The 72089-nt window shown below is 34.7% G+C and overlaps 2 protein-coding genes and 3 long non-coding RNA genes across 10 annotated transcripts in view; 3 read left to right on the top strand and 2 right to left on the bottom strand.

Moving 5' to 3' along the window:
• LOC122601326 (protein ALP1-like) overlaps positions 1 to 382 on the bottom strand; it is a 1136-nt gene extending 754 nt beyond the window's left edge. Inside the window, exons 1-2 of the mRNA XM_043774094.1 lie at positions 167 to 382; positions 1 to 78 (exon numbers count right to left, since the gene is read on the bottom strand). The exon at positions 1 to 78 is cut by the window's left edge and continues 148 nt beyond it. Of these exons, the coding sequence (XP_043630029.1) occupies positions 1 to 78; positions 167 to 382 (294 nt within the window). The remainder of the gene's footprint in view (positions 79 to 166) is intronic.
• Positions 383 to 22858: 22476 nt separating this feature from the next.
• Positions 22859 to 29596, bottom strand: LOC122599942 (gamma-tubulin complex component 5-like). 3 transcript variants are annotated; one of them, XM_043772560.1, is made up of 17 exons: positions 29502 to 29595; positions 29301 to 29432; positions 28168 to 28425; positions 27973 to 28070; positions 27754 to 27892; positions 27553 to 27663; positions 26519 to 27382; positions 26283 to 26435; positions 26115 to 26214; positions 25938 to 26032; positions 25253 to 25441; positions 25109 to 25165; positions 24969 to 25040; positions 24589 to 24687; positions 23724 to 23855; positions 23459 to 23632; positions 22859 to 23386 (listed from the first exon to the last, which is right to left on the bottom strand). In XM_043772560.1, the coding sequence occupies exons 2-17, from the start codon at positions 29418 to 29420 to the stop codon at positions 23225 to 23227; spliced, it is 2823 nt and encodes a 940-aa protein (XP_043628495.1). In that variant the 5' UTR covers positions 29421 to 29432; positions 29502 to 29595; the 3' UTR covers positions 22859 to 23224. The 3 variants fall into 3 exon arrangements, with proteins under 3 accessions (XP_043628495.1, XP_043628496.1, XP_043628494.1); XM_043772561.1 differs by having other exon boundaries at positions 29301 to 29428; positions 29502 to 29552; XM_043772559.1 differs by having other exon boundaries at positions 29301 to 29596.
• A 1725-nt stretch (positions 29597 to 31321) lies between these two features.
• Positions 31322 to 38278, top strand: LOC122602390. Of its 4 annotated transcripts, none has more exons than XR_006324239.1 (6): positions 31322 to 31506; positions 31771 to 31790; positions 33805 to 33942; positions 34837 to 36393; positions 36487 to 36666; positions 37981 to 38278. It is a non-coding gene; the product is annotated as an uncharacterized LOC122602390 (long non-coding RNA). The 4 variants fall into 4 exon arrangements; XR_006324240.1 differs by having other exon boundaries at positions 31750 to 31790; positions 34847 to 36393; XR_006324241.1 differs by having other exon boundaries at positions 31750 to 31790; positions 36487 to 36641.
• Positions 38279 to 55592: 17314 nt separating this feature from the next.
• Positions 55593 to 59038, top strand: LOC122598865. Its single transcript, XR_006323763.1, has 3 exons — positions 55593 to 55977; positions 56088 to 56173; positions 59008 to 59038. It is a non-coding gene; the product is annotated as an uncharacterized LOC122598865 (long non-coding RNA).
• A 1511-nt stretch (positions 59039 to 60549) lies between these two features.
• On the top strand, positions 60550 to 61360 carry LOC122599036. The gene is made up of 3 exons (XR_006323848.1): positions 60550 to 60652; positions 60811 to 60923; positions 61326 to 61360. It is a non-coding gene; the product is annotated as an uncharacterized LOC122599036 (long non-coding RNA).
• Positions 61361 to 72089: the final 10729 nt, after the last annotated feature.

The raw sequence follows: 72089 nt of genomic DNA, 5'->3' as shown, positions 1-72089 counted from the left end.
TCGTGAACGGTAAGGTTTTTGATCACTAGGAGGGACCCTAATCTTAATATATGTTCCATCTAATGCTCCTAGGCAACCCTTCATAGATAAAAAAAAAAAAACACTTAGGCAAATAATATATGATATTATATATTCACTATAAGTATTAATTTATACCTTAACTAACCTTAAACCACTTCCATTTCTCATCTAATTCATTATCTGGCACAGGGACTGGTGTCTTGTAAAACTCTTTGTGTAGGCGACATACCGCATTTAAGACTAGCTTGAAATACCTACTTATCGTTTCGGTGGACCTTTGAAATCTGTTGACTATTATTCGAATTTTTAGATTATGTCCAAGTATATGTAAGAACATTGCAACTTGTTCATCCATTTCCATGTTTTTCGTACTACATAACCCCCTCTAGTCTCAAGAATCTCACAAAGTGTTTCAAAAGCATATATATTCATTCTTACATTTACGATACTTGTAGCATCACTTGTATATACCATTCTTACCATATTTTGGCGTCTTTCATAAAAACTTACAAAATAGTTTTGACGCAATGCTCTAGACTCGATTACGTGATTCATAGCAGCACCACCCAATAAAAACCAACGGGCCACAAAATGTATTGTGTGAGATACTCCTAATGCAGCTAACATTGAAGCTCGTCTAGTTTGGATGCTACGTTGAGACAACCTTGTTCTAGTCATCTATAAAGTATAGCTTTTAGTTAATGTTATGATAATATATTTAAACGCATATGTCGTTGAAGAAGCATTACATGGATTAAAAAATCACAAAACAAGCAAAATATATATACATATATATACACTAAAATGTAAATCAACCAAAAAGTACAGATTATATATAACATGCATTATAAATTTTCAATAACTTTTTTATCATATAGATCTGAGCAATCAACTTTAGTAAAAAAAAATCAAAAAACTTGGTGCACAACATATTACAACTTCTTAAAATAAAAAGTAATAAAAAGTTTTTTTTTTCTTTAATAGATTGAAGTGTATGTGTTAGCTGGGAACAAAGCATAAGAATATTATTCCAAGTACTTTTTATAAAGGTAAATAATCGTCGATCTTCTTGTTGGAGAAAAACAAAACCTTGTTAAAAGATTTGAAAAGGGTTTTAAAAAATGGTGAAACTTTTTTTTAGATCCAGATCCATCATATATTATTAATTGATAATAATAAAAAGAAACACTTAGATAGAGAAAAATTACCTTGATTAAGGTTGAAGAAGATGAAATTTGGATAGGGTTTATTGTGGAGGATTTTTATTTTTATTTGGTTCTGATAAAATGTGCAAGGCACATGTTTAACCTTTTATACTCCAAAAAATTTTTAACCTCCGCTCCTTTCCATGCTAGAATGGAAATGTTTTCTTAACTTTTTATAAAGAATCAAAACAATGGAAAGAGAATAAAAATTTGGTCATGTATTTCCATTCCCTATGTCAAACAAACAAAAGAATTTATTCCCTTTCCTTTTCTCTTCTTTCTATTCAAGGGTACCAAACAGCCCCTTATGGTATGTATGACCTTAATTTAGGTACTTATGCAGTGATATATTGTGTTTGGGCAACCTATGTTATCTTGTTCATTGTTACAGTAGATATTTGCATGCAGAAACATATATCTTGTTTAGAAAATAAAATAGGAGAACATTACTTCATAACCACATCAAAAATACATCACCATTACACCTAAGTACCAAGTGTTCCATACACATAATTTCATAAGAAAATAGGAGATCCATTAGACAGTTAAAGTGTTCCATACACTACCAAATACATGACCATTACACCGATTACCAAGCACAACCCAATTACAACAACAACCATCCATATAAAAACAGTTTCATACACTTGTAATTTCCCATTTGCAACCTTCAAATCTGACTTCAGAGAAATTCCTTCTTCAAACAAATCATTCTCCGTTTCATTTTCTTCTTTCAAAATTTTCAACTCATTGTGTAGTTGGAAGACAAGATCTTTGTAATATTGCATGGGGAGTTCTTCATACAAGAATTGATATAATTGACATTTCCTTCTATCATCCTAATGACAAAAACGGATTAGCAAAATGTATAGCAGAAAACAGAGATTTGAACATTTTTCAAAACTTACAACAATTGGACATGACAAGAATCTTCTTCCCGGATTCTTCCTTGTCCAAGATGTGCGTGGATTGATTTGATATCCACAATAACACAGTACCTCACCTTCACGCAATAATTACTACGATTTCTTCGTGAATGATATGAAGCAGATGACATTTCATTTTCTAGGGTTTATGTCAAAGAAAAGGGGGTATTGGGGAGAGAAAGAGGGAAATTATTTAGTTTTAGTACTTTTAATTTTTTCTTTATTAATACGCAGAAAATGTGTTGGGCACGCGAAATGTGACGAGGTGGAGGCTGAAGTGGCATTTAACCGGCAACAAATAATCTCTTAGTCGGTACGAGTCCCAAATAGAAGTGTTTACCGGTTTCATTCCTCATAACAGACATTTTAAAAGCTTAGTCCTAAAACAGGATTTTGTGACAAGTTGAGGTATTTTCCAATCAATTAGCCCTTAATTGAAATTTAGAGGTTAATTAACTACAGGGTTGTCTGGAACAATAAGAAAAGCACCATCAATAGGAAATGCTAAGAAAAGATACTCTTAATAGCTAATCAACCCGGATTCAATTTAGGCAGTTAAAAACATGTTTTAAGTATAAATAAAAGATAAAAGTATCTGTAACAAGTAAATGTTGATCTTAACACGCAATTCACATATCTATAACCATAAATGATTAATACCAAGCAAAACGAACCAATAGACCAGATGGTGCATTACAATATGTAAGCTAAGTCATTTGAGTCCACATAGTGCATTTACTAAACTTAGAACACGAAAATCATTTGAAAAGTTTAAAACATGGTTACGTATTGTATAATCGAAACTTTTGGGTACTTAAATTAATACATACATAAAAGTGGCCTTACAAATAACCGAAAATTGACAATGTTAAGATGCAATGTGTAATTACTAATAAAAAAATAGACATGTGATAATGCTTGTCAAAAATATGTAAGAGAAAATAATTTATTTTGTCAAAAGTTAAATGTGAAAATTGGAAAGGAAAGATAGGAAATCAAAATAAAAAAATGTAAAATTAAAAAGAAATAACTTTTTTGTAGCATGATATCATATTTTTCTAAAACAAGATGAATAGAATATTTTTAGCTTGTCACATTATTTTTTTTGTAGAAATGCTTTATGAAAATAATTGTCTTTTATTTATGTAATAACACGATTTCTACTCTTGATTCGATCTCAACAATGGCAGTTCAAGTGTGTGTGTTCTTGGTGTGTTTAGTGTATGTGATTTTCTAGAGAGAGAGAGAGAGAAACGATCTGGATTAAGTTGTATGTAAAAGTGGATCAAAAGGCTTATGATTTCTAAGGAGTTGAGGGTATTTATCGTCTAAATCTACAAATAAGCTAATTGACACTCCTAGTCCCTCAACCTTAGAAATCATTTCACAATGTCTTAACAACAATAACATCCACTAACTTAAATTATAATTTATCACTATTATTGGATTTCTAACATTCTCCCCCTTAGTGATATATTGTAATGAATGAAGTACGTGTTATTTTGTCTTGTAGGAATTAAGTTGATGACCCCGATGGTGAAGACAATTGGTAAAATCTATATCGCAGATATAGATAAAATCCATAGAGTTTGAATGCACACATAATTCCTATCATGCATGCTACGTGCGGTTCCTAAGTTATAGTCTAGGCAAACCACCTAATTCACTATAACCACGGCTCTAATACCAATCTGTAACACCCCGACAACGGCGGAAAACTCGGGATGTAAGATAAAGCACACGCGCACATGGATGTTACATAGGAATACTAAATGAGTGCTTAGGATAAACATAAATAGTCAATTTCATAACCAAACAAGCATAGTAGTAGTTATTACACACACAAGTTCAACAAAGATGATCAAATCAAGTACGAAAGGTTCCCACGCAGGGGATACGATTGGGCATATTGCCACCAAACACAAAGTACAAGCATGCAAACTCCAACCCTAAATCCTGAAGTCTGCTAATAGTCCCATGCTACCACTCCTAGCCACGATTAGCCCGATTACCTGAAAGGAATACTTAAAAGAGTCAACACAAAGGTTGGTGAGTTCGTAGGTTTGAGTATAAACAAGTAGTATAAAAGCATTTTATACCGCCAATAGATCTCAAGTATTAAGTAGTATGTAGTGGCTAGTGACCAACTTGCACATAAGTAAGCGAGCACACACAATCCTCGATAGGACCGGCTAATAGTATCAATAGAGCACACACAATTCTCAATAGGACCGGCTAATAGTATCAATAGAGCATACACAATCCTCAATAGGACCGGCTAATAGTATCAATAGAGCACACACAATCCTCAATAGGACCGGCTAATAGTATCAATAGAGCACACACAATCCTCAATAGGACCGGCTAATAGTATCAATAGAGCACACACAATCCTCAATAGGACCGGCTAATATGTATCAATAGAGCACACACAATCCTCAATAGGACCGGCTAATAGTATCAATAGAGCACACACAATCCTCAATAGGACCGGCTAATATGTATCAATAGAGCACACACAATCCTCAATAGGACCGGCTAATATGTAACAAGTAGTCAAATAGCCAAAGAGTAGCAAAAGTAGTTACGGCATGTATAAAAGCTTAAGTAGTATTCCTTTCACCCCGAAATAAGTAAAGAAAAAGGGGCTACGAAGACTCACAGTGATCTGCTACAACGTAGTTCTGCGAGCACAGAGTATAAACACAGATATAGTAAAATATATCTACTCGAATCCAAGTATGTCTTGATGTCAACCTAATCACAAACCATTGAGCATAGATGGATACATGTATTAGTTCTCGTGATTATTTATTCACTAAGTGTCCTTGATGTACTGATGATTTGGTTCACTAAAGATCTTTAAACGTTTGACTCAACAGTGTTTTTCATACACTAGACTCGTAATGAACGTCTTTGAACTCGCACTTTGATAAACAAGATCGAATATGTCTTGATTATACCTTAATTAGGGTTTCCTTGTACATGATAGACTTGGATTACAACTAAGTATAAAATGTGATTTCTACAACTAACGAAAATAGACTTTAAATTCGTAAGCTGTATCTGAACGAAGATAGACTTTAAATTCGTAAGGTGTATCTGAACGAAGATAGACCTTAAATTCGTAAGGTGTATCTGAACGAAGATAGACCTTAAATTCGTTTGAGGACTTAAGTTTGTTTGGAGCTTAAGTTCGTTTGCTAAGTTCGTTTTGAAGCTTAACTTCGTTTTGGAAGACTTAAATTCGTTTCTAGGATACTAAATTCGTTTTAAGTGTTTTTAGGACGAATTTGGGACTGTTCTAACAAAAACGAGGGTTTTGAAGATTAAGACATGTTTACGACCCAAATTTGATCACGAAAAGGTTACTAACCATTTTTAGACGCAAACCCCACTAACTTTTAACACGATTTTTACACCAAAAATGGACCAAATCATCAAGAACATATACTTGAAAAGTAAACTTTTATTTTGATGAAAATCTCAAAATTTGTTTGGTTACCTGAAAATCGATGCTAGAAATATGTTTTGATTATCACAATAGACCATAGACTCGTCTTATAATTCAAGATTTAAGATTGAATAGACCTTCATGTGAGCACATATTCGAAACTAGAACATATCATGGATTTATTTAAATTATTTCTAAGGCGGTTGTTATATTCTCCCCCACTTAAAGGAATTGCGTCCCGAAATTCGAATTTACACATCATGTTTCATGCTTCGCTTGCACACCAAGTTTACAAGTATTAGATTGCATATTTAGTGCTAAGTGTATTTGCATCAAGGGTAACAAGTAGGATGCTTCAATTTGTGTTTTTTTTTTTTCAAATATCATATTGCATAATAAGCATCAAGTATCAAGTTAGGAACTAAGTCCTTAAGTTTACTTGCTAGACTAGGATAATACGTTAAGCGAATAGATGCGGATACTTAAGCTTCATCTGATCTTCTCGTTCCCAAGTGAATTCTGGACCTCTACGGGAGTTCCAACGAACCTTCACCATAGTATACTTATGTCTCTTGAGCTTTTTGACTATTCGTTCTAGAATTTCCACGGGTTCTTCCTTGAAGGTTAGGTTACTGTCTACTCGTATCTCGTTCAAAGGAACATATGTTGTTTCATCGGCTAGGCACTTCTTGAGGTTCGATACGTGGAAGACATCGTGTACGTTACTTAGTTCTTGGGGAAGTTTCAAACGGTAGGCTACTGCACCAATGCGCTCTACGATCTCAAACGGTCCAACATATCTTGGGGCTAGTTTCCCTCTCTTTATGAATCTGACCACGCCCTTCCATGGCGAAACTTTAAGCATTACTCGATCACCCACCTGAAACTCTAGGGGTTTTCTTCGGTTGTCTGCATATTTCTTCTGTCTGTCTCTTGCTTTCAGTAGATTCTCCTTAATTTGAGCGACTCTTTCAGTAGTTTCGAGGATGATCTCTGGACCTATTAGTTGCATGTCTCCAACTTCGTGCCATGCAAGTGGAAATCGACATTTCCTTCCGTACAAAACCTCATAAGGTGGACACTCGATACTTGCGTGATAACTGTTGTTATACGAGAATTCGACTAATGGGAGATGAGTGTCCCAACTTCCTCCAAAGTCTATGACACAGGCTCTTAGCATGTCTTCGAGTGTTTGAATCGTTCTCTCACTCTGTCCGTCTGACTGCGGATGGTAGGCTGTGCTCATATCGATTCACGTTCCCAAAGCTCGTTGTAATGATCTCCAAAATCCTGAGGTAAATCGACTATCCCTATCACTAATGATTGATACAGGGACACCGTGTTTAGCTACAATCTCTTTAAGATACAGACGTGCATACTGCTCCATAGAATAATCTTCACGTATAGGTATGAAATGCGCTGACTTGGTCGGTTGATCTACCACCACCCATATAGCATCTTTACCACTATTCGTTCTTGGTAACTTCGTGACAAAATCCATAGTGATCTTCTCCCACTTCCAGCTGGGAAGCTCTGGTTGTGTTAGTAGTCCTCCTGGCTTCTTATGTTCTGCTTTAACTCTCAAACACGTTAGACACTTGCTCACGTAAACTGCCACATCGCTCTTCATCCCTGGCCACCAAAATAAATCTCGCAAGTCTTGATACATCTTATCTATCCCTGGGTGTATAGAGTATCCTGCCTTGTGCGCTTCATCCATTATCAGTTTCCTTAGTCCTCCGTACAGTGGTATCCACATCCGATCACAAAAGTACAGTCCTCCATCATTCCCTTGAGTAAACCGTTCTATCATACCTCCAAGCCCTTCTTTATCAATGTTCTCTTTCTTGTTTGCTTCTACTTGTGCCCCAATAACCCTATCCTTCAGACTGTTATGCACGGTAATGCTCATGGCTCTAATTCGTCTTGGTCTAACTCTCTCCTTCCTACTCAAGGCGTCTGCTACTACATTTGCCTTTCCGGGATGATATCGAATCTCACAATCGTAGTCGCTAAACAACTCTAGCCATCGTCTCTGGCGCATATTAAGGTCTTTCTGAGTGAAGATATGCTGGAGGCTCTTATGGTCAGTGTAGATCACACTCTTTGTCCTGTATAGATAATGTCTCCAACACTTAAGTGCAAACACGATAGCTCCTAACTCCAAATCGTGTGTCGTATAATTCTTTTCGTGAACCTTTAGGTGACGTGAGGCATATGCAATGACCTTGCCTCGCTGCATCAGCACACATCCTAAGCCTTGACCCGACGCGTCGCAATAAACGATAAAATCATTGGTCCCTTCAGGAAGACTTAAGACTGGTGCATTACATAACTTCTCTTTCAAGATTCTGAAAGCTTTTTCTTGTTTCTCTCCCCATTCGAAACTCCTATCTTTATGCGTCAACAGTGTAAGAGGTTGTGCGATCTTTGAGAAGTTCTCGATAAATCGTCGGTAGTAGCCTGCTAAACCGAGAAACTGTCTGATCTCTGTCGGTGTCTCTGGCCTTCTCCAATTCTCTACTGCTTCTATTTTACTGGGGTCGACCTTGATTCCATCTTTGTCAACTACATGGCCCAAAAACTTTACTTCCTCCAACCAAAATTCACATTTTGAAAACTTCCCGTACAACTTTTCAGCTCTCAGAAGTTCTAATGCTTTCCTCAAGTGCACTTCATGCTCCTGTTTCGTCTTGGAATAAATGAGGATGTCGTCGATGAATACGATGATGAATTTATCAAGGTAGGGTCTACATACACGGTTCATGAGATCCATGAAAACGGCGGGCGCGTTCGTCAGACCGAAAGGCATCACTAAGAACTCAAAGTGCCCATATCTCGTGCTAAACGCCGTTTTCGGTACATCTTCTTCACAAACTCTTAACTGATGATAGCCCGATCGAAGATCGATTTTTGAGAAGTACTTTGCGCCTTGCAATTGATCAAACAAATCATCGATGCGCGGTAAAGGATATCGATTCTTAATGGTTAACTTGTTGAGCTCACGATAATCAATGCACATGCGAAAAGATCCGTCCTTCTTCTTTACAAATAGTATCGGTGCGCCCCATGGCGATGAACTTGGTCGAATGAATCCCTTATCTTGTAACTCTTGCAACTGTGACTCGAGTTCTTGCATTTCAGAAGGTGCTAAACGATATGGTGTCTTTGCTACCGGCATAGCGTCAGGAATGAGATCGATTCGGAATTCGACTTGGCGAGACGGGGGTAATCCCTGGATGTCATCAGGAAAGACATCGGGAAATTCACGAACTATTTGTATATCAGCTAGTTTAGTTACTTCAGTTGTTGTGCTCATTAGGATCTGTTTGTGTGACTCGGGTTTCTCGCCTTGAATTTCTAATACCTCTCCCCCACTTAAGGGGATTCTAAGAATTTTTGCACGACATACAATGGTTGCATCTACCCGGGATAACCAATCCATCCCCACTATTACATCGAAGCTACCCATTTCAAACGGGATTAGATCTATATAGTATGAATGAGTATCTAGTGTTAACACACATTTAGGCACAAATTTGTCAAGTTTAGAGGTTTCACCACTAGCTACCTCTATTTCATAGCAAGCATGAGTACGGATGGGTTTCACGTTAATAATACACACGAAGTTAGTGGAGATAAAACTATGGTCGGCACCCGTATCGAATAACACAGTAGCTAGATGATTATTTAAGAGAAATGTACCCGTGACAACGTTAGGATCGTTAGCAGCTTCTACTGCATTCAAGGCAAAGACTCGGCCCCTGGCCTGCTGGGCTTGGTTAACTCTGGGAGGATTTGGTGCTGCAATCTGCAATGGATTCTAATTAGCTGCGGCTGGAATGGGTCGTCTAGCAACTCTTGGGCAACCATTCCGGTAGTGATCAGTGCCACCGCACTCGTAGCATCCTCCGCGATTGACTGGTGGGTTTCTAGCGTTCAACGGTGTTACATGAGGTGGTGCTGCTGGAGCTCTGGCAATCCTGCAATCTCTAGCCAAATGTCCAAACTTCTGACAATTCTGACAAAATCGGCATGGCGCTGCTGTTGAATGATGATAAGTACAAGTAGCACACTGTGGAAATTGGCCAACATACGCCTTCTGCCCCGGCTCAACTGCTGCAAACACCTTTCCAACTCTGACCCTCTTGTCAGCTCCGAAGTCCCTTCTTTTACTAGGTTCACCAAAGTCTCTCTTCTTCTCTGCAGACCTTGTCAGTGTCCCAGCCCTAACCAAGTCATCAGTCATGGCACTGGTTCTTCGAATTGCTTCTTCAATCGAGTAAGGAGGAATGCCAGTCAGGGTTTTACGGATCTGAGGAATGAGACCATAGATGTATCTCTCAATCAACTTTGATAGTAGCTAAATCAGGGTTCTCGCCATAACCCATGCCATCACCACGGCCACCACGACCTCTACCACGGCCTCTTCCTTGCTGCCCTCCACGACCTCCTCTCGGGTTGCCACGACCACTTCCAGGGTTACCACGACCAACACCATTATCTTGTGCTTCGACATTCGGGTTTGCTCTTGTTCGCACCATTTTCCTATATTAGGAAAAGACAGGTTCGGCGTTAGAATGAAGGAATAGTCGTTCGTGACGTCAATTACGCACTCTCAACACACTCGTGTTAATTTTCTAGAATCCTAAACATTTTACTTTCAATATCACATGTAATTCAAGAGATTGAGCATTATGTCTGAAAAGTGAACATTATCATCAATATCAATCATGCAGCACAGAGTAATATTACAATAGAATCTTCGTTTCATGAAAGATAGTTTGCAAGATGAATACTACAACCATTTCAACTTAAATGAAAATTTTTAATTTCGATTACTTTTCGACAGCCAAAGTGTGGTCCGGATCTAACACCTACATCCATTGCACTAGCGGTGTATGTATACAGGGTGTACTAGCGGCTAACCCTCCACACCTCTAGTACATCTAATGCAAGGTCGGCTCACGGTACTGACATGCTCCCTAGATATTGGCAAAGGTATGTATACAGGGTGTACCAGCGGCTAACCCTCCACCCGACCAATACCTATTGAACATGCCAGAGTTGCTACCACACTCTAACCATCTAAGGCACGATCCATGTTGCCATCAAGTCCATAGAAAATATACCACACGCGAAAAGTTGATCAGGCTTTTCTGTGATGATATATCGCCATACTTCCTTGCTAATAACACTTCATATCGCTAACTTATTATTATTATTTAAATTTAACACATCTCATAGATCGAATACCAATAGCATGAGTACACGTGGCAAGGTAGCATGGTTCTAGGATCTGCGCATGAATGAGTATAATAGCATGAATATCGCAGATATAGATAAAATCCATAGAGTTTGAATGCACACATAATTCCTATCATGCATGCTACGTGCGGTTCCTAAGTTATAGTCTAGGCAAACCACCTAATTCACTATAACCACGGCTCTGATACCAATCTGTAACACCCCGACAACGGCGGAAAACTCGGGATGTAAGATAAAGCACACGCGCACATGGATGTTACATAGGAATACTAAATGAGTGCTTAGGATAAACATAAATAGTCAATTTCATAACCAAACAAGCATAGTAGTAGTTATTACACACACAAGTTCAACAAAGATGATCAAATCAAGTACGAAAGGTTCCCACGCAGGGGATACGATTGGGCATATTGCCACCAAACACAAAGTACAAGCATGCAAACTCCAACCCTAAATCCTGAAGTCTGCTAATAGTCCCATGCTACCACTCCTAGCCACGATTAGCCCGATTACCTGAAAGGAATACTTAAAAGAGTCAACACAAAGGTTGGTGAGTTCGTAGGTTTGAGTATAAACAAGTAGTATAAAAGCATTTTATACCGCCAATAGATCTCAAGTATTAAGTAGTATGTAGTGGCTAGTGACCAACTTGCACATAAGTAAGCGAGCACACACAATCCTCGATAGGACCGGTTAATAGTATCAATAGAGCATACACAATCCTCAATAGGACCGGCTAATAGTATCAATAGAGCACACACAATCCTCAATAGGACCGGCTAATAGTATCAATAGAGCATACACAATCCTCAATAGGACCGGCTAATAGTATCAATAGAGCACACACAATCCTCAATAGGACCGGCTAATAGTATCAATAGAGCACACACAATCCTCAATAGGACCGGCTAATAGTATCAATAGAGCACACACAATCCTCAATAGGACCGGCTAATATGTATCAATAGAGCACACACAATCCTCAATAGGACCGGCTAATAGTATCAATAGAGCACACACAATCCTCAATAGGACCGGCTAATATGTATCAATAGAGCACACACAATCCTCAATAGGACCGGCTAATATGTAACAAGTAGTCAAATAGCCAAAGAGTAGCAAAAGTAGTTACGGCATGTATAAAAGCTTAAGTAGTATTCCTTTCACCCCGAAATAAGTAAAGAAAAAGGGGCTACGAAGACTCACAGTGATCTGCTACAACGTAGTTCTGCGAGCACAGAGTATAAACACAGATATAGTAAAATATATCTACTCGAATCCAAGTATGTCTTGATGTCAACCTAATCACAAACCATTGAGCATAGATGGATACATGTATTAGTTCTCGTGATTATTTATTCACTAAGTGTCCTTGATGTACTGATGATTTGGTTCACTAAAGATCTTTAAACGTTTGACTCAACAGTGTTTTTCATACACTAGACTCGTAATGAACGTCTTTGAACTCGCACTTTGATAAACAAGATCGAATATGTCTTGATTATACCTTAATTAGGGTTTCCTTGTACATGATAGACTTGGATTACAACTAAGTATAAAATGTGATTTCTACAACTAACGAAAATAGACTTTAAATTCGTAAGCTGTATCTGAACGAAGATAGACTTTAAATTCGTAAGGTGTATCTGAACGAAGATAGACCTTAAATTCGTAAGGTGTATCTGAACGAAGATAGACCTTAAATTCGTTTGAGGACTTAAGTTTGTTTGGAGCTTAAGTTCGTTTGCTAAGTTCGTTTTGAAGCTTAACTTCGTTTTGGAAGACTTAAATTCGTTTCTAGGATACTAAATTCGTTTTAAGTGTTTTTAGGACGAATTTGGGACTGTTCTAACAAAAACGAGGGTTTTGAAGATTAAGACATGTTTACGACCCAAATTTGATCACGAAAAGGTTACTAACCATTTTTAGACGCAAACCCCACTAACTTTTAACACGATTTTTACACCAAAAATGGACCAAATCATCAAGAACATACACTTGAAAAGTAAACTTTTATTTTGATGAAAATCTCAAAATTTGTTTGGTTACCTGAAAATCGATGCTAGAAATATGTTTTGATTATCACAATAGACCATAGACTCGTCTTATAATTCAAGATTTAAGATTGAATAGACCTTCATGTGAGCACATATTCGAAACTAGAACATATCATGGATTTATTTAAATTATTTCTAAGGCGGTTGTTACATCTTTTGAAGTGCGGAAAAATAATTTTGTTATTTTTCCAAAATTTTATATTTTTGTATTTGATTTTTTTTTTAATTTTGTATTTTGTTTTTCAAGAATGTATCAAGAACAAAATAAGTTAAGTTTCAAGATTTAACATGCCAAGCTTAGAGATAAGAAAGTTAAACCTTTTCTCATCCAGTGGTTTAGTGAACAAATCTGCAAGCTGATAGTCAGTTCCCACAAAATAGAGTTCGATGTCACCTTTCTCAATATGATCTTTGAGAAAATGATATCTCACGTCTATATGCTTTGATCGAGAGTGGTGAACTGAGTCGACCTGTAGACATGGTTTGGCCTTTTGGGATCAACAAAACCTTCTGGTTGTTCAACGTAAACTTCTTCTTTGAGATCACCATTCAAGAAAGCTGTCTTCACATCCATTTGAAACACAGTGAAGTTTCTGAATGCAGCATAAGCTAAGAAAATCCGAATGGCTTCCATTCTAGCAACTGGAGCAAAAGTTTCGTTGAAATCAACACCAGGTTGTTGGCAATAACCCTTTGCAACTAATCGAGCTTTGTTCCTTACTACCACTACATTCTCATCCTTCTTGTTCTTGAAAATCCACTTTGTGCCAATAGGTTCATCTTTTCTTGGATTTGGAACTAATCTCCATACTTTCAGTCTTTCAAACTGAGCGAGTTCGTCTTGCATAGCTTTAACCCATTCTGGGTCTCGAAGAGCTTCAGAAACAGTTTTGGGTTCAATGTTGCTAAGAGAAAGTGCAACAAGACACTCATTCACTGAAGTACGAGTAGTTACTCCGGCTTGTGGATCTCCAATGATTTGATCTGTAGGATGATCTTTTCGCATACATGACCATTTGCGATCATGAGGAAGAGGATCTTGTTGATTGACATTAACATCATCATCATTAAAACCAGAGTTTTGCTGAGAGATGGAATCATAGCTTGGTAGAACAGCTTCCTCGTAGGATGGATGATCGAAATCAAGAGGCACATATACATTTGGAGTGTTTCTTGGATTGGTAGTCTGAGTAAATTGGGTAGGTTGTTCTTGAACATTCACTGGAGAAGAAACATCATGAGAGGATTGAGAAAAAGAATCATTAGAAGAGGATGAAGAACTACTACTTGAAGAAGTAGCATTTTGCTCAGAAGAACTTGATGATGATTCATGATGGTTGTCAGGAACTGGATCATTGTTTGAAACTGGTTCCACGATGACTTGAGGTTCTTCATCATGAATCGGTTTAGAATTGTAGAATTCTTCAAAAAGAATATCTAACTCATCACTTATTAGAGCTGGAAACTTCTTGAATTTAGATGTCAAAGTAGAAGTCCTTGATGAAGTACTTGAATAACTTGGATCATTACTTGTTGGTAGCAAACTTTCTTGCTCAAAGATCATGCCCGACATCTCATCAAACCAAAGATTCATTGTTTCTTGAATCGTATTTGTTCAGCGATTGTAGATTCGGTAGGCAATCGATGTCTTGGAATAACCAACAAAGTAACCTTCATCACCTTTCTTCTCGAACTTTCCAAGATTTTCCCGATCATTCAGAGTATAACAAACACACCCAAAGATATGGAAATAGTTGATGTTGGGTTTCCGTTTGTTAATAACCTCATAAGGAGTCTTATCAAAATGCTGATTAATAATGGACCGATTTTGAGTGTGACAAGCAGTGTCAATTGCTTCAGCCCACATATTAGAAGGCAACTTAGAATAAGCAAGCATTGTTCTTGCAGCTTCCACTAGCGTTCGATTTCTCCTTTCAACGACTCCGTTTTGTTGTGAGGTACGAACCGTAAAGAATTGGTGAGTAATGCCTTTGGATTTACAAAATTCATCAAACACGGCATTTTTGAACTCAGTTCCGTTATCCGAACGGATGTAACATACTGGAAGTTGAAGATTTACTTGAGTAGAAGTGATGAAATCGATCAAAGTTTGAGTTGTTTCATCTTTGGAGGCAAGAAACTTGACCCAAGTATATCTTGAATAATCATCAACAATAACCAAGATGTATTTCTTCCCATTTCGGCTTTGTACTTTCATCGGCCCACAAAGATCCATGTGAAGCAAATGAAGAGGTGCTAATGAATTAGGAGATTTCTTAGGTTTATGAGAAGCTCGTTTAATCTTCCCAACAGCACAAGAAGGACACACATGCTCACTTTCATACTTATAGTCTGGCAATCCATCAACAAGATGCTTGTTGACCAAAGTATTGATGGTAGGAAAGTTTAGGTGAGAAAACCTTCTATGCCACAACCAAGAATTCTTTGATGTGGCTTTCGAAATGAGACAAATATTATCGGTTGGTTGGTTATCATCGAGATTAACGGTAAAAAGGTTATCATCGCGGTCGCCACACAAAATGTCAACTCCATCTAGAGTTTGAACTTTGCAAAGAGATTGTCGAAAAAGAACTTGAAGATTGTTGTCACAGAATTGTCCAACACTGAACAAGTTATGACTTAATCCTTCAACATAGTGAACTTTCTTAATGACAATTCCATTGCGTTCAATATCACCATAGCCTAAGATAGGAGTGAAATTGTTGTTACCAAATCGAACAGTTCCCATGAATCGTTCGATAAAGTTCTTGAGGAATGCTTTATTGCCAGTCATGTGTTTTGAACACCCGGAATCGAGTATCCAAACACAGATGGTTATTTCCTGCAATCAAATAGAATTAATCGACTTTAGGTACCCACTTGAAGACGGGTCCTTTGTGGTTAGTTAAAACAGGCAGGGTATATAACTTAGGATACGCATACAAACATGCTTTAGTTTCAACATAGGCATTAACAGGCACATTATCAACAAGTACATTTGGATCAAACAAACGAACATTAACACACGAATCAAAAGTAACATGTCTACCAGCATTCAAATCATACACACGAGAATTAACATTGTTTACAACATCACAAGGCTTAGCCTTGGCACCATTAACATTGTTTTTCAAAGAGGATTTAAAAGATAAATTGTTTAACACATCAGAAACAAGCTTCTTCTTTCTACCCGCTTTTCTCCTTTGCCTTTTCTTCCTTTTATCAACTATAGTGATCTTAGGTACTAAAGACTTAGCTACCCATTTAGACTCACTAATCAAGCTCTTTCCACCTGTTGGATTGACACTAAGAAGATTAGAACGAGAGTTTTGAAGCACTTTTATCTTTTTAGACTCTTTTGAAGGTGCGAAAACTTCTTGTTTCTTAGGTTTATCATGAGAAAACCAGCCATATCTATCCCTATACCTAGTTGCACCATTTGAAGCATCCCTAGTTAGCAAAACTGAGCTAGATTTAGATACTTTAGGTAATGAACTAGATTGAGAGTTAGATGAAGAAACATTTGAATTGATTTCCAGAAGCTTCACTCTATTGTATTTGATTTTGGGAATGGTCTCAACTTGTTTGATTTTGACATGCTTTTCTGAGGTAGGACACTTTGTTTTTAACTTATTGATTCTTGGTTTTTTGACAGTCTTTGATTCAGTCTTGACAAGTTTTGGAATAACTTGTTTCTTAGAATAATGTGAAGTTTGATATTTGGAAAACAATTTTGGAGATTCCTCTGTTGATTCAACTTTGATTTTGGTGGATTCAATCTTTTTCTCAATTTCAGAATCAAAAGCATATTCTCCCTCCATGAATTTATCAAAATCATCTTTTGTGAAAGATTCAACCGGAGAGATTTTTGAAAACTCAGGAATCTTGGTATCCAACTTTACATTATGTGTAGTCTCAGGAATTAGATCAACTTGAACTGACACATCTTTGGTTTCACAAGAAATTAGAGTAGAAGTATCAAAACCTATACTAGCACTAAGCTTAGGGTGAACAACTAACTCTTCAAGAGAATCACAAGTGAAAAACCTATAGTAGTACCATATCAAAACTAAACTATGTGCAAGTTCGTCATTAGATAAATGAGATTGCACATAATCATCAGCTATAGTAGCAGCAGTTTGACATGAACACTCAAGAGAATCAGTCAAGGTTTGGGTGGAGGAATCAGTAGATGAAACACAAATAGTCTAAGTGGAATGGTCTACTTCAGCACTTAGATAAGTTTGAGTAGAAACATTCACATAAACTTTCTTGGTGTCTACATCAATTAATTCACTCTCTGAACTTTGATTTTGAGACTTGAGATGATCAATGACTTGTTGTTGAGAATTCACCTTTTGTTGTAAACCTTCTATTTGTTTTTCCAAAAATGTGTATGGAACATGCATTTTAGTAATTTAGGTGAAATACCAATTGACTCTTGGTTTTGAAAATTTGATGCTATTTCTTCTAATTTGAAAATTGAAGATTCTTTAAAATTACATGAAGCATTTATAGCATCATAGTTGACCAAAAATTCAGTTTGAGGTATTTTCTCAACATCATCAGTCTCAAATTCGTCATCCAGTGGACAAATAAATTGTTGTACCATACCAAGGCGAAGAAATTTTTCATCATACAGAGGTTCAATTTGGTCTTTTTCCTTTTGTAATGGTGTGATATTCTCAAATCCCAACCCATGAAGAAGTTCCGATTTGTCAATTTTTGACTTGTTGAAATAGGCGGTAAAATCCAAAAAAGGGTTTTGTTCAACTTTATATAACTTCTCTTGATAGAAAAGTATATTCTTTTTGAATTCCTCAATTTGGTTTTTAAGATTTTCAATCTCAACACCTTTCAAAAAACAAGTATGATTTTAAATCAGAAATCTTTCTTTCTAGTTCAACATTGTTTAGTTTGGATTCTTGAAACTTTCTATTAAGAATATCAACATCCATTTGTCTAGCATTTGCTCGAAGCCACTCATTGGTCTTTTTAATTTCAAGATCTTGATTGGCTTTTTCAAGATCATGAATGGTCTTTTCAAGATTGTGACATTTATGTAATAACTTAGAATCAGAAGAGGCATTCAACTCACATTCTTTAACCAACATTTGATCTTTGTATGTTTGAAAATCTTGTTTAATAGTATCATAATCAAAAAGTAATTTTGAATATTCTTCAAATAGTTTTGAAAATTCACTTTTAGAAAATGAAATACTATTTTTCAACTTCTTATTTTTGTTGGTTAAAGACGTGATATGAGTTGTTAAATTTGATAAAGCTAAATCAAACGACTCTTTATCTTTAACTATTGAAAAAGCAGAGTGTAGATTTACCTCATCATCCAGGTATTCATCATCAGTGCTTTCAGCCTCAAACGCTTTGTCCTTGGCCAACCTCGCCATGAAGCACACATTTGCAGAGAGATCTTCATCTTCATCATCCGAGAGCAACAGCCATTTGTCATCTTCAGCAAGCAATGCATGACCGGCTTCCACTTGCTTTGCCAATAACATCTTCTGCTTGTAGTACTCATAGTTCCGCTTACGAGGTTGCTTGCAATCAATTGCAAAATGACCAGGATTTCCACAATTGTAGCACTTTTTGTCAGAAACTTTACCCTTCTCAACAACTTGTTTGTCATAACCTTCAACTTTCTTTTCCACATGCTTGGATCCACTTGATTCACCTTGACCATTATTTTTTGAATGATAGTGTTCCTTCTTGGGAAATGCACTTGTGGAAGAAGTGTGGAGATTATTGTTTGTTGGCCTCGCTTTGTAGTACTTTTTCTTGAAGTGCTTGGTAACTGTGGCAAGAGCTTGATATAATTCGTCAGAAACACCATCTCTTGGAGCCAACATATCATCTCCCTCCTCATCAGACGAAGAAACAACTACCATTTGCCTTTTAAGAGCTTCAGAAACCTTCTTTTCAACAATTAATGCCAAAGGATCAGAAGATACAACTTCTGGCATTTTGTTCGATGAAGCTTTGTTTAGGACTTGATGTTCATTGAGTTTGAAGGATTCATGAAGATTATGGATGGAGAACTTGGCCAGATTTTGATGTTGCTTAATCTGAGTTCCATAATCTTCCCACTCAGGACCAAGAGCTTTGATGAATTTGATGTTTAACTAAATCTCTGATTTCTTGACATTGTTCTTTCTAAGTTCATTTATGACATTGCAGAATCTATAGTAGACAGCCTCTAGAGATTCATTTGGCAATTTGCTGAAATTGTCAAACTTAGTCAACACATTTGTCAATCTAATTGTTGAAGTTAGGTCAGATCCTTCCATGTGTCTTGCCACCTCATCCCATATCTCCTTGGTTGTATCATAAGAATCAACAGAACCATAGATTTCATCTGGTAGTGCTTTGTATAAGCATGATCTAGCTCTGTTATCTGCAGTTGTTCGATCTTTTTGTTCAGCATTCGAAAGATCAAGAGTGAGTATTGCACCAGTGGTGGGATGGCGATGAATTGCAAGTCCATTAAGGATGGAATCTTTAAGAAGGTGACCATTTGGTTGACATTCCACATAATCCATGAATCTTTTCTTCCATAGTCCATAAGAACCACGGTAGAGAACTGGAGGTCTTGTGTCAGAACCTAATGCCAAAGCTTCACGAGAAGCCATTTGAAAGATATTTGATTTGGAACTTGAATTAGAATGAAAGTTGAAAATATCAGAATTTGAAACGATCTTGGAGAAGGTCGTCGTCCTAGGATAAGATCGTTTTGGAAGATCGTCCTAGAAGAAGAAAGAAGTAAGACGAGTTGAAACAGATCGTCTTAGATTTTTAAAAGAATGAGACGATTCAAGAAAGATCGTCTTAAAGAACCTTGGATGAAATTTGATTAAGTATGGAATGAAAAGTGAAATTGAATGATGATTTTGTCTTTTGGAATTGGAAACTGAAACTGAGTGAAAGTGATTGAAAGTTGAAAATTGAAGCTGAAAGAATTGGAAATGAAACGATCTTGATGAAGATCGTCTTGGAATTTTGAAGACGAAAATGAGACGGTCTTGTATAAGATCGTCTTGTAAGACTGAGAAATTTTCTAAAAATTTGGACAGAGTTTAGTTATGAATTGGTAGGAATGAATTTGAGCAAAACCAATCAAGAATGATCAGTTACCCAGGAAGTGTGTAATTCCCAATCACAATAGCTTCAAAGTATCAATCAAACCACACCAACTTACAACAGACACTGAGACGATCTTGATCAAGATCGTCCTGGAGTCAAGTAACTGAGACGATCTTGGCAAGATCGTCTTAGTTTTCTGCCAATAGTTTTCAAAGTATTAACTTTGATTTTGACCAAAACCAATCCAAAAAGGATTAGTTAGCCACAACCAACACTTTCCAACACTCAACACTTGCTAGAACGATCTTGTGAGGATCGTCCTACAAGCCACAACACAGAAAGTATGAATGAATGAATATTCAAGCACTGAGACGATCTGCAGAGGATCGTCCTAGTGAGAATCGTTCTAATATCGTCTTCTTCATCAAACCAGTATGAACAAACTTCATTGATGACTTTTTAAAGCTTCAATATCTTTCGATTTACTTGGAGTTAGAACCTGAAATCACTTGCAAAACGTTTGTAATTACGTCCGCAACAAATCCTTGAACAAAATTCAGCTAAAAATACAACAGAATCAAATCCCGAAATTTGAGCGCCAAAAACTCAAAATTCAATTTCGAGTTCTAGATCGAATTGGAACTTGAAACTTGACAGGATTATGTTTAAAACTATCAGGAATCTAATGGTGAACAAAAAATGATGATTTTATGTGATTTTTCTGGTGAAAAATGATGACACAGTGACGGTATGAAAAATGGTTTTTGATATGAATTTGGATGAAAATTGAGATCAAAATCAGTTATGGATCGATATCAAAGTGATTTTATGCTCTGATACCAAATGTAATAACACGATTTCTGCTCTTGATTCGATCTCAACAATGGCAGTTCAAGTGTGTGTGTTCTTGGTGTGTTTAGTGTGTGTGATTTTCTAGAGAGAGAAAAGATCTGGATTAAGTTGTATGTAAAAATGGATCAAAAGGCTTATGATTTCTAAGAAGTTGAGGGTATTTATAGTCTAAATCTAAAATTAAGCTAATTGACACTCCTAGTCCATCAACCTTAGAAATCATTTCACCATGTCTTAACAACAATAACATCTACTAACTTAAATTACAATTTATCACTATTATTGGATTTCTAACAATTTATAATAAAGATTATATGTTCTTCATTTTGGTTCACCATGCATGTTAATGCAACCATTAATTAGTCTATCACTATACCGTTGGTGATGTAGGAAGTAGAGTCTATGATCTCACCTTCTTATAGAGAACAGAGGAAAAAGATGGTTTAACACAACATAAGTTATTTATCGGCAAACATAAAGATCTAGTTGCACAAGGTAAGAAACGGATGAAAGGAATATGAGTCGGTGTATGGTGGTTGCAGTTTGTATTGCCACCATAATATTTGTCAGCTTTTATGATTCTTTTTGGATACCCCCAAAAAAATTGATATCAATGCCTTCGGTTCTAAAGTAATGTAGTTGCATATTTGATTTATTTTTTTGTCTGGTTTAAATTAACATTACCATGAGTTAGGGATGAGCAAACGATCCGTAATTCCGCAACCCGTCTCAAACCCGCCCGTACCTGACCCGTCCGAGTGCTTAACGGGCCGGGTTTCGGTTCAGCTTTTAATGGATTTTCGGTTCTCGGGTCGGGCCGGTTCAAAACCGGCAAAACCCGATAAACCCGGCCAAAACCCGAAATCTGTACTTTTTCTTGCCTTCAAACGAGTTATTCCATATATATGAGTATATATGTTCGCATATGTATATAATTAGCTTATATATGTGCGTTGTAGAAGAGTATGAGATGGACATATGGTTTTTTTTTTAAGAAGAAGAGTAAAAGCTAATAAATAAATGAATACAGATTCAATAAGTAAACTCAAAAAGACCCGTTGGAAATGTAAACAAAGTTTAAAGAATATTGACAGCTACCTTGCACCTTGCATTGTATGGTGACAACAAGACTTTGGGAACTCAAAAGTACAGTTACTTGTCCTTTTTCTATATGACATCTTCATTAAATATGATTAATATATTACATGATGTATATCGCATTTATAATTATTTATTATTATATTATAATACCCGTATACTCCAACAAATATAAATCCACTCCACATTCTTTACCCTCCAACCATTACTCCAACCATCTCTCTATCAATAAACAATGATATTATGAACAAACCATTTTTTGAAACAAAAAAGATCTCATTAAATCATCGAAGCACTATGTGAAAAGATCGATAGCAAGTATTCCAAACTTTCTCATTTCTAAAACAATCAACAACCACCAAATTTATATTTCTTTCATAACACTATTTCTATATAAAAAACACATATTGGAGAGCATGAAGAAGATGATTGAAAAAAATAAACCTAAAGGATGAAACACATACGAGCCTTTGAAGATGTTGTTTTTCGGGTCAACCCTTGAAACCCGAGCCCGACCCGGTAAAACCTGTGTCTGAACCGACCCGCCCGCGATATCAACGGGCCGGGTCACGGTTTCATTTTTCATGTATTCTTGGGTCATGGGTCATGCCGGTTCGGGCCGGGTTTTGACCCGTGCACATCCCTACCATGAGTAATTACCTGGAAGTGCTCGGCAACAATAGTTGAGTAATTTAGAAATGGTATTGTATTTGGTTTTATGATATGAAGAAAATAATGTTACCAAGTTTGGCACAACGATTACAAGCTAAAAATATATTAACTTTAAGATTTGTGATAAAATAATTACACGTGTAGTTTACAAATCAATTTTCTTTTAACGACCCAAACGAAACCAAATAACCGACAAACCAAACCGAATCAAAACTAAATTCATCGGTTTCTATTTTAAAAAAACCAAATGCTTCGGTTTGGGTTTTGGTTTTAGACCAAAACCGACCCAAGCTAACCCTAGTTTTATGCACCCTAGTTTTATGCACGAAATATTTTTCTGAACCAATGTAAACTTCGAATGAATGCATTAAAAACACTGAGAGAAAGAAAGAAAATTATGAAGATGGTAATACTATGTTCGTTGTTATACAATATACACACACTATATTACTGCCATTGTTGTCTCTCTCATTAATTCATTTGAACTTTGCAGATACATCTTCAGATCTTGAGGGATTGATCACCATCTCTAAAGAACTTGGAAATTCAGGACAAAAAGAGACCAATGCATCTTTAAACTGAAATGGTCTTTGCCAACTTAAAATTAATAGAGTCAGAACCAGGAGCGGTTATCAAATTTCCAGAATCAGACATGTAAAAGTTGTTGTAATTAATTCGGGTAACCAAATCTGCCAAATGTGGAAATTGACCCACATTAAGCTTGAATGATAGTACCTGCAATTAAAAAGTGTAATAATATAAATAATAAGCACCCAGATGCAAAAGACAGTGAAATTCGATGAGTACCCTGAGAAGGAAGGCCATGCAATCATCAAATTGTTTCCCAATGCGATCTACTTCCTTCTCACATTTGGCTTTAGTTGCCGAAACTGCTCCACCACTACTTAATGTCTGCTGGACTGAATAAAAGTCTAATGCCAGTCCAAGTATACTGTTGATCCGGCTCGCAATTAATGCCCACTGTGCATCAACAAAATAAAAACCATCCATCGCTTCCCATACTACTACTTCTGTAAAATGCAAGCAAAACCAACAGAAAGATCTTACTAACCAGCTTGTCCGGAACTACAAAGCATTGGCGTTGAATTGACAGCAAGTATGCCTCGTGCACTTCAATCACTTCATCAAGAGATCCAGCTGCTGCCATACCTTCACATAACTCACGCCACGCACTGTGGTATACCTATATATGTTCAGATTAGTCATATTTGTCCCACAAAAAACTTGAGACACAAACGTTCATTTCCAAAGGACTAAGCACAGCTTTCAAAATCCGAAAAGAAAAATCTGCATACATTTATTTGGTACTAAAGATACAGAGATATATATATATATATATGAAAAGGTTCAGATGAGAACCATTTTAATTGGAGGAACCATGAGAACCTTTAAATTATAACATGATAACTTGATATGTTCTATATGTGAATGGTATATGTGAAGAAATTCGTTCATATTATATATATATATAAGTCTAATCTGGGTTATCCCTCCTACCAAAAAACAAAATATATATTCTCACATGAACTTTTCCTGTATATATATATAATATAATTTCCAATCAAATAAAGCATGCTAATGTCAATCTCTATAAATACGCACAAGAGTCTAGGGGAAAAGTCAAGAGCGCATGGAAGATTGCTTTGCTTTAATAATGTACTCACGTGGACACATAATAGAAACCATAAAGGAAAGCAATACTGAAAATTTGGTGGCAGAAGAATGCAAACATACAAGGACAGGCAAAACATGTAACACACCGTGATCATTATCGGCTAACAATCAACATATATATATATATATACAAATTATATATAACAGGTTCAAAAATCATGACAACTCAAAACCATTGTCACAAGGAAAGGTGAAAGACTTATTTAAAAAAACATGTACATGATAAGGTGTAAAGTAATTACTCTGTCCATAACATATTGATGAAACGCATCAACAAAATGAAGAAGTTTTTGCTCCACCAACCATCTATGTTTGCAGTTAACTGTCGTCACACCTCGTTCCTGAAAAGAAAAAAAAAATCACCATCTTTCACTAACCAGAGATAGACTCGCATTCAGTAAAATAGATGTTATTCCCATGTAAACTCATGAGAAACTATTTAGATATTTAGATGCAAGATGCATGACGCATGATGCATTATGAGGCCCATTTATATATAGAAAATGATATATATTATGATGAACACAATTTTTATGCAGTATAAGCCTAAAAATTTCATCAACAGCTATAATTGACAATCAAAATTAACATGTTTCAAGCAATACTAATAAAAAACTACCACCTTCCACATCCATCTTCGAGCTTTATCAAGAACAAACTTGGCACGTTTGACCCTCAATAAGAAATTCATCACCTACCATGAAATGCATAGATATTAATTCAAAATCATAAATCAAGAAGAGAAAGATGGCAGAAAACTACCTGGTTGTACTTCTTTAAAGCTTCAGCATTTGCAATAAGCTCCAGCGGCCAAGGAACCTATAATAAATTATACATATTCTTCAAACAATAGATAAAGACATGCATACAAACAAATGCTTTATAAAGAAGCAGCAATGAAGTTACCTTGTATGTGAACTTTAGTGAGTCAAGATCATTGATTCCAGAGACACTTGCACGAGTTTTACGGGGACTCGAGACAAGAAATGATGTCGTCTGTTGACCATCGCTGCTAATGTCTGTTTTTGTTAAAGACACGACTAAAGAATCTGGCGAGCTTAGTACCGTGCCATCAGCAGAGTTTCTAATAGATTCCTGAAGTCATTTAGTAAGCATCCAGAAGAGGATGAGAACATGACTCATGAATTCTATAACATTACCATATAATAATGCCCTATTCAACAAACTTAAAATCAGTTACCACTAACAATGGAAATTCTACAAATCCAACTTAACGGACACCTACTTAGACCTGAAAATTGAATCATGTAGCAAGAGACCGGTTTAAGTGAAATAACCAAAATTATCACTTTAGCATGCAAGACAATGTATTACCAATATTGTTTTCTAAATCATTGATTACTAAATGAACAAAATGAGAAAACTAATTAAAGAGAATTGCATCCAGCAAACCAAACCAACTTGTCCCGCACATATATACATGTACATATAGATAGGATAATATTAGAAACAAGTCTACTTCTTGGCTCATTAAATCAAGTCTAATTCTTGGTTTATCACCTACAAAGACAGAATACATGTGCTTTGGTATATGAATGGAGTCAGGGGTTAAGCAGCAAACACGTAGTACCTGCAACACCGTGTTCAGCTCAAAATCATCATCCCATGATTTTCCTTTGTCCAGCTTATCAAAAACTACCGTCAAGAAATGCTGCAGTAGATCACCTGATTCCAACAGAATTGAAAAACTCTCAGAATTGTTCAAGGCGATAGACAATACATAGCACAGCTTTAAGATAAGAAATACCAGAGCCTAACAGATATACATCACGCAGCACTCCCAACTCATCCATCAATTTCCAGTCGTGTAGCAACTTTGACAATATCTGATTGCCAATATGATCTACCTGAAGCATTAAAATAGACAATTACAAAGGCATACATCAACATATTTCAGTTAAATATAAAAATATACCTGCTTCTTGATGTAAAAGGTAAGACATTCTCGCAAAATAACGACAGGAAGCGGGGTAGATTTTGGTTCAACAGTTTGAATCCAGCTAAGGACTTTTGACAAAAGAGTGCCATTTTTCTGAAATGGTAAAAGCTCCGACATAAGTAGATCCTCCTGTTTCAGATTACTAATGAGCTCCACATCAATCATCTTTCTACGTGAATAGAAAGTACAATCTTTAGTTAGAATATAAGTACCTTGAAGGATGGAAGTATAGTGGGAAAAGGAAATAAAGCTTCTACAATCTTTAAATCGTGTTGAAAGTGAAGTTTTTCAGAGTCCTCTAATGTACAACGGAAGGCATAATCTGTTCCTCTGGCTGTCATAAGTTCTCCACCAGCCCCACCAAATATAGCTTTTCTCAAGTCTCCGTCATTCAAAGGAGGGAGAATATAGTTCTTAGACAAGTTTAATGAATTCCAATTAGTAGTATTTGCTTGAAGAAGCTTTTGGCATACAGTGATAGTGGGATTTTCAGGAGAGTTAGAAGTAACAAGGGGCTCAAATGAAACGCCGAACTCCATACCCTCTCCTTTCATATCGACATTCTCTCTTTTTGCAGGCAGTGCATCACCCAAAAATTTATACCATATCTTATCTGAGTATGCTACACCAGGGATGCTCTCTGTTCCCTCATAAGACTCAGTTGCAGAAACTATTTTATCATTTTTCCAAAAGAACTGAGACATATGATCACCATGGCCGATAAGAGCTGCCAAGGACAAACAAAAAATCTCCGACAAGCTTAGCTGAGTCATGGAACGTTCAGAATTCCTATCAAGTGGCGTAGATGATGATGTGATAGGGATATGCTGTATCAACTGCAACGACTTTCCGGCAGAAATGATTTCCTTGGAAATGTCCTTAAAGAACAATGGAGAAACCACAAAATCCCTTTCATTTTGGCCCTTCGTTTTTGATGAAACAAACACGTTTTTGTGAGTGGAAGTGATTAGAGGAACCATGCCTAACTTCATATGCTGAGTTGAACGGAATAAGTAACTCTTGTCCCAAAAATCAGCTTCATCAACTGCAATCTCTTTGTTAGCATAAAAGAACATCTGCAGAAGAAATAAAAAGAGTTTATTCTTAAACTTTCATAAAAAAAAAATATATATAGAGTAGCAAGAACCTCAAAAATCCAGGAATCAAGAACCTCAAAAATCCAGGAATCAAGAACCTCAAGTTTATTCTTAAACTTTCATCAAGTCTAGGGAGAAGAGATAGTTACCTCATGAAAGGGATCGTCTAATATCCCCTCAAAAATCCAGGAATCAAGAACCTCAATGTAAGGAACTAAGGATGAAACAAAAATATAGAGTAGCATCCGGTATGAATGTTGCTGAAAATAGCAAAAATGGTTTAAGATAAGAGTAAGGAAATGAGGATGACAAAAATGTTAGAAGGTAGAGACTAGTAAATAGCAAACAACCTCAGGGTCAAGGCAGACGTTGTTAAGATTGTGATAGAGATGGTCGAGAATGTAAACGGCCAATTCAGCAGGAGCATGTTCAATCGAGGGAATGGCACCATGGACTATCTTATATAGATATTCAGCTCCTGCGCAAAGACTAACAGCACGGCATCATCAGATATCATATAAATGAATGCAAAACATGTAATGTGATTGGGAGGGAAAGGGAGAGAGTACCTTGTTAAAGAAGTGGCCAGTCCCAAAATAGTAGGGAAAGTGGGGGTGTCGGGGTTGGTAATGTTAACTTGTTCTTTCAAAGCAATATCACGTAAATTCTGAAAGGTTTAAAAGCATGAGAAAATAAAATGAAGAAATAAACATAGATATATAAAATAACACAAATAAAAATAAGAAACAAGGGGGTGGGGATACCCTAAGACAAGAAGAAGAGGCAGAAGCAAATGCAAACAAAGTCGGAGATGGTGACGAGGTTTTAGTGGTTATATTAAGGAGGGTAATCTCAACAGATTTCAAGCAAGAAGCTGTATAAAGTAAACGATCTAAAACCATTTTATCATTATTATTAACATCTCTATCTCTAGCAGCAGCAACAACATAACATCCCTCCTTATCTTTCCATTGAAACAAAGTACTTGATAACCCCTGAAGTATATCTACCACGCCTCTCACCTATCATAGTCATGCCATAACATTAGCATCCGACATTCAATTAAAAAATTAACACATACTACTACTATAATAAATAATAAATAATAAATAATTAAAAATTACAGAAATGGCCCTAACAGAACTATTATTCCAATAACAAATTGTCACAATACAACAATTGCTAAGGGAACTTGCAAAGCTTGCCAATCTGAAAATATGAGTCTCTAACCTAAATGGCTAAATATGATGCTGTAAACCCGTAAAGTCAATCAGAAGCATAATATCTACCAACATAAGTTATTATTTAATATGGAACAACATTCACACCAAAACATAGATCAAAATGGCAATTCTAAAGATTACTAATTTAGCACTTGAACTAAGAACCCAAATTGAAATAGTGCATCCCATGTTCCTATAGGCGATAAGAACCTAAAGATAAAAAGTAGAAAATAAATTTGGTTATCAAAGTATCTCCTTAAAGATACTGTCATCATAAGTGTGCCCTCCGATCAAGTACATAGCTAACTTTATAATTTATACGGGGTTAAACCAAAGAGGTTTTCCCGAGTCTTTGACGACTACTTATAAATGCTGCTACTCTGCTTGGTCCAACTTTATAAGAAATTCCAACCTATAAGTTTAGAGTTCAAATCCGCATGAATGCAATCGATAACATATACAAGCAATCCTATCCTAAAAGCATACTTAACAAAACAAACTAACAGCAAATGAACAATAAACTTACTCCCCTAAATTGCCTAATCTTCAGTTCACCAAAATGTGGGTTCCCTAAATTGCGTTCTTTTTTTTTTAAAAAAAAAAAAAGGAGAAGAAGAAAAAATATCACAAATTAATTAAAACTGAAATGAATCAATCCATAATTACTTAATTACCTCAGAAGCGGAATCAAGTATTGGGGAAAGTGAAAATCTCTGATCAGAATAGTGGCTAGAAAGATAGTTGTCCGATTGCCTGTCTATGGCGGCGGCAAGTCGAGTAGTGCTCCACATCATCGCATCTCCTTCCTTCCAGAAGAAGAACAAAAGATTATATTTTGGCTCCTAAGATCATTTACAATATTTAAATCTCATTACCTAACACTTTTATATACGAGGATAACAAGTATGATGATTTTGTGAAGGAAATTTTTCAGGGGAAGATTTTGAGGGAATGGAGAATTATAGCAGCATATTTGTTTTTTCTAAGATCATTAATCCGCATAAAATTAATCCGCAGATTTTACATTTTAAGTTTTAAAATTTACTTTTTCAAAATGTTAATATTTTTATTCTATATTTATCTAACACTTTTTCTCTCTCCGCAAATATTAATCAATCATTTGTTTTTTCTCTCCTCTATAAATCATTTATTCTTCCAATTTATTCAAAATCTATTATCTCAACAACCGTACATCGATAAATTATAAAAATTATATCGGTGTTCTTAAAATTTCATGCTCTTTCATTAGAGATGTCATTCGATATACTTTCGAAGAATTTTTAAATCCAATGGCGGAGCTTGTACGACTAAGGCATTTGGCTATCACACTCTATGACCTATCACCCCCATCATCTCACCGTCGCAACGCGCGGGTACTTGCTCTCGTATATTAAAAGTAATGATGGATAAAGAAACTGCTTAGTGCCGCTTTCTGCTGGTTTTGAGCCCCAATACCTTGATGGTGTATAGGGGGTTAAGATGTAGGCAGACCTTACCCCTATCAAGGTAGAGAGGCTGCTTTCGGTTTCTACCTAAATGATAGAAAAGGACCTCCGGCCTTTGCATAGGATGAAGATCGAACCCTTGACCTCTATCTCCAAAGGTCAGGGTGTTTACCACTGATCCAAACCACGCTGTTTTTTAAAAGTAATGATGGATGTTTGGTAGAATTATTTAATGGACTAATTGCATTTTTGGTCCCTATGTTTTCACACTTTTTGCGCGTTTGGTCCAAACTTTTCATTCGTTGCATTTTTGGTCCTAAAAGAGTGACTTTTTCGCAAGAATGGTCCAAACCGACAGTTTTGTCAAAATTACATCGTTAAATGCATCATGTGCCTCTCACATGATGGGCAATATTATCTTTTTCCACAAATAGGACCAATCTTGAAACTAACTCAATATTTTTTTGTTTCTTTATTTATGGTTCTCTATTCCATACACATCTTCTTCCCCAGACATTTTTTCTTCAAACACATTCATATACATCAAATCAACAACACTCATATATATATATATATACTAGGGTTTTTTACCCGCGTGATGTGCGAGTTGTTATAAGTTATTATTTAATTATATTAGATGCAACCATAGATGGTTAGTAAAAGGTATACTTCGTTTATAATATTACATTTATATTTTGAATTGTTATTCGATCTATTTCCAAGTATGAATTCTATGTTTTGTATGTTTCTTAGTTCGCATTGTTTGATGGCATTAAGTTATTTTTATCTGCATAAAGGGAAATGGTATAGAACTAATATGAGTTGTTTTTCTAAACAAAATAATCAATACACAAAAACTTACATGCCACTATGAAATAATTGATATAGAACTTCAAAGTGATTTAAAAGAGTAACATCGTAGGTGTCAAAATCATACTGAGACGTATTCTATATTGAATTAATTTTCTATTATAGAAGTGTAGCAATACACTTATGTTTCCTAATTAATCATGTACTCGGTGAAAATATATTAGAGGTGGAAATATAATTTGGTCAGCAACTTGATAACAGGTTTAAATATTCTTGAACTGGAATTTCAATTCCTGTAATCTATCTATATATATACATATAAAGTTGTGAGCCTGAAAGAGGTTTGGCCCCTCTTTATGATGTTAATTAAGGATTACATTAATGAGTAATGAGGTTAATGTTAATTCCTATTATCTTATGCATTATCAGTTTCAATTTATTCTCTCTGATTATTAAATGGATATACGGTTATACTAAAGAATAGGCTGACGAAGAAGCAACCAATGGCATTCATGTCATGTCTTTTTATTTCCAATCCTCTCAAAAATTACCATGGGGGCAATTCATCTTTTGCAGATCAAACTTTTTCTTGCTCATCTTAATCTTCAGGATTATTCCATCCGAGGTATGTGTGTTTTTTCTTTTTTTTTACTGCTTAAGCTATTTTTTTTTTCAAAATTTAATGAATAGTCTTCTTACTTTTATGTATGAAAAATCTAATGGTGAGTTTCTTTCTTCATCTCCATCTTCGGGTTTTAATAATAGGTAACCTTTTGCATCTTTGGGTTTCATCTTTGGGTTTCTTATTTATTATTTTATTTCTTTTACTAATCTTAGAATTTTTTTTTTTGCGTTTGTGTAAGTGTAGAGTTTTGATGACAATCTTTAGATCTATCGAAGCAAAGAAAGGTACCAATTTATATCTAATTTTGTTCTATTCGTTATTTTATTTTATTTTTTGTTGCTTCAAGATGATTCGAATGTAGTGGATGAACATTGAGGTTTGAGTATACCGGCTTTGATTTTTTGTGTAGATTTATTCTCTGCATCTTAATCTTCATATTTTTTCAATATGATAATCTGTTTACTCAAGCTCACTTTTTTTGTTACCTGTATGTAAAAACATATATACATTCTTATTTTCAATTTGATTGTACGTCTTTAATGTGTGATGAGGTAATGCTTTTGATTTTGAGGGCAAGTGTTAGACTTGGTTGAAATGGTTCACTTTAGATTTCCAGTTACAGCAATGATGCATTAAGAGGCTTAAATGTTTGTAAGTAATTTATATGTATATTTTTCATAGAGGTTTAAATCAAGGCTAGCAACGAGCCTTCCTGGAACGCCACTTTCTTTTTTACTTTCATGGTACTCAAGTAAGCTTAAAATTGTATCTTTTAGTACTTATATATTGGCAGGTTGAACGGGTTGGGCAACGAATCGGAATGGGTATGTGTTGGAGCACAAAATTTTGATTTAGGACTACCGGTTGGCTTGACAATCATACCCAAAACACTTAGTTCTTTTGCTGAGTTACAAAATTGTGTTACTATAATGACTATTTAACTTGAACATGGTTTGGGAGGCTGTAGCTATTGACACTGGAAAATTTTCACATGTTTGCTCCATACGCCCCATTTGACCCACTTTTTTTTTGCCCGAATCATGACCCTACAGTGACCATTGAAGATGGTCTAATCAAACAACCAGAAGAATTAGCCTTCTTTTATATTTGTGTGAACAAGTTTTGGTTTGAAGCTTTAGAGATGACAGACTAGGCAGGGGAGATTACATGCCAAAACATGCAAGTTTTTTTGTATCGGTCGGGTTTCTGAATAGATAAGAAATGATTTTGTACCACATTTTTAGGTGTTCTGTCTTTTATAAGATGCACTTATGCAATATTAGACTTTTAAGTTGCATATGATGTCATTGTTTAAAGATTTAATGCACTGCAAGTATATGCATAGATGATAAGCTTTTCATGCGTGGAAAAATTGTGTTTGAATCGATTTCTTGCCTTAGCCATGTATCTCCATCGAAAACACATGATTTGAACAACTGCGTCATCCAGTTATAATTTTGCTGTTAATGGTACACATGTCTTTCTTAGTATGCGACATAATTGGTGGTACGATAACTAATTATGGCCTACCATCAAATGTCGTCACTTTACCCTCTGGAACAAGAAACGTTGGTTATTGAGTTACACATCGGGTCATTGGCATCAGATATATCTAGATGTCTTTCCAAGTTTCTTGGTATATTGCAAGGTTGTACATGTGGTAAACTGGGCAGGTTAGATTAGTTAAGTCCTGATATTTTTTATTTAATTTTTAACTTCTTACAGATAAATAGTGTATTAAACATCACTTCAAAAGCAACTGAGTGAAACATTTGGTGACAAGCTTATGTGAACATACATCAGAGTAATATCTAATTGTTATCTATTTTTTGGACTTCTTAAGGTTGTTGGTTGTCATGTATCTTTTTTGTATTTGCTGAGTCTACTGGTGAAGGTATGAGAATGGAACAATTTGGTATCCATAAGGCCAAATTGATTTTATTATTGATTTGGTCATGACTTTAGCGTATTTTACTTATGTGTAGGAATTAAGCTGTTAAAGATTTTTTTGAAAATTTTACACAGAATTGCATACAATATAATCTGTTGTCATAGAGCGATACGACTGAACAGTGGTTGTGAAAAGCTTAAGCCAAGCTGGTTTTGTAGTGTTGTTCTCATAGCTTATTGTGATGAAGTGATGTTATTTTTGGCGTTCTTGGTTAATAGTTTACGGTCACGACTAACGTCAAATATTTGTAATGATAATGGACAAATAAGTTGATGCATTATGCCAACATTCAGTTACAGTGACTTTTTAAGCACATGCTAAAATGGCGTTTTGAACAAAATTTGCAGGAGTTACATGGCCGAACTCTCAGAGTGAACTACACCAAATTAGAGACCACAAGGTGGAGGTAGTTTCTGGGCAGGTGACTACCTTTTTCATCGCTGCAATCATAGGTTTGAATTCTAAAGAAGAAGTCACTAAAGCAGGTACTACCATACAACTTTAACTTATTTTTCACATAGATGAATCAAGAGTGAACTGATCCGTTTGGACTTATAACCCAATCAGCCTTACCCCCAGCCACCTCTTTATATGGCCCTTGCATAGAGTTGGGCAGTTGGATAACAAACTCTGTTTGTTATCACTCTACTTATATAAAAAAAAATTAATAAGATCAACGATAACATTTCATGTAACAGCTTTTAACCACGTATTTTAACCCTATTCACAGAGACACCAACTACTACACACTTTGATAATTCTTGGCTTCTCTCCCTTTCTAAGTTACTCCCCTATTTTTTGCATACATTAGATTCTATTATGAAATCATAGAAGGTGTTATAAAGGAATCAAGATTTGTATTTGGGTGGCAAGGATGATGATTCCTATGTACCTTTTTTGGTGTGATAATATCTGGTCAGCATTCTCTAAGTGGGTTTTTGGTCGAGTATGTTGATAGGTTTCTATACTTATAAGATGCTTTATCCATTGGTCTAGAAACTCTTGGGTACGGGATTTGGGAATTTTTGCTCATCCCTAATTGGGAGTATTTGGGACTCTTTTACGAGGTATTCTATCTCTCTCTTACTCTCTTGCTAGACCAACCATTGGCATAATTATTCACAAATTACTTTTTGTATTTCAAGTGACCCGCCCCGAATACTCCCAATTGTTAGCGGTATTACTCTAATTAGAATTTAATATAGAAAATGTAATGTGTCAATGTGGCCTTTAAGTTTGTTTGTAATATTTATTAACAAGTGTGCATATTGCAATCTGTTGGGTCTCCCGTCTAACAAATCCATAGTAGTAAAAGTTACCCGTTGCCCTTATGGTTGTACCCGACACTACATGGCTGAACTCTGATTAGTTGGTGATAGTTCTTATCAGGTAAATTCAGTCGTTCCCAAGGTAATTCACATCTTTGAAAAAAGAACTTCTTCAGGTTATAGCAAGCGCCTGCTCAAACAATTTCATATGATGCCTTCATTCGACAGTTTGGGTATTGTTTTTTTATAATCATATGGATTAGAATCACATATGTGTTCGTGTTGTCCACTAACCATGGTTGGCAATCTTAGGGTTGTACATCCACATAAGTACACTTAGTTTTGTAATATGATATTATTTTAGATGTAAAAGTGTGACACTTTGGGCAACTTTTGACCCGTTTCTTTTTTAGCCAATCAGTCATTTATCTCCGTTACCTCTTTGACCCATTAGATATAAGGCATATGGAGAAACAATCCATTTACAGTATCAGTAACTAAATGATCGAATTTGTTGCCTTTGTAATGAAAAAATGTAACTTTGTTGGTCATTTTGGAATAACATGGGTTGATGTGTGTTGCCTGCATGGAATTTGAGAAACTTCAATACATAGTTGACAAGTGATAGGGAGTACCAAATATCATCAGCTAAATACTACTTGAAGCTTTTTACAAACTAGGAAACATATAAAGATGTGGATGCACTTGCAAGGATTGAGAATAAGAGTGTTGTTACGGGTTGAGTATGGATCAAATCAGTTCCGGGTTTTGTTTAAACGGTTCATTCATCAACTATCGGGTCATGAGTAAGGAATTGGTCAAGTTGGACCAGATTTTTAAGAAATTAAATGCTTAGAGTGGGATTGTTGTGAAAGAAAAGAAGGATGCTGGCTTAGGTTAATTTGCATGTGTTTTATATTAGTTTTGTGTCTTTATAAATAGTACAGTTGCAGTAGGTTATATGCACCTTCCGCTAATTAACATATACTTCGTTGTGAGTGTGTGAGGATATTGAGAGGGGCATGTGAAACCTACAATTTTGTATCAGAGCAAGGTTTAGAAAGAGGGCGGTTTGAGGGTCGATGGCAAGAAAGAGAGTAGCCCTCTGGCTGCGGGGCTGAAGTAGGAAGAAGTATGACTGATCTGAACCAGAAGTGGTTGTGTTAGCTGTGATGTTCTTATCTTAGCATCAAGAAAACCGAAAGGCTGGTCTATTAATTGGTCAGCTAATGAAAAAAGTTGCAGAGAAAAACCCTCGTAGTATGAAACCAGCAAAAACATGTAAGAAGATGGTAGCATAGAAAAAAAAAAGACGCTCATCAAAAACAAAGAAGAAGAGGTGCCACAAGAAAGGAGAAAGAAAGAGGTAGTCACATACAAGAACGATGGTCTCACAAGAAAGAAAGAGATCGGTGGTATTGCAATAAAGAAATAAAGTACCAAGCCACAAGAAAGAGACTGATAAGGCAATTAGAAAGATGATACGAGATTTGACAACTGAAAGAAAGCAAGAAAGTGACGGAATTGTGAACCAAATGGAGACCGAAGTGGTCCACATCAAACCGAGAAAGAAAGCAAGACGGGAAGAAGCATTTCTTGAAAGAAAGCTTTGACCCGCAAATAAACAAGTGGAGCACAAACGATCGACTTCAACCTGACTAATAAAAGGTATGTAAAACTGGCAGTTGTTTAATGTTTGGTCATATTCTTTTCTGAAAAGAAGACTACCCTCACAAATCATTTGATCCTATGTGTTTGCAGAATTGTATAAAGGAGATCCGCCCCTTATGAAGATACAAGAAAACTCAGTAATCATCCAATTAGACACAAGTGTTAGACCAGGAAATATCTAATCAGCAAGAAACAGGTAGCAAAATTAGTCGGGTAGATAAAAGACTACATACTAACAGGACCAGGTAAGACTACTCGAGTTATATTACGGTACGTTTACATATAATAGTTATCTTACATGAATCTACTAATGGTTTTTGTCATTCAATATGAAGTTGTGCATTGAAACAAAGGATTCAACACTTCAAAAGGCAACATAGTAATGATACAAGTTGAAGCACAATCAAGAAATAACAACACAAAAGTTACACTACTTTTATATTCATATGTATATTACTTTAATATTTAGTAATAGCATCCCTTACTCCGTAAACAACCCAAACAGTATGAAAAACAATCCATAGAACATACCAAGTCAAATCAACAATAATCAAATTAACACCACTGTGAATGATCAATAACCCCAACACAAAACAAAAAAACACAGACCATGCAAGTTGAGTCTCATAATCAACCCATATTAATAGCAAAAAAAACATTTGAACTTTCACTTTATTCTCCAATATCAGAAAACTCATGAGACATATCAACATCATTATGCAACTCAGAAGCATCACCATCAACAACAATTTCATAAAAAGGTCGATACCAATACCTCAATACTTCAATACGATTCAAGATATCATTTTGAAGTTTCCTTAAACACATATTTGGTTTCTCATTAACAGGTCCTACCTCCAGAAACTTGCCAAGCCAATCCACATTTCTTGCACTCAACACTTCCACTGTATCGTAGAAAGCAGAAAAACCATTGGCTCCCATAATTCAACAAGATTCAATTCTTCTGAAAATGCCCACCCTCTCATAGTCTTATGTATCTTCTCAACATCTCCCATCTTATAATCAAAAATTACATCTTCTGCCATCTCAAACCTCTTTCGCAGGAATGTTATTAACCTTCCAGATTCCACACTACAATTACCAGTAGGTATACCCATTCTCAAAACTGCCTTCAACAATTCTTCATCCAACTGAAAGACATCTTCAATAGATTTCAACAATTTGAAAGACATCTTCAATAGATTTCAACAATTTGGTCTTGCCATCACTCATTGAAAAAGAAAGACTCCTCTAACCCACCATATCCCTATAACATTAATTCAGCCATAACGAACTACGTACTTAAGTAAATTGGAACACACACTCACAATACCAATGAAAGGTACATTCATACATAGATATACAAAAATCTCTTACAAGAACTTCATCAGTTTCAAACTCTTGCCATTCTCCATCTTAATTGATATATTAATGACAATAATTAACTAACTGCCACCGATCTTTTCATATTCACTAATCACACATTCGAATTTCATATAAGTTACACTTAATGAAACCACATAACTTACTTGCACACATTTATTTTCATCTTTTTATTTATTTTATTCTCCTTACATATTACAGGTATTATTACATCTTTGGAGATTCAGGTCATTTTTATATAAGGCGCAAAAAAAAAAGAATAGGCCAATGATCCTAAAAGTGTATCTTAAAGAATGGATTGGGTTTGAGCTGTTTATGTTTACTTTACTTATTAATGTTTGTCTCAACTTTATAAATAAAGCCTACAGGCTATTAGGGTAAGACACTAATTGATTTTGTTATACCATATCACACAAGGGAGCTTTGTTGGGCTCATATATACTAGCCAACTATCTATCTATAAATTGTTCAACCTATTTAGGCCGGATTTTCTGATGAATTCAATTTCTTTGCTTCTGTATGTCGTAACTATGTTTTGCTAGTTCAAAAAAACACATCAACTAAATAAGTTATATTGAATAGTTTCATTAATTAATGTATCTTTTAGTGAACATTATTAATTAATGTATTAGAAAGAAATTACCTTTACTTTGAGATAAAGACCACCGAGTGTCTAAGGAGTTATTAGCTTAACTTCATTTAGCAGAAATCTACAAAATATGAATAACGATGTATAATCTTTGATTTTGGGATATAAGAGGAGTTTATCTTCGTTAAATTTTTTCCATAAATCAATCCACATATAAAATATTTAATGTTAATAATTATTATTATTTTATTTTGAAATTGTGTAAATAACCGTGTGTGTAAAGTATTAGATATGGGAGATTTTTATATTAATATTAATATTATATGATTAATTTATTGTTAGAGATTAAAGAAAATACTTGCCAAAAAATATTAACATAACGTCCAACGATGTCCATTCTATTATTTTGTAATATATTTTATAGTTAAAATGTTTAAAATTTTTTGAGGATGACACGTAAGCTATAATCTTACGTGGCATTGTTACAAGATAAGTTTGAGTTGTAGAGGCTCTGAAATTATTAGGATTCTTATTGTTTTAATAATTACTAGGATTTTTGCCTCGTGCAATGTACGGTTCTTGAATTATATTTTCAAAACTTTTAGTATTTAATCAATAAAATTTCTAATAAGCAACATTTAAATAAAAAATTATATAAAATTAATTGATAGTATTTAAAAATCTAATATTCAAAATTTTCTTAATATTAGATCCACTATATTAATGAGTGGAAAAACAAAATATTAGAATACATACATACATTTAGCAATAACAATTTTGTGAAATAAACTTGATATACTGACTTAGACATTTCGTATAAAACACATATTGATATAGACGTATTTATAGGTTAGTAATTAACAAACTTATATATTGAAAAAAGGTGCTAGCAATTATTTATTTGGAAGCAAATAAAAAGTTGACTATTTTATTTAATATATTGTTATTTTATTTTATTGATATTATAACGAAAAAGGAATGTAGTATATATTAAATGGAAAAATTCATGGAGATGACACATAGATAAATCTTATATGGCAAAATCTAAAGATAGTTTTAAGTTGAGTTAGATGACTTTAAAAAGCTAAGATAATTATTGATTTATTAGATATATAGATATAGATATTATATATATCTATATATAATATCTATATATCTAATAATATCTATATATATCTATCTATATCTATATATCTAATAAAACAGTAGTTATCTTAGCATTCTAAAGCCATTCAACTCAACTTAAAACTATCTTTATACTTTGTCACATAAGATATTTTCTATGTGTCATCTTTATGAATTTTTCCCATTTAATATATATTACATTCCTTTTTTGTTACAATATCAATAAAATAAAATCACAATATATTATGAATAAGATAATCAACTTTTAATTTGTTTCCAAATAAATAATTGATAGCACCTTTTTTCCAATATATAAGTTTGTTAATTACTAACATATAGAAGCGTCTATATCAATATGTGTTTTATACTAAATCAATATAACAAGTTTATTTCACAAAATTATTGTTGCTAATTGTTTATATATATTCTAATATTTTGTTAGTCCACTCATTTATGCAGTGGATTTGACTATTAAGAAAATTTTGAATATGTGATTTTTAATATTTTCAATTATTTTATATAATTTTTTTTTATCTAAACGTTGCTTATTAGAAATTTTATTGATTTAATACTGAAAGTTTTGAAATTATAACTCAAGAGTCGCGCATCATGCGGGTTAAAAATCCTTGTGTGTGTATATATATCTAGTAAATCTGTTTATACTATAATAAAAAATTCATTTTATAATTTTTAATCTCATCAATATTTGCAGATCTAAAACTAATTAATAATGAGCCAATTAATAAGGTTCCATCCTCCATTTGGTTTGTTACTGGACCAACTACAAATCTCACAAAAGCTTCATACCATTTTTTTTCTTTTGGCCTACAAAACTGTTAGAAATGCAAAAATAGTGATAAATTGTAATTCAAGTTAGTGGACTTAATTGTTGTTAAGACATGGTGAAATGATTTCTAATGTTGAGGGGTTAGATATAACAATAAAGATAATTGTAGAATTAGAGTATAAATATCCTCAACACATTAGAAATCATAAGCTTTTTGATTCATTTTTACACACACACTTAATACATACCCGTTCCTATCTCTCTCTCTCTCTCTAGAAATCATACACACTAAACACACCAAAAACAAACACACTTGATCCGCCATTATTGAGATCGAATCAAGAGCAGAAATCGTGTTATATCATGTGGTATCAGAGCAAAACATCACTTTGATATCGATCCATAACTGATTTTTGATCTCAATTTTCATCCAAAATCAAATCAAAAACCGTTTTTCAAAAACCGTCCCTGTTTCATCATCAATCACCGTTCAAATCACATGAAATCATCAATTTTTGTTCACCAATAGATTCCTCATAGCTGTTAGGTCCAGATTTACTGGACTCGCTCCAGACGTAACTACTGGAGCCCTCTGAAGATTTGTCCAGAAATTATGTGAAGACCAGTGAACAACTTACTTGTATAGAAATCTGGATTCCACCAGATTTGTTCACTGGACTTCACTCCAGTCAAGATATTTCCACTTAAGAACATTCTCACTGAAGTCGAAGACTGAAGTCTGAAGAAAGAAGTCTGACAAATAGCGGAGCTCACTGGAAGACTTACCAGATCTCCTGACTGGAGTCCTTGTTAGTGTTCTAGACCTTACAAGTCTGAACACTAATTACGAGGAATTGACTTTATGCTTTTACATGCCTTTAACCGGACAATCCATTTGTCTTTTGTTAAAAGCCTTACACGCATGTAAAGGTGGTTGGTTAATTAGAAGACAAGTCACTATCATGTGACTTTATTCTTGTAGTTTAATCAATGCATTTAAGGAATCAATGCTTTTAAGGAATTAAAGTAATTTCCTTAAATGCATGTAACCATATTTGTATGGCAAAAAGAATATTATATTTATTCTTTTTGCCTATAAATACCAAGTCACTTCCTCGTCCAAATTACATACTTTTGCAATTTGGTGCCTTTGCTCAAATACTCTCAATCTAAACAGTCATACTTCACAACTTTAAGTATTTCGATCAAAGAGTTTATTTAGCGAAGTTTAGATCACTTGTAATTCATAGGTTGTTTAGATACTTACTTTGTAATATCTTGTTCCGCAACAACCTTGTATTTTATTTAACATCAATAAATAAAATACACTTGAAAATTACATTGTGTCTCACCATTTACTTATTTGCTTATCTTTATATTGCTTAAATACGTATTACATTATATGTATTCTTGCACTTATATTAATTGTAATACTAGTCCAATCTAGTGCTTACTTGACGTTTAATACTAGTCCTCTCTAGTGATTACTTGACTTGTTATTCTACACTTGTAGGTTAAACCATCGAGTGAGGGACTTCGCAATAGCTCAAAACATAATTCTGTCAAGTTTTAAGTTCCAATTCAATCGAATTCTCGAGATTGAATTTTTGGTTTTTGGCGCTCAAAATTTGGATTTTGATTCTGTTGAGTTATTAGTTGAATTTTGTTCAAGGATTTGTTGCGGACATAATTACAAACTTTTTGCAAGTGATTTCAAGTTCTAACTCCAACTAAATCGAAAGATATTGAAGTTTTAAAAGTCATCAATGGAGTTTGTTAAAACTAGTATGATGAACAAGACGACCACAAAACGATCTTCACTAGGACGATCTTCTCTAGATCGTTTCAGTAATTGATTCTTCATTTTTCATACATTTAGTGTTGTAGCTTGTTGGACGATCCTCACAAGATCATTCTAGCAAGTGCTTGTTGAGAAAAGTGGTTGTTTGTGTTTGAAAAGTTTGGCAGAAACTAAGACGATCTTGCCAAGATCGTCTCAGTTACCTGACTCTAGGACGATCTTGACCAAGATCGTGTCTGTTGGTTGTTGGTTTGTTGTGGTTGATTCTTTGAAGTTGTTGTGATTGGGAATCACACACTTCCTGGGTAACTGATCATAATTGATTGGTTTTGCTCAAATTAATTCCTTCCAATTCAAATCAAAACTCTGTCCAAATTTCACAAAAATACTTAGAAATTTTTTCCAGTCACCCAAGACGATCTTCAACAAGTCCGTCTCATTTTCTTCTTCAAAATTCCAAAAACGATCTTATTCAAGACCGTTTCATTTCCAAAGTCTTTTATTCTTCATTTTCATTTCAAATTTCTTTAATTCAATTTCAGTTTCCATTTCCAAAACACAAAATCATAATTCAATTTCAGTTTCATTCCATACTTAGCCAAATTTCAACAAATTTCTTCAAGACGATCTTCCTCAAAATCGTCTCACTCTTTCTAAACTAAGACGATCTTTCTTCAAATCGTCTTACTCACTTTCTTTTTCTAGGACGATCTTCCAAAACGATCATCACCCAGGACGATCTTCATCTCAAGATCGTTTCATTTTCTGAAATTTTTCCAAATTTTAATTCATTTCAAGTTTCAAAACAAATCTCTTTCAAATGGCTCCTCGTGAAGCATTGGCATTGGGTTCCGATACAAGACCTCCAGTTCTCTACCGTGGTTCTTATGGACTATGGAAGAAAAGATTCATGGACTATGTGGAATGTCAACCAAATGGTCACCTACTTAAAGATTCCATTCTTAATGAACTTGCAGTTCATCGCCATTCCACTACTGGTGCTATACGCACTCTTGATCTTTTGAATGCTGAACAAAACACTAAGATTGACAAATGTGATCATGCTTATACAAAGCACTACCAGATAACAGAGCTAGATCATGCTTATACAAAGCACTACCAGATGAAATCTATGGTTCTGTTGATTCTTATGATACAGGAGATATGGGATGAGGTGGCAAGACAAATGGAAGGATCTGACCTAACTTCAACAATAAGATTGACAAATGTGTTGACTGAGTTTGACAACTTCAGCAAATTGCCAAATGAATCTCTAGAGGCTGTCTACTGTAGATTCCGCAATGTCATAAATGAATTTAGGAAGAACAATGTCAAGAAATTAGATATTGAGTTAAACATCAAATTCATCAAAGCTTTTGGTCCTGAATGAGAAGATTATGGAACACAGATTAAGCAACATCAAAATCTGGCCAAGTTCACCATCTATATCTTCATGAATCCTTCAAACTCAATGAACATCAAGTTCTAAACAAAGCTTCATCAAACAAAATGCCAGAAGTTGTATCTTCTGATCCCTTGGCATTGATTGTTGAAAAGAAGGTTTCTAAAGCTCTTAAAAGGCAAATGGTAATTGTTTCTTCGTCTGATGAGGAGGGAGATGATATGTTGACTCCAAGAGATGGTGTTTCTGACGAATTATATCAAGCTCTTGCCGCGGTTACCAAGCACTTCAAGAAAAAGTTCTACAAAGCGAGGCCAACAAACAACAATCTCCGCACTTCTTCCACAAGTGCATTTCCCAAGAAGGAACACTATCATTCAAAGAATAATGATCAAGGTGAATCAAGTGGAACCAAGCATGTTGAAAAGAAAGTTGAAGGTTATGACAAACAAGTTGTTGAGAAGGGTAAAGCTTCTGATAAAAAGTGCTACAATTGTGGGATTCCTGGTCATTTTGCAATTGATTGCAAGCAACCTCGTAAGCGGAACTATGAGTACTACAAGCAGAAGATGTTGTTGGCAAAGCAAGTGGAAGCCGGTCATGCATTGCTTGCTGAAGATGACAAATGGCTGTTGCTCTCGGATGATGAAGATGAAGATCTCTCTGCAAATGTGTGCTTCATGGCTAGGTTGGCCAAGGACAAAGATTTTGAGGCTGAAAGCACTGATGAAGAGTGCCCGAATGAGGTAAATCTACACTCTACTTTTTCAGTAGTTAAAGATAAAGAGTCGTTTGATTTAGCTTTATCAAATTTGACAACTCATATTACGTCTTTAGCCAACAAAAATAAGAAGTTGAAAAATAGTATTTCATTAACTAAAAGTGAATTTTCAAAATTCTTTGAAGAACATTCAAAAATTACTTTTTGATTATGATACTATTAGACAAGACTTTCAATCATACAAAGATCAAATGTTGGTTAGAGAATGTGAGTTGAATGCCTCTCCTGATTCTAAGTTATTGCATAAATGTCAAAATCTTGAAAAGACCATTCATGATCTTGAAAAAGCCAATCAAGATCTTGAAATTCAAAAGACCAATGAGTGGCTTCGGGCAAATGCTAGACAAATGGATGTTGATATTCTTAATAAAAAGCTTCAAGAATCCAAACCAAACAATGTTGAATTAGAAAGAAAGATTTCTGATTTAAATCATACTTGTTTTTTGAAAGGTGTTGAGATTGAAAATCTTAAAAACCAAATTGAGGAATTTAAAAAGAATATACTTTTCTATCAAGAGAAGTTATATAAAGTTGAACAAAACCCTCTTTTGGATTTTACCGCCTATTTCAACAAGTCAAAAATTGACAAATCGGAACTTCTTCATGGGTTGGGATTTGAGAATATCACTCCATTACAAAAGGCAAAAGACCAAATTGAACCTTTGTATGATCAAAAATTTCTTCGCCTTGGTATGGTACAACAATTTATTTCACCTAAACCTACTAAAATGTATGTTCCATCCACAATTTTGGAAAAAGAAATAGAAGGTTTGAAACAAAATGTGGAATCTCAACAAAATGTTATTGATCACTTAAAGTCTCAAAGTCCGAATTCGGAGGATGAATTAGCTGTTGTGGATACTAAGAAAGTTTGTGTGAATGTTTCTACTCAAACTAACCTAAGTGCTGTAGTAGACCATTCCACTCAGACTACTTGTGTTTCATCTACTGATTCCTCTACCCTGACCTTGACTGATTCTCTTGAGTGTTCATGTCAAACTGCTGCTACTATAGCTCATGATTATGTGCAATCTGATTTATCTAATGACGAACTTGCACATAGTTTAGTTTTGATTTGGTACTACTATAGGTTTTTCACTTGTGGTTCTCTTGAAGAGTTAGTTGTTCACCCTAAGCTTAGTGCTAGTATAGGTGTTGATACTTCTACTCTAAATTCTTGTGAAACCAAAGATGTGTCAGTTCAAGTTGATCTAATTCCTGATTTTTCAAAAATCTCTCTAGTTAAACCATTCACAAAAGATTGTTTTGATAAATTCATGGAGGGAGAATATGTTTTTGATTCTGAAACTAAGAAAAAGATTGAATCTACCGAAATCAAGATTGAATCAAAAGAGGAATCTCCAAAATCGTTTTCCAAAGCTCCAACTTCATATTATTCAAAGAAATGAGTTCTTCCAAAACTCGTCAAGACTGAACCAAAGACTGTCACAAAACCAAGAATCAATAAGTTAAAAACAAAGTGTCCTACCCCGGAAAAGCATGTCAAAACCAAACAAGTTGAGACCATTCCCAAAATCAAATACAACAAAGTGAAGCTTTTGGAAATCAATTCAAATGTTTCTTCATCTAACTCTCAATCTAGTTCATTACCTAAAGTGTCTAAATCAAGCTCAGTTTTGCTAACTAGGGATGCTTCAAATGGTGCAACTAGGTATAGGGATATATATGGTTGGTTTTCTCATGATAAACCTAAGAAACATGAAGTTTCCGCACCTCCAAAAGAGTCTAAAAAGATAAAAGTGCTTCAAAACTCTCATTCTAATCTTTTTAGTGTCAATCCAACAGGTGGAAAGAACTTGATTAGTGAGTCTAAATGGGTAGCTAAGTCTTTAGTACCTAAGATCACTAAAGTGGAGAAAAGGAAGAAAAGGCAAAGGAGAAAAGCGGGTAGTAAGAAGAAGCTTGTTGCTGATGTGTCAAACAATTTATCTTTTAAATCCTCTTTGAAAAACAATGTTAATGGTGCCAAGGCTATGCCTTGTGATGTTGTAAACAATGTTAATTCTCATGTGTATGGTTTAAATGCTGGTAGACTTGTTACTTGATTCGTGTGTTAATGTTCGTTTGTTTAATCCAAATGTGCTTGTTGATAATGTGCTTGTTAATGCCTATGTTGATTCTAAAGCATGTTTGTATGCGTTTCCTAAGGTATATACCCTGCCTGTTTTAACTAACCACAAAGGACCCATCTTCAAGTGGGTACCTAAAGTCGATTAATTCTATTTGATTGCAGGAAATAACCATCTGTGTTTGGATACTCGATTCCGGGTGTTCAAAACACATGACTGGCAATAAAGCATTGCTCAAGAACTTTATCGAACGATTCATGGGAACTGTTCGATTTGGTAACAACAATTTCGCTCCTATCTTAGGCTATGGTGATATTAAACGCAATGGAATTGTCATTAAGAAAGTTCATTATGTTGAAGGATTAAGTCATAACTTGTTTAGTGTTGGACAGTTCTGTGACAATAATCTTCAAGTTCTTTTTCAACAATCTCTTTGCAAAGTTCAAACTCTAGATGGAGTTGACATTTTGTGTGGCGATCGCGATGATAACCTTTTTACCGTCAATCTCGATGATAACCAACCAACCGATAATATTTGTCTCATTTCGAAAGCTACATCAAAGAATTCTTGGTTGTGGCATAGAAGGCTTTCTCACCTAAATTTTCCTACCATCAATACTTTGGTCAACAAGCATCTTGTTGAAGGCTTGCCTGACTATAAGTATGAGAGTGAGCATGTTTGTCCTTCTTGTGCTGTTGGGAAGATTAAACGAGCTTCTCATAAACCGAAGAAATCTCCTAATTCGTTAGCACCTCTTCATTTGCTTCACATGGATCTTTGTGGGCCGATGAAAGTACAAAGTCGAAATGGGAAGAAATACATCTTGGTTATTGTTGATGATTATTCAACATATACTTGGGTCAAGTTTCTTGCCTCCAATGATGAAACAACTGAAATTTTGATCGATTTCATCACTTCTACTTAAGTAAATCTTCAACTACCAGTCCGTTATATCCGTTTGGATAACAGAACTGAGTTCAAAAATGTCGTGTTTGATGAATTTTGTAAATCCAAAGGCATTACTCACCAATTCTCTGCGGTTCGTACCCCACAACAAAATGGTGTCGTTGAAAGGAGAAATCGAACGCTAGTAGAAGCTGCAAGAACCATGCTTGCTTATTCTAAGTTGCCTTCCAATATGTGGGCTGAAGCTGTTGACACTGCCTGTCACACTCAGAATCGGTCCATTGTTAATCAGCGTTTTGAGAAGACTCCTTATGAGGTTGTTAACAAACGGAAACCCAACATCAACTATTTTCATATCTTTGGGTGTGTTTGTTATACTCTGAATGATCGGGAGAATCTTGGAAAGTTCGAGAAGAAAGGTGATGAAGGTTACTTTGTTGGTTATTCCAAGACATCGATTGCCTACCGAATCTACAATCGCCGAACAAATACAATTCAAGAAACAATGAATGTTTGGTTTGATGAGATGTCGGGCATGATCTTTGAGCAAGAAAGTTTGCTACCAACAAGTAATGATCCAAGTGATTCAAGTACTTCATCAAGGACTTCTACTTTGGCATCTAAATTCAAGAAGTTTCCAGCTCCAACAAGTGATGAGTTAGATATTCTTTTTGAAGAATTCTACAATTCTAAACCGATTCATGATGAAGAACCTCAAGTCATCGTGGAACCAGTTTCAAACAATGATCCAGTTCCTGACAACCATCATGAATCATCATCAAGTTCTTCTGAGCAAAATGCTACTTCTTCAAGTAGTAGTTCTTCATCCTCTTCTAATGATTCTTTTTCTCAATCCTCTCATGATATTTCTTCTCCAGTGAATGTTCAAGAACAACCTACCTAATTTATTCAGACTACCAATCCAATAAACACTCCAAATGTATATGTGCCTCTTGATTTCGATCATCCATCCTACGAGGAAGCTGTTCTACCAAGCTATGATTCCATCTCTCAGCAAAACTCTGGTTTTAATGATGATGATGTTAATGTCAATCAACAAGATCCTCTTCCTCATGATCGCAAATGGTCACGTATGCGAAAAGATCATCCTACAGATCAAATCATTGGAGATCCACAAGCCGGAGTAACTACTCGTACTTCAGTGAATGAGTGTCTTGTTGCACTTTCTCTTAGCAACATTGAACCCAAAACTGTTTCTGAAGCTCTTCGAGATCCAGAATGGGTTAAAGCTATGCAAGACGAACTCGCTCAGTTTGAAAGACTGGAAGTATGGAGATTAGTTCCAAATCCAAGAAAAAATGAACCTATTGGCACAAAGTGGATTTTCAAGAACAAAAAGGATGAGAATGGAGTGGTAGTAAGGAACAAAGCTCGATTAGTTGCAAAGGGTTATTGCCAGCAACCTGGTGTTGATTTCGACGAAACTTTTGCTCCAGTTGCAAGAATGGAAGCCATTCGGATCTTCTTAGCCTATGCTGCATTCAGAAACTTTACAGTGTTTCAAATGGATGTGTGTTGATTTCGACGAAACTTTTGCTCCAGTTGCAAGAATGGAAGCCATTCGGATCTTCTTAGCCTATGCTGCATTCAGAAACTTTATAGTGTTTCAAATGGATGTGAAGACAGCTTTCTTGAATGGTGACCTCAAAGAAGAAGTTTACGTTGAACAACCTGAAGGTTTTGTTGATCCCAAAAGACCAAACCATGTCTACAGGTTAGGCAAGGCTCTCTACGGTCTTAAGCAAGCACCCCGCGCATGGTATGATTCCTTATCTACTTTCTTGATTAGAGGTGGCTTTACCAAAGGCACAATTGACCCTACCCTGTTCATTCGCAAACAAGGTAAGCATGTTCTTCTTGTCCAAATATATGTTGATGACATTATCTTTGGGTCAACCAGTCAAACATTTTGCCGAAAGTTTTCATCTCTAATGGTTAATCATTTTGAAATGAGTATGATTGGGGAAATGAACTACTTTTGGGTCTTCAAATCAAACAACTACCAAATGGTATTTTTATATCACAAGGAAAATATATTCATGACATGTTGAAAAAGTTTGATATGACCACTTGTTCTTCAATTTCAACTCCAATGGCTGCTCGTACAAATATTAATGCTGATAAAAATGAGAAACCATTTGACCAAAAGAGATATAGAAGTATGATTGGTTCATTGTTGTATCTTACAGCATCTCGCCCAGATATAATATTTGCAACATGTATGTGTGCTAGGTATCAAGCTGCTCCTACTGATTTACATTATCAAGCTGTGAAACGAATCTTTCGTTATCTGAAGGGTACACCCAATTTAGGTCTCTGGTATCCAAGGGATACTGGATTCAATCTAACTGCCTATTCAGATGCAGATCATGCAGATTGTAAGCTTGATCGCAAGAGCACTTCTGGTACTTTACAATTTTTCGGTGATAAAATTGTGAGTTGGTCTTCCAAGAAACAAAACTGTGTGTCACTATCAACAGCTGAAGCTGAATATGTGGCTGCGGCTAGTTGTTGTGCTCAAGTGTTATGGATGAAGACTCAGCTTACTGATTATGGTCTGAAATATGGTCTGAAAGATTTAACTTTCTTATCTCTAAGCTTGGCATGTTAAATCTTGAACCTTAACTTATTTTGTTCTTGATACATTCTTGAAAAACAAAATACAAAATTTGAAAAGACAAAAATCAAATACAAAAATATAAAATTTTGAAAAATAACAAAAAGATTTTCTTTATTCTTTTCTTTTAAAGTGGCTTACATATGCTATGTATGTAACCTAGGCTTCATATTTTATTTATATTTTAGTGGTTTACATATACTCTGTATGTAACCCGTGCTTAAATGATTTATTTATTACTTCATGCCTTATACATACTTTGTGTATAACCCTTCTTAAAAGTTTTATTTATTTTCAAAAGAATTATTTTTCGTGTCAAAAGATTTTGTTACTCTCAATTGTTGATATGAGAAGCAAAGGATTGAACGCCTTTGTGTACTCCCTAGTTGTCTCATCTTGAACAATTGATTGAGTTAAATGTGCTTAAATGTTTTATTTGCATCCAACTTGTTAATGTAAGATGCGAAGGATTGAACGCCTTTGTGTACTCCCTAGTAGTCTTACTATGAACATTGTTGTTGAAGCAAAAATTTATGTTTCTTAAAATCTTGTTCACTTTTAGACTCTCAAATTTTTCTGTATATATCACAACAAAGATTTTACTCTTTTTGACTTCACAAAAACCAATTTTTGCTCTACCTTTCTATGAAAACTTTCAAGATCTACCTTTGCATAGATTAAGGGGGAGTTTGTGATTTCAAAAATTTTCAAAATTTCAAATGTGTTTTCAAATCATTTTCTTACACACATTTGATGATTTTCAAATGATTTTCATCAATTGAAGTGCTGTGTTTAGTTTGTACTTGAGCGATTCGTTCACTCCATGAACTTCATCATCACCGATAAGTTCTAACCCCGGAGTATTCAATTCTTTCATTAAATTGTAAGGGTATGTTGAGTGATGATGGTTTCATGCAAATAGTATGGAGGGAGTAAAGTCGAATAGTGAGAGGTTATGGTGATATGTTGTGAGAAAAGAGTTAGAAGAAAAGATACCATTCCATAAACTTCTCAAATCGCCGGGTAAAACAAATCTTGATCAGATGTCATTAGTTGATATCTTGATAAAGACTTCATGGATCCAGTGAAGCGATGCACATCTTTACCTAACCACTCAAGTGTTTCTTAACAAATACTTCTTTTATTTCTCACGGAGATTTTCACATTTCTAATGACTCTTCATTTGGAAGATGTTGATATTGAATAAGGGCGACATTCTGCTCCGGTCCCCGACTTCATTTGATCACGTTGTGTCTAGAGCTATCTTGCTTGATCATTAATTTGATCCTTATTCATTTTCTTAAGACACATTTGAGTCATATCTTTGTGATATTATTGCATATCTATGTGATATAGCCGGAACATTTGTAGTGATATCTTAATTGATATTCCATAATGATCAAATGGAAATCCTACCAACGCTAACATTTTTTCCAACGTTGAACGTAGGTCTCATAATTGCATTTGTGTAATTTTTGAGTAAACGAGAAGTCTAACTGTGACCTCGGTTATTACCTAAAAGTCTTTAAGGATAATAGATTGTGGTTATCGAACGCTTTAGGTGACACTGACCATGATTTATATTCTTTGAAGCAATCTCGTAGTTGAAAAGCTACAAGACCGGACTATGTTAGACAATTTGCTTTGTGCATATTTCAATGATACATAGGAAATCCGAAAAATGTCATACATTTTTATCGGTCATTTCATTAATCCTTTTGATGTGTTGATGTGTTGGGTTGATGTGTTGATGTTTGATATTTCTCCATGCACATCTAGTTTTCACTTGTGATATTTCTTCTCGTATTTTATCAATCAATGTTTGCATAATGACATTGATTCCCAACTTTGTCATTATGAGGGGGAGAAAAAGATTATGATTGATTGAGAAAGATAATTACAAAGATAAGGATATGATGTCCAAAAATGCTTCAAAATGCTTACACTCATGAATCGATGGGGAGCATGATTTTTCATAAGAGATTTATTCAAGTTTTGTTCAAAAGTTTACTCTCCAAAGTGTTTAAGTCAAAATGACAAAGATCAAAGCTACAAAAAGTTGAAAGATTGTTTGGAAGATTCAAGACAAAGAAGTAAAGCTTCAAAAGAGTCTTCATCAACATATTTTATTCGAGATCTTCAAAGTCATATAATAATAACTTGATCAAAGAAGCTCCAGTGCATATATCAAGGGGGAGAGTACAAGTTTTTGATACTTCATTCAAGAAAACAAATTTTTATTCAAGAATCGAAGATTGAAGAACCAAAGCCAAGTTTATACCTTCCGCACTTTAAAAGACAACTCTGATTCATGGTTCAACAATTTTCAAAGATTCTAGACTCATTCATTTTATTCTCTGTTCAAAAAAACATTGAGAATTTCATCATGTTTTAACTTCGAGAAGTCTAAGACCAAGACTGATTAAAGCTCTCCAAAGACGATGAGAAAGCTTTGAAGACTTGTTTCATCACACCTAATTGTCTTCACCAACGGGCTCATCAACTTAATTCCTACAAGACAAAATAACACGTATTTCATTCATTACAATATATCACTAAGGGGGAGAATGTTAGAAATCCAAAAATAGTGATAAATTGTAATTCAAGTTAGTGGACTTAATTGTTGTTAAGACATGGTGAAATGATTTCTAATGTTGAGGGGTTAGATATGACAATAAGGATAATTGTAGAATTAGAGTATAAATACCCTCAACACATTAGAAATCATAAGCTTTTTGATTCATTTTTACACATACACTTAATACATACCCGTTCCTATCTCTCTCTCTCTCTCTAGAAATCACACACACTAAACACACCAAGAACAAACACACTTGATCCGCCATTATTGAGATCGAATCAATAGCAGAAATCATGTTATATCAACAACTCTTCATTTACAACAGTACACTTTGCCTTCTCTTCCTTGAGTATACACTAATATTTGCACAAGTTCTCCATCAGTGAGAAAATCAACTTTTGATTGGAAATTTAAAGTGGTCGGAATCTCTTCCCCTACACCACCAAGATCCACCTACACCACCACTTGAAAACCTAACCGCCACCATATCAGCGGTGGTCTTGCTATTAACTTGAGATGTTTTGGAAGAACATATGCGCAATTGGCTCTTAACTCTCATTATATTGTGTGTGTGTGTATATATATATATATATATTATAAAGGGAAGATAAAGGTGGTGGATGGGTATTCACCGGAGATGGCAGAGGGTGGTTATCGCGGAGTTCGTTAAAATCGGGGACGACATAAACCGTCAGGCAGTGAAGACATCATCGGACTTGGAGTTCCGACAGGTGGTAGCGATGGTTGTCTATTTTTTGGTTCTTTTCCGGCGGCTAATTTTCCCACCATCTGAAAAGTAAATTCTTTGGAGATTATTTATTTGGGGATTTTGGGATGATAAAATTGTATGTGGTGATTTAGAAAATATTTTTGTATAGAGAAAAGTAAACTGTGATGGTTTCCTGTGGTGGTGTGTGATATCTTAAGAATTGGATGTTAAGAATTGTTTTACAAGTGGTGGCCAGTGGTGTGGCGGTGGACGATGACGAGGTGGTGGAGGTGGTTTTTGGGAATGGTTTCTTGGTGGTCTTGAAAGAAAAGCCATCGAATTTTTTTGATTGAATCTTGTCAAAGAAATCTGCTGGTGTAAGGTTTAAGCCGGAATGATTTTTAAACCGGAATGATTTTTAAAGGTTTGTTTCTAGATTTAATTAATTTGGATTTTGGAGGTTTTGAAAACCTGGAATAAGGAAGTGGGTGAATTGGGATGTAACATGGAAGATAAAGGAGTAGGATGAAGAATAATAAAATGACAGATTTACCCCTCACATGACGCTCACATGACCTCATCAACAGAGGAAAATAGACAGAACCGTCCGTTTGGACCATTCTTGCGAAAAAGTCACTCTTTTAGGACCAAAAATGCAACGAATGAAAAGTTTGGACCAAACGTGCAAAAAGTATGATAACACAGGGACCAAAAATGCAATTAGTTCTTATTTAATTGATAATTGAATATTTTAAGATTAATTTAGGCAATGAGATTGTTTCAATTAATAAAAAGCCACAAACAAAAGGTTAAAGTTATGGCCTTTTAAACATAATTTTTTTATTAACATCTTGCATCTTGTATAATTAAAAGATTAGTATATATTTATTCATACTTTAACACTTCACGCCATAAAGTATAACTATATATAGACATATTTTTAATTAAGCGCATTATAAAAGATATTTTTGAAAAAAGTTATTTTTGACTTCTTTTTATTGCTAAATAGTGATTATAAAGTCATCACTTTTTCGAATATTTATGATATAACTTCTTGTTGATTTCGATGGAAAAAAAAAGGAGAGAAATTTATATTCATATTAAATAATCAAATAGCTATCTCTATAATAAATAGAAGACAATTGTATTTCAAAATATTTTTAGAAAAAATATGATGTGGCAAATCTACAATTTTACTTAAAAAGTTTTTATTTTAATTATGATGTCATAAATAATTTACACATATAATATCCTTTTATGTTTTGTTAATGCAATAGGTATTTTATCAATATATAAATATTGTGTTATTCAATTCACTATCTCCAAAAATTACTTGCATATTTTTTAGTTTTATAATTTTAATTTAAATGCCTGGGTTGAACCCGGGTAAATTCGCTAGTTGTTTAGTAAAAAGAAGTTGTAAAACATCACCAACAATAAACATTAATAAAAATTTCTTCCTAAAAGTCTTATTAATTGTGTGATTATTACATTTGATAATATCAACTGATAAGATTAAGAAACACATTAACGGATACACTTGACATATAGTTGTGACATTATTAAGAGAGTTTGTTAAAAAAAAATTATGTGTAACTTGATTTGTTCATATATGAATAAATTTGTTCCACATATATCATTTACATAATTATGATATCATGATAATATATGAAGTTTAAATTAAATAAGTATACAATGTTTGTAATAAATTTATCACTCATGTCTAAAATCTTATAACATATAACAATTATTTCTTATTCTATTGTTAAAAAAAGCTATTTTTTATTGTTACATAACTATAAAAGTTGTGACTTATACTATGATTTTTATGATATATATTAAAAATATGTTATATATAAAAATTCAAATACATAACGTTTTTTTAACTAACAAAATTTTTACATCAAATAACCTTACATTATATCATTATCATTATCAAGGATATAACCTTAATCTTTAATTCAAAATGTAAAGTTTTACAAAGAGGAATAACCTCACATTGACTCAAATCTTTCTATATAACTAAGAGAGAATAGCTAAATGTTTATGTGACTATTTTTTCATATTGACAACTAAGCATTTATCCTATGTGTAAAATTGTGATTAATTTTCATCTTTTTTAGTAGACTTTATTTTACTTTTCTTATATATTAGAAAAAATTCATGTTTTTTTCTATAAAAATATCTATTAATTTGGTTATCTTTTATTTTTTTTTACAACCAAATCTTTTTTAAACCTTCAATTATTTTATTTAGATCTTCAGATATGTTACATTCATACTAACTAATACTAATATAAACATAACTATATAATAATTAAATTAATGTTATCTTTACGTTTGTTGATTTTGATGTATTATATGACTTCTTTAATAAAAAGATATTTTAAAACATATTCTATTATCTACAATCAAATATTTTTAATGATTAATGATATATTTTAAAATTTAATATTCCTCAATATTAATCATACTAAAGTATCCTTACATTATATAAATCTCACTTAAAAATAAGTTAGTTATTGCCTATGTGGCATGCTTTAGAATGCAAAAAAGCCCAAATATGTTTACATGGTGAGTTAATCGGAACTCTACGGATTGGTTATTTCTAATTCCCCCACTAGCGGTTATACCCGAATTATCGATCAAAAAATAAGCCGCCTTCCTTTCCTTTATATGCTCAATCAGTCTCTCTCTATATATATAATCCATCCAATACTTCTCTCTCGCTATTTCTAACAGCAGTTTTTTAAAGAATCGGTTATTTACATCTTGGAAGCAGTTACAAGGTAGGCCATGGATTCCAAATTCTCTTTTGCTATTTCTAACTTAACGATCTCGTATGTTTTGATTAGAATTAAGGTCTGTGTTGATTTATTTGATTAGTTGTTGAAATTAGGGTTTGATTGAGATAATGGCAAGAAAAACTTTGGGAACTTGATGTCCAGGAAAGATTCTGAAGATGAAGAAAATACTAGCTCCAAGGTTGGTTTCTATATATAATATAATATTATATATATATATATATATATATATTTGTATTTATATCTATTAATTTTTAAGTTTTTGGAATTAATTTGTTAATGTAAAGTGAGTTAAAGACTTGAAGCCCCCATTGAATAATATCACACTGCCAAACGTTTGAAACTTTAAGTTAGGTTACTAAAAGAATTTTTGGGAGATAGAATAGCATGTCTCTGTTGGTATGACCATCTTTGATAAGTGGTTCAAAGTTGTAACAACCCTCAATTTCCGACTAGGACAACTTAGTCATAATCATCTAGGTATTTATCCCTAGAAGTTTATTAAGAGAATTCCCTCCTAGACATTTAGGGCATAGTGATAATTGCCTTCTAGTACAGTGAAATGCCTTAGAAATGCCATAAACAAAAACTATAATCATTCAAGACAATCCCAAAGTGAAGAAATAATGACAATCTTATACGAATGTAACCATAACTTATCAAGTCAACTTCAAGAATGTTTAAATAATAACAAGTTTATAAGTACTCAATCCAACAACCAAATCTTTACGTATCCAAAATATAATCAACAACTCCAATAATAGAACGCACATCAAGAATTTTTATAAAGTTTAGTACCAATATATATATATACACACACAACATACATGCATACACCTAAATCTTGCAAGAACTAATATTTACACTTGACACAAACACATATCTATATACATGCATGCATATATAATTACAATCCTAATACTTGTATAAATAAAACTTTCGTATTCAAACCTTTACTATAAAACTTATTCAAATCCCACCCACATTAGGAACCTAGACTTCATTTCACTACAAATTCAAACCCTTACACCCCCACTACTTCCCTAAACCAATCACCACCTTCCCACCACTCCATTCCACCAATAAGCTCACTCCCAACTCTCTTCCCTCTCCTCCTTCACGTGACAAGAGCCTTGGGAAGGCTCACAACTTTCATTCTTACACACACATCCCCCACACACACCTCTCAAATGCTCTCAACTTTCTTCTTCCCCTCTTTCTTTCTTGGCAGAAAAATGGGTGAAAAACACCCTCAAATCTTACTAACAAAACATAATAATAACATGTATGGGTCATCAACTAAATAAGGGTTAAAGGTAGATCAAGGATGGAGCTCTTGGGAGGCCTTGGAGTCTCGAAATTAGCCCTCTAAGGTGGCTGATCGGCAGCAGCAAAAACGGGCAGCAAACAGCCCTTATCTCCTCACTTTCTTTTGATTCTTGATCATCAAAGGGTACCCAACTTGTTCCTTTGTTTGTTTTTCATATTTTCCTTCATTTTGTAGCTCATATTCCCTTCTTTTCAAGCTTGCTACAGCCAACAAACAACTCTTGGGCAGCCATCAAGAACAAGACCCAGCAACACTCTTGATCTTCTTGTTTTGATCTTCAAAGGTTGTTAGCTTCAACTCTCTTGAATCTCACCTTACTAATCCTTGATTTTTTGGACTAAAAACACATAGATCTATTCATGCATGCACATTTAAAATACTGATTTTAAAGAAATAATTAAGAATGCAATAGAAAATAATGGATTTAGTGTAAAAGTGTTAGATCATCACATGCATGTTAAGATTTTTACTAGTTTTGGTTGATTTTGATTTGGGATATGAGATGGATGAATGATGACTTTGAATTTGATAAGAAATCTGTGTATTTGGTGTTAAAATCATAGAAAAAGGAGTATCAAACATGTTAAAGGTGAAATAAAGTGTAAATTAAGCAAGAAAGCCTATTGGTGAGTTGATAAAATCAAGAACAAGCTGACAGAATCCATCTTTTGTCTTTGAACGGGTAAATTGAGCATGTGAGGTCCGTTTCAAGCAAAACTTTCAAAATAAAAGTTGTAGATAAACGAGTTAAGTTTAACCTCCAACTGGAATTACTCAAAAATACTAAACCAAACGAAAGATATGATTTTTCTACTGAAACTGGTCAAAACTGTAATTTGGTATGAATAATTTATAAATTTTAACAATTTTTATCTCCTAATTCATAAGGTTCCAGGAGGTCATACTTGGTGGAAAGTAATTTCAATGTGTCGTGAACTTAAAATAAAATCATTGGATTTTTCTAACAATCAGAACATTGAGAACTTTTATAAAACTTCTGATGTCGCAAGCAGTGCCCATTCGGGACAATTTGTGTTTGGATAATTTATAAGGACACCAAACATTATCTAAAAATTCACCAAAAATTCACAAAAATACTAGACACATATAAGTCTCTATGTAAAAATCATGAAGGTCCAAATAATTCGTCTTGACCCCAAAATAGTAGCCAACATTTCATAAAAATCTGAATTAAAAACAGGAAATTTGAAAGGAAACTAACCATTTGTATAATGGGCTAAAAGATGCACTAAAGACCATAATGGGCTAACCCGGCCCGAATACTAAACCCATAGAACCATAAATCAGTAGGCCCACTTGGGCCAACAAACCATAAAGTCCAATAACCAATATAACCCATTAAGCACATAACCCAAATAAGGTTAAGCCCAATAACTAAATTGAGCCCAAGTCACTTAAAACCCATCACATTTTGGCCCAAATGATAATGGCCCATAACACTTAAATGAATTTCATGAGATAAGTGTAATCAAAATAAAACAAAGATAATTAAGTGAGACATGCATAAGTAATTATGTTAACCAAGCTATATATTGATATCACAAATGCTAATTCGCGCTAAAATCGGTTACACAACAAATGATGAATAAGGATAACATAACTTAATATGACATTTCTAAGTGATGGCTTAAGATAGGAACTTACGTATATTAGTTATATCGTAGGGATAGTCTTGGCTTGAAATATGATGGAGGAACATAATGGATATATGGTCAAGGAAGCTATAGATGGGAAGTACCCATTTTGGATAGATGAGTATAATATGCGGCATATCAAGGTGAGTCATAGCCCCCTTTCAAACTTTTTTATATGTTTTACTTTCGGGGTGAAAAGCATGATAAATAAAATTGTTTTCTTTTATGAAATGATATTTTGAAAGGATGTTTATGATAAGGAATATATGTTGTATGTTCAATGTGATCTATGTTATATGATGAGCTTGAGTACTGTCAAAGTTTAGTCCCCGCTACACTGCTATTAACTCATTGAGGCCTGTAGTTAGAGAGCTGCGCAACTAGGATTCGTCCCCTCACTCACATCAGCGGCGACAGGTTGTTTGGCCGCCTACGTGGCCGCCTTCAACGGTGTCGGTCGTGGGGTGCTCTAATCTACTTATTATTTAGTCGTCTCCATGGCACGACTCCTTTATTATTAATTATTGCACATGATTGACAGCATGTGCCTTTATATCATAATCTATCGGGGCAAGTTATTATTATCATTATATGGACGTGAAAGGGTCTTAGTAGTGGCTCCAGCATTTACTCATCAAATTATGCCTTTGGCTAAATGGGAAATTTATGTTATTCATGGATGGATATTATGTTTTGAACATACGGTTTGGGTATTAGACCCTATATGGAATTTTGAAAGTTGTTGAAATTGGTGACATTGAAATATTGATAACCGAATGATTTTGGTAAGATATACGATTAATCGATGTATATACTTTTTCTCTCATAATTATTTTGACAAATGAGAACTCTGTAAGTTACCATGGATTTTTCCAAGTCTTGAAATGACATCATGGTATTTGGAAAACTTGAAATTTGGAGATGAGAATTCTGCCGGACATATGGTTTGGGTATGTTAATATCTAATGACATGTTTTCTAAGTGTTGAAAATGGTTAGGCAGCGAGATTTACTTAAAAACCTATGCACTCACCAACTACGTTTTCGTAGTTGACACTTTTTCTTCATGCTTTTCAGGAAATAAGCTTAAGCTTTGAGGATTTATATGCTTAATGATTATTTGCATTGCACTTTGGAATCAAAGATCAAACCTTGTGATGGGCAACGGAATCCGCCTTGATCATTGTAGTATACTACTTCATGTGCTTGTTATTTGTTTCGTGAACTTAATACTCAAGTACGGTGGACGCATTTGTACTTGGAAATTGGTTCACATGCTTGTACATTTGTAAATTCTTTTATCAAATAAAACTATGGTGAATGTTATTTATAATCCTTTGTTTTGAATACTTGACTTTCTGTACATCTCATCGTTCCGCCTTAGTTGGGGTGTTACAAAAGTCATGTATTGTATTAGATAGGATGCGGATCTTGGATCTTGGTAGTGTGAGATATAGATTATGATTCTGATATGCTAAATAGTTATGATTCTTAAATACAAAAGCATCTACATAAAGGGCTTTCTGGTGATGAAGGGATGCAGATACTTAGCAACTAACATAACAAGGAATTTTGAGAGGGTATTGAATCACGAAAGAAACGGCCCAACCCATGGGTACGAGTCCTTAGAGCCTTGAACAAAGAAAGAACATCTCACAAGCCATTGGACTGGCCCCGTAAGTTCTATTTAACAAAACATGGATTCCAAGCCTTTTTTGTGATTCATGATTTTATGGAATTAAATATTGGTTCGGATTAGTAAAAGATGGTCTTGAAAGGGAGGAGATCACGGAAGAACATTTTATTGCTGTCGTTTGATCCATATTTCACACAGTTCTTTTGCAAGACAAAGAGGTTGAAGGTCTTCAACTTTTAAAAGATGATTAGTGGTTCAAAGTTTCGATTGTTCATGATGCTCTAGCCATCAACGTTGGTGATCAAATTGAGGTAATCACTTTGCTTTCCCTGTTACATACTTGTGTGATAACTCCAATTCCGTCTTGCTTGACCAAATAGATTATATATTTATATTAAGATTATAAAAGATTATGGGAAGTCAGTAGCCCTTACTTTGAGTCACTAAAGTTTGATAATACTAAATAAATAGTTTAAGTGGCTAAAATATGTTGGCTTTACCCTTAAAGACTGGTTAAGTAACAAGTCAAAACAGATTTTGCTTAATGTCAAATAGCTGCTCAAAATTCATATGGGTTGTTCAGGTTTACCCTTAAAGACCTTTTATGTGCATTCATTATGATGTAAATAATTAAGTAATGTTTTTTTTGTGTGATTTTTTGGAGCTTTTGGGCTGAAACATAGATATTTTTTGCTGGGTTCCGATGTATGCAGAGTTGAAGAGTTGAAGCCGGTACTCATTATCAACGTATGGTATATATCTCAATACTAAGGTATACTAAATGCACCTACAGGTTTTCTTTAATATGTGATTTTAGTGCAGAAATTTGTTATAACCACAAAGTTATAACAAATACTAAAGATTTGCAGGGTACCGGATTTGCATATGACTCAATAGTAGGGCCATTATATAGTTTCTCATCAAATACTAAAGATTTTGTTTTTTGTTTTTGTTTAGATAAGTTATGAGTGACTAGATCAATCGTTTGAATAGAGTGGATTGTGTCTGAAAATGAAGACTATCTAGGTAATAGATCTGTTTTAATTAGGTAATTGTTTCATGTGTTAATATATTTTTGTGGTTATTTTAAAGTTATTGTGAGCATTGTTAATTATAAAAAACTTTAAAATAAATGATCGATATGTGATAGTTTTAAAATATATTTCTTAAAAAAAGTGATATTTTTTGGTGCTTCTTAAGATAAAGTTTTGAATTTTTACAATCAGCGGGTTAGATTAAAGGTATGTTCTAGTCAATATGTCCAAATTTTTTTAATGTTCTAAAATAGGCAGCGTTGAGCACTTAAGCTACCAACACTTTTAAGTACAGTTTTATTTTTAGATACATAATAACTTTTTTCTAAATAAAATGTTTTAAGAAGTCATAAGCAGCAAAGAACGAGTTCGGCGAGCATCAACCTATTTGACACCTTCCATATTATGCCAAGCTCTAAAAGAAATACAAATAAGAATAGTCAACTTTTAAGTAAATTAGTTGTAAGGGACACATCTAATACCTGCTTTTTACCAAGAAAATAACGAAGACAGTGTTAGCAATCATTTTCTCCCTAGATTTGTCACTAATCTTCTAGATACTTGCAGACGAGTGGCAGATTGGGCAAAAAGTTCAGGTGCATGACAGTTTTTGTTCATCAGCACTGCAGGAATTTATAAGCAAACTGAAGAGCAACCTCATGTCAAAAGGGTACACTCTTGATCTTTAACCATTTTATTACGTCATTGTTTTTAAAGCAAACTGAAGAGTAACCTCATGTCAAAAGGGTACACTCTTGATCTTTAACCATTTTATTACGTCATTGTTTTTAATTTAAGATTAAATTTGCCTTAAGCAACCGGATAAATACTCAAATCGCTAAATAGTACACTATAATTATCCGAATAAATAGTAAGCTCTTTTATGTATTCGGCATGATGTTTCAAAGTATGAATCAATAATGGTATTGTGAAACTCCAAGTTAAACCCTACCCCATGAAGTTCCGCCCTTGCTTATGGGTTGACCGTAGACCTAAGACTATCTTATCTATTATTTGAGTAATAATTTATGTGTCTAATATTATTACTTTTAATAAGTTATTAAAACTGCAATCCAAATTTTTGAATATTGAAGTTAAGATGTTGGATACCTTAGTTATTAACTGGGTAGCCCCTCAAACAGTCCGACCTGTTTTCTTTTTTTTTTTTAGAGCACACATGATGTATGCTCGAAAATAACCCAAAATGATGCATAAGCAAGTAAATAGGCTGAAATCACAATTAGACTATATATTCCAGCCATGGGATTTAGAACCATCCATGCATTTTCTCACTTGAAAAGATTTATATGATCATGTATATTTCTTTTTGCAGCTATATGACATGGTGGTAAAAGAGATATGGTACCGACCAGATATGTTCTTTTACAAGGACATGCTTATGATGCAAACAAGAAATAAAAAAGTGGATGAGATGAAATGGGTTTGGGATGATTTGAAGCGAGAAGAGGTACATTTTGATCAGCATACATTTGGTGACATTGTGCCGGCCTTTTCGGACATTGAGTTGCCATCAGAAGCAATGGTCATATATGATGAAATGAGACGGGGCCCTGACCCTCCATTATCATTGCCTTCTCGACTAATCTTAAAGGAATTATTACCATAGAATTGAGGGAAAAGTGAAAGATGATTTCTTGGAACTATTTTCTGCCATGATCATTTATGATCCACCTGAAGACTTATTTGAAGAACGTTCCAAGGGGTTTAAAACCAGCTAAATGGTTTGAACTCATAAGATACCTACATCCCTTAAAATATGAGGTATGATTTCAATTAAATGCAAGATATATTAAAATTCTTTGATAGGTTTGATTATTGGGGGCTGCCTTTTGGCAGCTCTTCGGGGTGCCATTCGAGGGTGATGTTATTGCTGCTGGTGACTGATTTCTAGGATGTAGTTTCGGTTGCTGGTCAGAATATACCGATGTCTTTTGGGCTTTCCTTTTTAACATGATAGGGACCTACTATCCTTTGTCAATTACATTATTTGCAGGTCTCTTCATGTAATGTGTGGTTCACGTTTTTGAAACTGTAAAATAAGAAAGAAATTTGACTAGGTGGGTTGCTTTTTTAACGTCTCTTGAATACCCAAATGTTGGCATTATTTATTGACCTTTAAACATAATAATGACCAAATTGTGAAAGTAAACAACCTCTTCTTTTCAATTTTTCTATTACGTATTTGGAAGGTGAAAGAAGAAGAAATTAAATTTTTAGTTGAGCTTCATGTATGAAAATTGGTTTATGACTGAGGATATGTTTTCTTTGAAGTTCAGATTAAAGGCAACATGAAATAGCCAACATAGAGGAGAAAAAGTTGAAGCTTTTCGTTTAAGTGCAACATTAAGACATGTGAGTATATATATTGTAACACCCCGAACTAGAGCTCAGAATATTACGGAAATTGAATAGTTCAAAGGACATGGGTTTAGGTCAATCAAGGGAACAAAACTAGAGGAAACAAAGCTATATTCGGCTCCGGAATCAAATAAAACCGTTGCATATTGACCATTGAAAAGGAATGTACCTACAACCACATTAGGATCATTTCGGGCTTCATTAGCATTGACCGCAAAGGCTCGGCCACGAGGTTGCGCTTGGTGACCTTGTTGTCCCCGGTTTTGGTTTGGCCCGGCTATTTGTAGTTGGTTGGGGTGGACGGCTACTTGAACTTGTTGCCCCACCCATAGAGGACAATTGTTACGGTAGTGATTAGGGCTACCACATTCGAAACACTCACCTCTTCTTTGATTACCATGAGGGGGGACGGCTTGAATGGGAGCCACATTCATTGGAGCTGCTCTCAGAGCTCTACATTCTCTTGTTGTATGACCAAGTCGGTGACAATTGAGACAAGCCCCACATTGAAGGTTGGTGGGGTGATGCTTGTTACACTTGTTACAAAAGGGATGAGGCCCCGCATAAGGCCTCCTTACTGGCTCAACCACCGCCATCACTCTTCCCCGGTTAGCATTCTTCGGGTCAAACCTACCCATCTTTCTAGCCACACTAGTCTCCGCCACATCCTTCCTCTTTGATGATGAAGATGATGATTTACAAAATACACCACTCCTCAACAAATCCTTGGTCACACTACCGGCTCGGTTAATAGCATCGGTCATAGAAGTAGGCATGACCGAGTTAACAAGAGATCGGACTTGTGGAGTCAAGCCCAAAACAAATTTATCAATGGCCCGGGAATCAGGATTCACCAAGTGAGGCACAAGGGTAGACAAGTCTTGAAACCGTCTAATGTAACCCTTGTAGTTGGCCCCGTCCATTTTGAGGTGGACAAATTCAATGGTTAGATTTTGGAGTTCATAGGGAGGGCAAAACTTTTCCTTCACTTTTTCCTTGAATTCGGCCCATGATAAATTGTAGGTCCGACCCAAGGCTTCTCTTGATTCCACCAACTCAAGGCATCATCTTTAAACATGCCGGATGCATAAGTAATCCGATCATCATAGGTGTAATGGCTTCTTTCAATTACTGCCTCGATTCTTTCAAACCACCTTATACAATCCGTCGGACCACCCTTACCATCAAACTCCGGTGCCCCACAAATCTTGAAGTCTTTGAAGATAGATCCTTGACAGTACACCCCATGTTGATTATACATGGGCATATAGTTATCTTGTGCCACCGGTTCCTCCTCATCTTCCACCATTACATGAGGTTGAGCACCCTCATCATTCACATTAGCCGAGACTTCATTGTTGGGAGGCACATTGTTTGGTGCCACATTGTTTCCTTCAAGAGTTGCCGTGACTTGGACAATTATAGTTGGCATGATGTTGGTGACCGTTTGAGTGATCACCTCCGCCAAGTTTGGCTTGGGAGCCTCTCCACGGCCCCTACCCCGGCCCCTACCTCGACCTCCACCACGACCTCTACCACCATGGCCTCTTCCCCGACCTCCTTGAACTTCCGGTTGAGCTTCCGGTTGAGGCTCTTGAGAGTTAGTCCTATAGTTTGCTCCGGCTCTTCTTGGTCTCACCATTTCTATAAAACAAGTAACACGTTGATCCGAAAGTTAGTCTCGAAATGCTCACATGTTAGTCACACAAGTAGTCAATGCTCTCATATCGATGAAACATACATTATTCATATCATAATACTAAGGAAAAAGTACTAGATTTCTAAGGGAATTATTACCTATCATGCCATCATGTCAAGTTCACTACAATCGTCTATCATCAATCCAAGTACTTATGTTCAACGCATTATACAATCCAAGCAACTAGCACAAATGGTTCAAAGTATAATCCGAATTCGAAATGCTTCCTAGTTATTGGCCGGGTTTGTATACAGGGTGTACCAGCGGCTAACCCTCCACCCAATCAACTTCCAATAAGCATATCGGTTCCTTATTATATCCTAAACTAAGCGTGTGCAATCCGTGATGTCATTAACTTGTTATAATATCGGGTGACTATAAAATAGTTGATCAATTCCTTTTAGGGTTGCCACAATACTATACTAAGTTAATGCCATAACTTCATTTTGCCCTAATTTATCAAACTATCACCAAGCCATGACAACAATCCATCTCAATCACAATCAAGTTCAAATCAATGTATACATTAACCACATTGTGCTCAATACACGTTCATCGCATTATACCAAAGTCATCACGTAAATGGTCTTGTCTACGAACTCACAATGTATACTTTCAAGGGTTCATACAATTCAAGTTGCACACAAAATTCCTAACCATGCATGCTATATGAAGAGTTTTAACTTAAGTCGTAGTCTAGGTCAAACCGCCTAATTCTCTACGACCATGCATGGGCCACCATTCTGTAACACCCCGAACTAGAGCTCAGAATATTACGGAAATTAAATAGCACATGATGGAATTATCGTAGGCAACTAAATGAAAATAAATGAATTCGGTGAATTCAACAAGTTTAAGACTAGAACAACACAAAACGCATAAGGAGCAAGTAGCCATCAAAAGTTTACAAAACAATCTAAGAGATGGCGAAAGATCCTAAGCATAATGCAAAAGGAGGGCATGTGAATCCTTGATCCATGTAAGTCTAAGCCCGAGTCCAAACAATCTATCAAATCATGCATCTTGTCTTGGGTTCACCTGGTTACCTGAAAAGTGTACTAACAAGTCAACACAAGGTTGGTGAGTTCGTAGAAATGGTTCATAAGGAACCATTGTCGATAGTCTCAATGTCTTGATATAACAATATCATATGGAGTATAATAGTAGCGTGTAATAAATGAGCTCAAGTGTTTGAAATGTCCAAGTCATGTATCGTATGTATGCGTGTGCCATGATGAATATCAAATGTAAGCCAACCATGTCACGTAAAGGGTTTGCATGTGTGTAATTCGCATAGATAAGTGAGCTTGCGTGTAAAGCGCATAAATAAGTATATATTGCGTGTAAAGAGCATATATAAGTATACGTAGCGTGTAAAGTGCATAAATAATATACGTTGCGTGTACAGCGCATAAATAAGTATACTTTGCGTGTAAAGCGCATAAATAAGTATACTTTGCGTGTAAAGCGCATAAATAAGTATACATTGCGTGTAAAGCACATAAATAATATACGTTGCGTGTAAAGCGCATAAATAAGTATGCTTTGCGTGTAAAGCGCATAAATAAGTATACGTTGCGTGTAAAGCGCGTAAATCATGAGTAACAATACGTATATGTCCATTCCAACACAATCCAATATCCATCCATTCCACTACACAACACATACCTACATTTCGGAGGATTTTACTTTCATCAAGTTCTAGATGCTTGTATACAAGGTCACCTGCAGGCTTCCCACCACATCTAAAACCCTTTGAGAAGCATAACCGACTTCCATGTAGGCACAACTATCCTAACTAATCATGATATCACAAACATGCGCAAAACCAACCAAGTAATGGATAAACCGTCAAGTAAGTCAATCAGACAATCAAACGACTAACAAGTAGTTGTACACTTTCCAGCCCGAATCTCAAGCGAGTAGGGAGCTACGGAACTCACCTTAGCCTTACATGTCGTTAGAATGAGCTTAAACGGGTGAGTGAGGAGCACAACGATCACAAACCTATTACATCAACATCTCATCATCACATTATATCTTAAAGTATGCCTAGTACATTTGGTTAAAGATATAAAGGTTTTGGTTGAACACGAGTTGAGGTTTGACACTAAATTTTCACGGAGGAATCAAAGCGTTACACGCGCCTTGTTATGGATCATTAAAATGTAAGAATGAATTTGGGTTAAGCAACTAAGGATTAGACACTTTAGAACACAAAATATACATAATTAGCAAATATGTGTTACGTAGGAAATGCATGTGGCACGTATTTAGCTTTTTCATATTTTTGGGCAAATATGTGGCACATGCATACATGCATGTGGCGCATATTTGACTCTGTTCGGGCTTTACACAAAAACTGTGGCACATGCATTACTACATGTGGCACATATTTAGCATTTCAGATTTTTGACAAATATGTGGCACATGCATACATGCATGTGGCGCATATTTCACTCTGTTCGGGCTTTACACAAAAACTGTGGCACATGCATACATGTATGTGGCACACCTGGGCATGTTCTTGCTTAAAACGGGTTTTCACATCAAAATCGACCCGAACTTGTTTTCAAGCTCGATTAGACGTTTTTGAACATAAACAAACATAACCGATCAAATAATTTCGATCCATAACATCATTTCTTGTCTAAAATCGTTCATGACCCATTTCGAAAACTAGAAACCCTAAATCAATCCATTTTGGGTTTTGAAGCTAGGTTTGACCCATGTGAGACTTCCAACATAATTTTGTTCATAAATGGACATATCCCAAACCATAATCCGACCCATTTCATCAATAAATGTCCTTAATCGATTTTGACCTAATTAAAGTCAAATAAAACCTAATTTTTGACTAGCTAGAGTTTTGATCCGATTTTGACTCAAGGTTTGTTGGTTATGATTTGAAACAATATTTATTACAGGAAATAATGATTATGAGATAGATTTAGCTTACCAAAAATCACCACCAAAGCTCAAACCCGAGATTTGACCCAAATGGAAGAATTCTTGCACTCAATGAACCTAAATTTTGATATAAGGAGTAAATGATGATGGAGATGTTGTTTCTACCACCAATTTAACCCAAGAACATTAAATGATACTAGAATTTAATGAGAGAGAGAGAGAGGTGAAAGCATTTGTGTGCGTGTTCTTACAATTTTTGAGAAAGAGAGTGAAAAATAATTGTGATTGGTGGATAGAAGGAAGTGCAAGGATTGGGGGATAAGGTTGGGTAAATGGGTTGTGGTTAGACCCATGGGCTGACCCGTTAACATTACTAGTTAATTGAGTATTACTCATATATCGACTTATCTAATAAGTTGGTCCATCTACCCGTTTAACATGTCATCTAGTCAATAAGTCACCAAAATGAGCCCAATAATATCATTAAGTACGAAAGTTAGTCAAATTACACATAAGGTCAAACGAGTCAAAATAGCGGATGTTACATACGATACCATTGGAAACTATGATGGATGGAAAATAGTTTGTGATCTTTGGAAAAAGTCATAACTGAAGTAGATAATAATGGGAGTTAATTTCTTTCAGTTTTAATTAATTTAAATATACAATTAGTATATAAGTATATTACATTATTACCCCTATTTATATTGACAGTGAAAAAGTTCCTAACCTTTTATGGGTTCTTAATTTGTAAGCGTATCGTGCGAGGTTAAGCACTAGTATCTATATATATATATAACTTTTTTTTCTCAGAAAGTTAGTTTTGCAACTAAGATATAAAAAAAATAGAAGTCACATTAATTTAACATTAATTTTTTTTCTTTCCTCAACATAGATTTTGCTGGGAATACAATAATTTCAATCATTTATCTATATATATATATATAAGTTCTATTAAGGTAATGGAAAAATTAGCGCATTCTTAACGCTTTATCAATGTGTACTTAATAGGGTTAATTAGGGTACTTAATAGGGTTAATTACTTTAGTAGGGTTCTTTAGTGTGTACGTATGAATTGTGTATATATATATATATGTTGTATTGATATTGGGATGGTAGTTAATGAGGTTAATGACCATGTTGATGAAGAGTCTCTTGTGAATTGTAGAGGTTAGGGCTTTTATTAATTTTTTTCTTATTCTTTCCGTCCCATTTTAATTGTCGTATTTTGACTGGTTAAGTCTTTTTCTTCTAACTTTGACCGTAAATATCTTTGTTTCTGTCATATATTAATTGATGAAAGTTATATCAATGAAAAGTATATTCAAATGTCAATCAATTCATATATGTTATATTAAGTGTTATATAACACAAACACAAATATTTACGGTCAAAGTTGAAAAAAAAAGACTCGAAAAGTCAAACTAGGACACTTGATATGGGACGGAGGAGTATTATTTATGATATGTTATATATAATAAAAAAGTTAAGGTATAAATCAATTCTAAACCAATATCATCTCTCTTTATAATGATATCTTATTTATATCTTATTTTGTCTGTTAATAATGTGTTAACGTTAATGGGTATTAATAATATGATTTATATGGGGCTAATGTCTTATGTATTTGTTACCAAAGACCTTTGGGCTATCTCATTCCGTTTAACTGGTATGTTTTATGTGATTGAATTTTAATAAGTCACCTGAGTGTAACTGACATACAATTTATGGGTGGACTGTTCGATTGAGTGTATAAAAAGGGTCCCAGGTTATTGTGTTGCTTTTGCTCACATATTTCAGTTTTATCTACGACATTGTTTTTTTTTTTTTCATGCCAACTGCAATAGTATTTCACATTGCCTATTTACTATTATGTAAAGGTGTGATATTTGTTTGTTTATTATAGTGTATTGCTTTGTATGTACCTTTTCTGGTACCAAACATGAGATTGAGATAAGAAGCCACACATATTAGGACTGTGGTGGATGGTGTTAGCGTTGTCGCGGTTCATGGTAGCCCGATAGAAAATACCAACACTTGACACACATCATCATCAAGTGTAGTGAAGACCGATGCACCAGTATCACCTCTTGTGATGCCGGTGAACCCAAGATGCGGCGATTGTAAGTTTTGCATGTGCATGTTTGCGTATATAAGATACGTTATTGATTTTACTACTATGTTGTTGTATATTACTTTTTCGCAAATTTATACATGTTTGATATTATCTGTCTATCACGGTATTTTGTATTAGCACGTGGATGATTACGACAATGAAGATTCGTCTGTTGGTGGCGTTGACAACAGCACTACCACTGCAACACGATCAACAAAGAGATGATATTATTAATGTGAATTAAGTATTTCCTGTCGCATTTTCTGAATTAATTGCAATATTGATTCGCTACTGTGTTATCAGGTTTTTTTAATAAAGCGTGAAGTGGGTTTAGTATTTCTAGACGCCTTTTCTGTATTCGTACACAAATGTTGATTGGTTGCTCTCAACCGTTCCTGAAGTAGTATAATTCAAGTGCTTTAGTTATTTGTTTGCTTTTGTTCTTGCCATGACTTAAGAGAGCATTTCCTTTTGAGTTTTGAAATTTATTACGTGATAATGGATTACTTAAATTGCATTGGATTGGATTGTACAACATGTTTGTGAATTGAAGTTGAATACGGTTACGTTATTTGGCAAATAGTTGGATTTGTAGGTGGATTTGACACTACATATGTTGGTGCAGAATAACCAACATGTAAGATTGTAAGTTTACTTCCAGCATAGCATCTTATTTTTGAACTTCGTTGGATACTTTCACGTATATTGCCATGTCAGTGTTTTCTAAATAATTAGGGGTTGTGACAAAGCTGCTATTAAATGCAATGGAAAAGCCGTTCTAAAAAAAATTGCAATGGAAAAGAAGCAATATTTTTCTCTCTTTCAACTGAAGTCAGCAAAGGAATGTTGTGATCGGGTCATGCATATATCATAGATTTGGCAATATGGGCGAGGTGGTCACTCTTGGATGTCAAAAGGTTACATTTTTTTAACAATGGGAAGTGAGTCGGGTTGGGTTTGTTCTGTCGACACATGGTTCTTCATTTTTTAGTCATATAGGTATCGATGTATAGCATAAGTTATAAAACCTATACTGTAATAATAAATCAATGTATCCAATCAATTTTTGGTGTTTTAAGCATTTGAAATTTTTTTAGATGACTTTTGGCTAGGTTTGGTTGTGTGATATTTTCATGTTTTTAGAACAATTGTACAAGTTATTAAACTAATCATGTAAAACTTTTTTTTCATGTTTGTTGTCTTAAATTAGGATTTGTGGGTTTATGGGTCAAAAGTTCCTTTTAAGTTTTGAATTAAAGGTGTTTTTCATTTATGTTTTATATATGTGTTTCTAAGTTGATATTTAATAAAGTTGTCTACGTTCCTACATATAGTGTTT

This window comes from Erigeron canadensis, chromosome 5 (genome assembly GCF_010389155.1).
Source record: "Erigeron canadensis isolate Cc75 chromosome 5, C_canadensis_v1, whole genome shotgun sequence".
NCBI lineage: Eukaryota > Viridiplantae > Streptophyta > Magnoliopsida > Asterales > Asteraceae > Erigeron > Erigeron canadensis.
This window is presented reverse-complemented; position numbering and strand designations above follow the sequence as displayed.

What these genes read in the sequence shown, in the direction of transcription:
- LOC122599942 (XM_043772559.1), bottom strand. Translation starts at nt 29,420, where the DNA reads ATGATGTGGAGCACTACTCGACTTGCCGCCGCCATAGACAGGCAATCG. An exon ending in CTGGCCACTTCTTTAACAAG is followed by an intron (nt 27,893 to 27,972) that starts GTACTCTCTCCC and finishes CCGTGCTGTTAG; the next exon opens with TCTTTGCGCAGGAGCTGAAT. An exon ending in TTGTAGTTCCGGACAAGCTG is followed by an intron (nt 23,633 to 23,723) that starts GTTAGTAAGATC and finishes GTTGATGCACAG; the next exon opens with TGGGCATTAATTGCGAGCCG.